General features: G+C 49.4%; 2 protein-coding genes across 2 annotated transcripts in view; both read left to right on the forward strand.

Moving 5' to 3' along the window:
- Positions 1-1,452: 1,452 nt before the first annotated feature.
- Positions 1,453-29,973, forward strand: CAPN14 (calpain 14). Its single transcript, XM_034659683.1, has 23 exons — positions 1,453-1,478; positions 3,397-3,423; positions 3,857-4,117; positions 5,331-5,400; positions 6,217-6,335; positions 6,472-6,608; positions 7,044-7,218; positions 7,835-7,900; positions 10,071-10,156; positions 11,377-11,451; positions 12,532-12,695; positions 13,628-13,791; positions 14,304-14,312; positions 16,100-16,305; positions 17,229-17,265; positions 17,765-17,821; positions 19,510-19,567; positions 22,131-22,195; positions 23,544-23,612; positions 24,211-24,289; positions 24,880-24,996; positions 25,347-25,402; positions 27,757-29,973. Exons 3-23 carry the CDS (start codon positions 3,893-3,895, stop codon positions 27,781-27,783), a joined length of 2,061 nt encoding a protein of 686 aa, XP_034515574.1. The 5' UTR covers positions 1,453-1,478; positions 3,397-3,423; positions 3,857-3,892; the 3' UTR covers positions 27,784-29,973.
- Positions 29,974-63,682: 33,709 nt separating this feature from the next.
- GALNT14 (polypeptide N-acetylgalactosaminyltransferase 14) overlaps positions 63,683-70,690 on the forward strand; it is a 224,200-nt gene continuing 217,192 nt past the window's right edge. Inside the window, exon 1 of the mRNA XM_034657296.1 lies at positions 63,683-64,460. Within this exon, the coding sequence (XP_034513187.1) occupies positions 64,332-64,460 (129 nt within the window). The 5' untranslated portion in view covers positions 63,683-64,331. The remainder of the gene's footprint in view (positions 64,461-70,690) is intronic.

The following is a 70,690-nucleotide window of genomic DNA, read 5'->3' on the forward strand; positions in this document are numbered from 1 at the left end:
GGAAGTTAGTCTTGTCCCTTTGCTCCAGCTGTCGAGAGCCTGGAATTGACCATGTTTCCAATTCAGTGCTTGCTATCATGCAGACAGACCATTGCGCAAGAAGCCTAGGTTTCTTTTCCAGTTTTACCTCTGACAGCTTGGTGGGTTGTGTGGCAGGATGCCAGAGTTCTCTGGAAATCAATCATCCCCTAGGAGGATTCTACAGGTCCGTAGCACCTGCGAATGAGAATGTGGTACTTACTTCTTTTGTTTCCTTTCCAGAGCCCCAACTCGACCCTATGTGTGTGTGTTTACGCATGGGTACGGTGTCTGGCACATGGTAGTGCTCACCACACATGTGAATTAACCCTGGGAAGGGACCCCAGGCGTGGAGCACTCAGGTGTCTCACCTGGCAATGTCCCTCGGTGCTCACCAGCCAGTGAGCCCCAAACGGCCCCCTCTGGATTAGGAGCCCCAGGGACATCCCTCACCATCACAGAGCACCACCCCCCCCCCCCCCCCCCCCANTAGCGTCTATAGAGAAGGCGTGTCGAGCCGATGTAGAAAAGTGCAACGGAGGCTCTGACCACTTATTTGCTGAGTACAAATGAATTCTGACACGAAGAATGTGCCAGAGCAGTCTAACCCCCTCAGGGGAGGCAAAGAAAGGACGCTGGGGCTCGGGCAGTGTGCCTTCAGGCTGCACACTCCAATATCACGTGCCTCCATCAGCTTTTCCTTATTCATTTGCATAGTCTTATGTATGCCCCTGATCCAACACTGTTTACTCGCAAGAGCTAAAATGAGTTTCCAAATACAACCAAGATACACCCGGCCCTTTGCAGAGCACTGTGGCCCTCTGAGAAAGAGCCTGTTTCAGCCACAGCTTGTAACGTACAGAAGGCATGTAAGGCCTGCCAACGGCCCACATCTGGCTCCAGACTCTCCTCCAGGTGCCTTAGGAATACTTATTTAAAGACAAGATACTCATGTATTTGGCCTCGTTCTGAAATTTGGAGGGTGAAAGCATCTTGTGATAGACATTTTGACCTCTGAGCTCGGCAAGGCACCAAGATTCGTCCTGAGAGGCAATGTTTTCAGGCATGGAGAGACATCTGCGTGTGACCCAGGCCTCAGGAGGGAGGGCGTGAGCCTGGGTCTGGTTCTGAAGCCAAGGGAACTGCTATTATTGGTCGCATCGCAAGCTGTGAAGGATTGCCATTGCCGTTCAGGCTTGAAGGAGCGAAAATGTAAGACAGCCTCTATGTGGCCTTGTTTGTTTGCAGATGTAAATGTGGTTGAAGGAGTTAGGGGGAGGAAGCGTTGCCTGATAGTCCATATCGGGAAGAAAGTCAGGGGAAAACACAAGAGCCCAGTAATAGCTTTTGGATCCCTGTGACCCAGGTTAGGAGAGTGCCGGGTCGTCCCCAGGAAGTGTGCGCGCACTTGTGACAAGTAAGAACAGCCGGGAATCCGACTGCCCTCACGTCAGAGAGAGGTAAGGGTGTGAGATAAACAGCATTCCACAGGTGTTAATCCCGTGGGGGAAAAACAGGTGTCAGGCCCAGGAGGTTTCCGTGTGTGAATCACTCAGAGCGGAGCCCGCAATGGGATCCAAGAGCAAGACCATTCATGAACTGATCACCGGCAGTGTATAGCAGGCTAAATACAAAACCAAAGGTAAGTATTCAGAAACTTATTTTACAGTAATTGATCAAATAATTTATTTCCGTTGAATCTGAAAATTTTTTTTAAAGGAGGGCTTATAGTTTCTGTATCTTTTTTAATTTATATTTTTCTATTAATTTATTTTCTTTAATTTCTGTGACAAGCTGAAAAGAAAAGAATACAGGTGCTTCACTAGTGATAATTTGAGAAGCATCAATTAGAAGGCGGTAGGGTGTCCTGGGTGGTAGACAGTGGGTCAATAGACAGTCAGGACGGGGGGAACTCAGTGAAGACCAGACGCACAAGGAAGTCTTCCTGGTGGAGGGGGTAAAGTTGGACTTTGGAGGATACGCAGGATCTTGATGAGTGAAGAGGCCCCTCAGATCACTCGGACAGCTGGGAGGGAGTACTCATACTTGGCACAGGCTTGTTTGCAGGCTGCGTTCAGTGTATATACAGTCTGTCCCAAGCACTGTACTGCCACAAATGGGAGCTGTTGGCATGGAGGGCTGAGAGCTGTTATGGGAATCAGGGCCCTGGGCTCTGGATCAGGCTCTGATGAAATTTCCCCGGGGAGCCTTAGGAAGATCACTTGACCCCCACTAGGCTGGAAAGGCCATGAGGATGGGGACTGTCTCTGATGAATGGTGCTTAGCTCAAGTCGGACAGATGACAAATTCCCAATAAAACTTTGGTGAGGCAATGAATGAATGGGTTTCGGCTTTAACACTTGAAAAATGAGAGGGGCTAGATAAGATGGGTGGTTTTCAAACCATAAAATGAGAAACCTTGCAAAGCTGCACTGGGGTCCAGCATACAAACTCAAGCTTCTACTCTTGAGTTTCTATAGGATTTCATTTGAAGAAGGAACTCCACTGCTAAAAAAATTTTGGGGAAATACTGGATTTGGTGAATTCTAAGGCATATTTTAACTGACATTTTCAGATTCTAAGTAGATGGGAGTGCAAATCATAGAGGCCATAAAGTCATTGACTTAATGAATCACTACTGCACAAAAATAGGCATAGGAGATATAAGGATATGCTATATTGGGGTTGGTGGGGTCCAACTGGCTGGCAGAGCTTTTAATGTGAAGCTCGTTGATGAGTTTCAGAAGAAGGATCCATTGGTTTCCCAAAAGTGTATGTAAAATTTTACATACCATTGAGTATCACTTGAGAGGGCGGTGGTAGCATGTAACAGAGTCCCATAACACTGGCTAACAGAGAACACTGCCGGGTCTGGCCACTACCATGGCTTAAGGAAGCAGATGGTTTATCCTTCTCATGTAATGAGTCTAGAGGCAGACCACCCAGGCTGGATCATTCGTTCAAGGAAGTCATCAAGATCCAGACTCCTTCTAGCATGTGGCTTTTTCCTAGTGGTCCCTCTCTAGGTGTTGGATCTGCTTTCCAGGAATGGGAAGGGGGAAAGTAAAATTGGTGTCAAATGGGAAAATTGGGAAATTTGCAGCTTTTCCAAAAGCCCCATCTGGTAGACTGCCACCTTCCTCTCATTGGCCAACCTGTCCTGCAAGAAGCTCTGGGAAACCAAGTTTTATCGAGTGATCTAAACTGGGATCCTATTAAAAAAGTGAAGAAGGGAATGGGTAGGCACAGACAACTGTCAGTATTCAGCATAATATGTATGTGATTTTTTTTTTACTTTGCCAAAAACGTCTGTAAGGAAGGAGTTAATTTGAAGACTATGTAGAAGGAGGAAAGTGAGAGACTTTCCCTGTTTTGCAGGGAAGACAGAGGAGGACGTCAGAGCAGGTGAGAGGACGCGTGCGAGCTTGGGGGTGACACAGGTAGGTCCTGCGAGGGAGGACAGAAGGGGCAGCCACTGCTCCTTCCTTGTCTGGCACAGGGACCCTCCAGCCCAGTGAACGAAGCTTTAGCTTTGTGCTGCTCCCCCCACCCCCCACCCAAGCAGAAGTGTCCCTGTGACACTGGCATGCTTAGGGCCCAGGACACAGCCCTGACGTTGGAGAGACCCCTCCTTTCCCTCGGCCTTGGCCGTGGGAGCCCAGAAGCCCCATCGGAACCCCAGCCCTGGAACAAGTGCTCAAGGACGCCCAGTGTCTAGGTTGAGAATCGGACCAGGGGCTGCAGTACGTCTCACGTTTCCATTCTCCTCCTGCTCCCTGGGGGAATGGCACAGTGTTGACAGGCCACGAGGAAAGTAAACATGGGCTCTCCATTCCAGGAGCAACAGAGACCATCCAGGAAGACCCACTCGGCCATGTCTCTGCGGCTGCCTTTCCGAAGCAGATGGAAGCTGGGGCGGAAGAACTCGTTGGGGGGCTCCTCGCAGCTCCCCAGGCAGGACTATGAGGCCCTGAGGGAAAGGTGCCTGATGGAAGACCGCCTCTTTGAAGATGACAGCTTTCCAGCCAGCCTGTGCTCAGTGGGCAGCGGGCCCCTGCTGCGGAAGCTGCCGCCCGGCCTGCAGTGGAGAAGGCCTCCGGTAAGGGAGGAGGGTACTTCCCCAAGACACACACACGGGTCAACCCAGAACCTTCCTTGGGAGGTGTTCCAGATGCCAGGTTTTACCCACTGCCAGTGATCCCCACATGAGGGCAATGGGTGAGTGCCCATATTCCCATTCTCCAGATGGAGAAAACCAGGGGTGGCACGGAGAGGGGTCTGAGATGTGGTCTCCCTCAGCCCCTACCCAGAAATACGCTGGGCAGCTGCAGCCAAACTACTGCTGGGCCCCCTCCAAGGTGGCAGGGTGTCCTGAGCTGCCATGGATGCTATCGGCTAGGGAGACACAGTCTCACATACCTTCACTCCCAACCCCCACACCAGGCCCATGGAACATATAAATTAAGACACTATTAATTACTTTACAACAATGTTCTTCACTTTCTAAAGTGCTTTGACAATTCCTTTTAAAGGCAACTTAATGTGTTCAAAAGCAATCCAGCCCCTGCCAAATTGATTTACACGATAGATTTCCCAAACACGGCTAGTGAGCAAAGTGGAGTCAGCCTGTGCTGTGGATTCTCTGCCCTTCTGGGCCCTGTTCAGCCTTCCCCATATGGCCCTAGACTAAGTCTCCTCTGGGTGCAAAATTCCCAAGTGGGCCTCCCAGGCTGGATAGCAGCCAAGATTCTGCTTTGCCCAGAAAATTCGGGCACTGCAGACGTAGAGTCTGTCACACACCTGACCTTGGGCGAGCTGTGCCGGTGCAGGACATGAGGGCTTCAGTGCTCACCGTGGAGCAGAGACCACCCACCCCACCTCCCACTGCCACCCTACCCGCATCTCAGCATGGAATGGCAAAGAGGCCATTATGTTGGGGGGAGGGCGGGGTGGGAAGGGGGAGTAGGAGGAGAATAAGGACAACAGGAAGATCTCTAGGAAAAATACGAACACCCTTTAAAAGACATACTTCCATTTTAACAGAAACTCCAAGCAAAGGCATTTTGGTACAAGTGCTATTTCTCAGTATCCACACAGAGTTCTTCTGGACTCTGGCTCACGTGTGCTGCAAGGAGGAACGAGAAATGCAATGGGCTGAATCTGTTTGCCAGATTGTCTGGGCCATCCCTGAGTTCACATATATTCTATATCTATGTCCGTGTAAGTCCAGTCTTGGGGTGTGAGAAACTATGGTCTCAGTAGCTCAAGGAGCTTCTTCTTGGTCAAAAGGACAATTCCGTCTGTCTCCCCAGGAGCTACACAGCAATCCCCAGTTCTATTCTGCCAACGCCAAAAGGCTGGACCTGTGCCAGGGAGTGGTAGGTAAGTCTGTCCAGCCCCTGGACACACAGACCTGGCAGCTGTGAGCTCGGCCCAGCCAAGGCTGAGTGGGGTGTGAAAGAGGGGAATTGAGAGATACCAGTGGGGGAAATGGCCACCCTGAACCCCACCTTGAAGTCTGTGTCCTTTGCCAGGAAAATGATAACAACTGGTCCTCTGAAGATGTATGGGAATGCCAAAACTTGCCCTAGGACGATCCTCATTATGTTCGCAGGTCTAGGTTTTGTTTGGGGACAATGTGCTCGCTCTGTTCTAGTCCCCATGATGGGTCCTTTTAGGCCCACCAGTCACCAGATGCCCCAGATAGAGTCCAAGCAAGCCTGTCCTCATCCCGACTTTCTTTCTAGGGAAAGAGAAAAAACCCTTGGACACAAAGGGAAGGCGCCAATGTAGTGATACCTGTTTCACAGATGGGGAAAGGGAGCCCGGAAGGGTTGAGGCTTTCCCAGAAGAGCATACATCAGTTACAGAGGCAGGACTTTAGAAAAATGTGGTTGTGTTTGGGTCCAAATTTCTGAAGATGTGGCATTCAGGAAGCCAAAAGCTGGTCCAGGACTATGGCTCAACTCCTGATGTCAAGTTGAGATTCCAGCCAAGGCTCCTCCCCGCCTTCTGCGCGCTCACAGTCTTCCTCCTCAGTGTATCTTTCCCTGCTGCGGAACTAGGCTACAAGCCCAGAGAGGAAAACAGTTGGGACTAGGCATTTCTTGCATGTAAGAAGTCTTCAACAGATTCATTCAGACACTTGTGGAATGCAGGCAGCATACCCACGTGGGCGCTATGTGCTCTCTGGCTTAGGTGACTGCTGGTTCTTGGCTGCTTTGCAAGCCCTGACTTTGCACCAGGACATCCTGAGCCGTGTTGTCCCCCTGAATCAGAATTTCACTGAGAAATATGCCGGCATTTTCCAGTTCTGGGTGAGTAAGCTCCTGGTGCCCCAGGCTGGAGGAAGCCATAGGAAAGAGGGTTCTGGAAAGAGTCGTGTCTTTGTCTCTTGGGCTGACTGTCTTCCACGGCAATCTTCACTCACCAGTGGGGACTTTCTCCTTCTAGTTCTGGCACTTTGGGAAGTGGGTGCCTGTGGTGATAGATGACCGACTTCCTGTGAATGCAGCTGGCCAGCTGGTGTTTGTCTCTTCCACCTACAAAAACTTGTTCTGGGGAGCTCTTCTGGAAAAGGCCTATGCTAAGTAAGACAACCACCAGAAATCTTTTCCCTTCCCTTTCCCTTTCCCTTCCCCTTCCCCTTCCCCGTCTCTGTCTTTCTGTCTCCCTCTCATCAATGCTGGGCAAATGCAAGAGGAGGCAAGTAAATATTATGAAGTGAGACACTGAGGCATGGCTCAGTGAATATAGGAGAGATGAATCTCTTAGGTACTGAGTTTACCCCATCTGAACAAGCATTTGGGAATTTTGCTTTTCCCTAATGGGTGGAGTTGTGTAACAAGGATAGGGACTCAGAGTGTACATTTTCTCCTTTGCCCCTGGGATGGAAGAAAGGAGTAGCACGCACTTGCCCAGGGAAGAACCAAGCAGGGGGTTCACTAGACTCATTTGGACCATCCCAGGCTACAGTATAAATGCCCCTTCCCTTCTACTCCCATGTGTACTCCTTCCCTGGGCAGGCTCTCTGGTTCCTACGAAGACTTGCAGTGTGGACAGGTGTCTGAAGCATTCGTGGACTTCACCGGAGGGGTGACGATGACCATCAATCCGGGAGAAGCCCCCGGCAACCTGTGGGATATCCTAACCCGAGCCGCCTACAGCAGAACCCTCATTGGCTGCCAGACCCACTCAGGGGTGCGACTGGGCTGTGTGCTGGCGGAGTGTCCTCTCCTGCTCCCATCCCCTTCATCCACCAGCTTCTGTTCTCACCTCAGTGTGGGCCCCAAGACCCCCACCCAGCTCTTACTCCTAGAGTCCTGATGTTCAAACCAGAGCAGCCAAGCTGAGCCCTCAGGGCAGGCGAGGCCACAGTCACATGCAGAAGGTGTGCAGACAAGTGAACTCACAGTGACTAAGTGTCAACCAGGTGCAAGGTGTTTGCCAGCACAACTGGTCTCTACTGCCTAATTTAGTCACAACCAAGAACGTGGAAGTAGAGTCGGGAGCCCTGGGTTCAGCCCTCCCTCTGCAGGCACCCACCATGTCACCGCACGTGATGGCTTAAGAGCTCCAAATCTGAGCTTGTCTTCTGTCCAGGGGGACGGGAATCACGGCAGAATGGCATCCTGACTTAGAGGCTCCAATGAGACTGTGGGTGCTGGAGAGCTTTGACAACTGTGAGGACACAGCATGGGTCTCTCCCAGCCCTCCCCATAAGCCCTTGCTCCAGCCCCACAGGTCCTCATGCCACCCCCACCCCCAATAAGCTGTGCAGAGCAGCGGGCTGACAGGAGCTCTCTTGTCTCCACAGAAGGAGAGGGTGCTGGAGAACGGGCTGGTGGGCGGCCATGCTTATACCCTCACAGGAATCAGGAAGGTGGGTGGAACCAGTCCCTTTGGGCTCCCCCTTCTCTCCCAGGGCTTCTCACCAAGGCTTTGGTGAGCATTACTAGCTGTGCCCACTCTAGGGGGCAAATTCTTCGCCGGGTTTTATGGGGCCTGCCACAGAAGGGGGTGGGCTCCCTGCACCTGTGTTCTGGAGTGATCCGGGCCACCTGCAGGGCACCATCCCAGCCCCTCCTGCCCGGGGGCAGCCCTGCCAATCAGCCATCCAGCCCTGCTGGGCCTCACTGCCCTTCCTTGAGGCCCCCTTTGCTTGGGCTGCCGCCGATGACCTTCATGTCTGGGGCTTCCCGCCCAAATTCCCACTTCTTTCTCACACACTGATTTCATCAGTCTTCCTGGTTCTTTCCATGGCTGTTCTTCTTCTGAGTTATGCTAAGCATTGAGGGAAAGATGCATCAGACGGGGACCCTGTCTACACAGAGCTCACGGTCAGGGATGGAGACAAACCATATATAAAAGTGGGAAGGAAGCAAAGTAGAAAGTGAAGGGAAGAAAGAATAGATGAAAGGCTTTAGGGGCTCAGAGGTAAGAAAGAAGACATTTGCCTGGTTGGCTTGGGGAAAGCCAGGAAAGGCTTCATAGAGGAGGTGGCATTGAGCTGGCCCTGGAAAGGTCAGTAGATTTGTCTGAGGGAAAGGGGCACTCCTGGTGGACGGGGCTGCATGGAAAAGCACGTAGGTGAGAAATGTGCACGTTCCATCTTGTAGAGTCTGATGTCCCCACATCCTCCAATTCCCTTTTACTGTTTGAAATTTCTTGAACTCAGCTCCCACCTGTCTTCCTCCTCCTCCCAGATTTGCATCAGTCATGTTCTAGTGTGTGCCAAGAGCTTTTCATGTATTTTCATATTTCTTTAACAAATTAAGTTTTTATTAGTATTTAAAATTATATGTTTATGTCCATATTTTATTGTATATTTATTTAACACAATTAGCAACATTTAGCACTTAACTGTGTGTTAAGTCGTGTTCCACCTGCTTCACTAATGTTAACTCAATCCTCACAAGAACCCAGTGAGGTGGTATGTCAGCGTCCCGGGGTTGCCAGAACAAGTTACCACAAGTTGAGAGGCTTCAGACAACAGAAATTAATTCTCTCACATTTCTGGAGGCCAGAAGTCTGAACTCAAGCTGTCATGAAGGCCTCTGCAGGCTCTAGGGGGGATCCTTCCTCGCCTCTTCCAGCTTATGGTGGCTCCCAGAGTTCCTTAGCTTGGGATGGAGAGCTCCAGTCTCTTCCTCCATCTCCACGTGGCCTTCTGCTACGTGTCTTCTCCCCCTTCCTTTACCTTCTCTCGTCACTGGGTTTAGGACCCACCCTAATCCAGGGTGATTTCTTTTCTTTTTTTTTTTTTAAGATTTTATTTATTTATTTGAGAGAGAGAAGGAGAGAGTGAGCCAGAGAATATAAGCGGGGGGTGGGGTGGGGTGAGGTGCGGCAGAGGGAGAGGGAGAAGCAGGCCCCCCGCTGAGCAGGGAGCTGGGCCATGGGGCTCTATCCCAGAACCCGAGCCGAAGGCAGATGCTTAACAGACTCAACCACCCTGGCTCCCCTCCAGCGTGATTTCATCTCAACTTCCTTAATTTTATTATATCTGCAAAGACCCTTTTAATAAACAGGATCACACAGGGGCAGTTGGGTGGCACAGTTGGTTAAACCTCGACTCTTGGTTTCAGCTCAGGTCGTGATCTCAGGGTCATGGGATTGAGCCCCATGTTGGGCTCTGTGCTCAGCAGGGAGTTGGCTTGAGTTTCTCTCTGCCGCTCCCTCTGCCCCTCCCCTCTGTACTCTCTCTCTCTCACTGAAATAAATAAATAAATCTTTAAAAATAAATAAATAGGATCCCACTGACAGATTTTGGGTAGATCTGTCTTTGGGGGGCCACCATTCAACCCATTACAGCCAACGACGCTATTAGCTTTGCTTGACAGATGAGGACACAGACCCAGAGAGGTAAGTCCCTTGTGCTCGGTCTCAGCAGCTCGTGAGAGGCAGAGCTGTTTTCTCTTCTCCCCACGCTCAGGGCCTTTGGTCTTCCACTTCAAGGTCCCATCTGGCAGGCACGGATCTCACCCAGCTATCTGCAGCATTCGCATTTGGCGCTCAGCCCGGCCCCCTAAATTGCTTCTCATTTTGCGCAGGTGACCTGCAAACATGGACCAGAATATCTCGTCAAACTGCGGAACCCCTGGGGCAAAGTGGAATGGAAAGGAGACTGGAGTGACAGGTGAACACCCAGGACAGGCTGGCAGGGGTGAGGACGGGGGAGGGCAAGGCTGCAAAGGAGGCTGCCATCTGTACACAAATTCAAAAGTGTTCTTTGGTCTCCAGCTGGATCGGGAGAGCGTTCTGATTGTGAAGGTCAACTGCTAGCATTTATGAGATGCTTAATGACATATAGATGGTTTCCTCATTCATTATAATAATTGAGCTAATGTTTATTGAGAGCTTGCCAGCACTGTGCTAAGCACTTTGATTTTTTTTCCCTGCCCTTATTTATTTAAAAGTAAAAATTACCTTGACTTCAAATGTGCAGAGACCCCCCTTATGTGTAGTCTGGTGTATTTCCTTCAAGCACTTTGAATATTTATTATCTCTAATCCTCTGAACAGTGCTCTTATAAGGTAGGGAGTTTTATCCCCATTTTACTGATGAAGAAACTGATGCTTAGTAAATGAATTACTTAAGGTCTTTGGAGTTGAATCCAATGTCCTTTCCCGGGCAGGTTCAGTGTGCTCTTGGGCCCGTTGAATGAGAGGTACATGGATCCGGTTTGGCCCCGACCTCCTGGTTCCATGTCGTGACCTCCGGAAGCTCTGCTCAAATCAGAATGTGATACCCTGTGTCACCTTCCAGGGACTTAGTTTTGGGCAGGAGTCTGGGCGACGTGAGGGCTCACCTCATTTACTCCCCACCCCCCAGGTCATAACCCTGTGCTGTCTGCTCTCTAATGTCTGAGAATAGTTGTTTTTCATATTTTGTCTCATTTTTAGTTGTTTATGGTGGGGAAGTAATGCAGGAAAGCCTTATTCCCTCATGGTCAGGCACAGAAGTTCAAAATGAAGGGTTTTGAAAATACATAGTACCAACGTAGGTTCCAGCGCGCTCGGACATTTCATAACTTCGTAACTTCGGGAAAGTGACTTGATCTCTTTTAACCTCTGTTTCCCAATCTCTGAAATGGCAACAAAAATCCCTACCTTGCAAAATTGTTATTAGTCTAAGGTGAAATAAAGTATGCGAAAGGCCTGGCCCAAAGCTTGGGGCCCAGTGAGGGATGAGTTAGTTACATGTTGTTTTTAGAAGATGGGGTGTGAGATTAAGTTGTTTGCAAAGCCGCATGAAGAGGAGAGAAATAATGATACCCTTGAGAATTTACTGGAGCATTTCCCCCACGTCCTCCACAATCCTTCATTCCCCATGGAAACACCCCTTTTCTGTTTTCAGCTCAAGTACGTGGGAGCTACTGAGCCCCAAGGAGAAGATTCTACTGCTGAGAAAAAGTGATGATGGAGAATTCTGGTATCTGACCTGGGGACTTGGAACAAATGCCCTGGCTTACATTTGGGCACCCAGCCTGAAAATATTTACTGGGTGCCACACGTATGCTCGGCACCACGTGTGCAGAGATCACAAAGACCCGTTAAACAGTCATGGCCCCTGTGATAAGAGCAGTGACCACTGGCATGGCGCTCAGTGGACGCTCAGTGCAGAACATGGGGGTAGCCACCTTCTTCTCCCTGACTTCCGTCCTGTCTCTTGTCACTGTCGCTCAAAACACTCAAGCCCAAGGTTTTGTCTTTCCTGGCCTGAAAGGGAGATGAGGAAAGAAGGCACTACAACTATAAGTCACCTCAGAGCACTGTGGCACCACTCCCACCCTCCCCAAAGCCGCTCACCCCCTTTTATGAAAAGCCACCAAGATGCCTTGAGCTGAAGCTTTTTCTGGGTGTCTGAGGCAAGCCCCATCTGCTCCCTTTTCCCTTCGCTTTTGGCCCTTACTATTAACTTCCACCTTCCACCCTTGTTCCCATGGGCCCCTCTTCCCCCACCCTGCACTCTTTTTAGACTGCTGCGACCCCTCTCTCTTTGGAAGTGGTCACTGAACTCAATAGCCCTGCAACTACTATTAATTTCCACTGTACAGAGAGGTAAACTGAGCATCAGCCGGGGCAGATGGCCTGCCCTTGGGTCGCAAAGTTAGTGAGCAGGGGCTAAGACTTTTATCAATGAACAGTTGAGAACCGACTTGCACAAGTATTATTGCATATTTATCTCTCAGCTGGCTAGCTAGGAATGCCTCAATTCAGCTTTATCACCGCCATCAGCAAAGCAAGAACACTTCCCCCAGGCACACATTGCAGCAGGCTGCTTCCAGCGATGGCCTGGAGGTGGAGGGTGGTTTCTCGATGGCCCATCTCACCTGATGCACTCTCACACCGATCTAGCCAGCGCCGCTCTCCTGTGTCCCAGGCCGGCTCAGCTGGACAGGAGGGCGAGGTCATGGGGCTGGGGCTGGTGGGGCTGGTGGGGCTGCTTGATTCCAGTCCCGCTTTGGTCCTGATGAGTTGACATTGGACTGTGCCCCCTTCCTCTCCACAGGATGACACTGAGGGACTTTAAAGCACATTTCATGCTTCTGGTCATCTGTAAACTGACCCCAGGCCTGCTGAGTCAGGAGGTGGGCCAGAAGTGGGCATGCACCATGCGGGAGGGGAAATGGGAGAAGGGGAGCACGGCTGGTGGCCGGATGAAGTCGCCCCGAGGTAAGCACGTGCACAGGAGCTGGGGCTCTTGGGGCTAGAGTGGCAGCTTTACCAGCGAGGGCGGGGATACGGGTGCGGCCACTGTGGGTGGTGGTGGGCCTGCTCCCTGCACGGGGCATCTGGCTGAGTGTGAGGGGTGTGGATGGTTGAGCCGAGGGCTCTGCCCCTGGGCTGTGTCCTCCTCAGTCCTGGGAAGCCACAGGCACACATGCATGGGAGGGGGGGTGTCAAGCCTTGGTTTTAGGACAAGGTCATTTCCAACCTGAAATAACCACCCCTTAAAGGCAGGCTTGAAATAGTAATTTTGTCAGGTGTATCAGGCCCTCCTTGCCTGGAGGTTGGTGGTGAAACAAAATCAAGGATTCCCAGCTCAGCAGTTAGAGAAGACAAACATGTCTGAATTCTCAAAATGGAGACTTGGTCACTGTGTCCCTGTCTCCACGATGGAGGTGCTGAGCCATCTCTTTGGAAGGAAAGGCCTGAGGGGTATGATCTCAGTGGGCCAGGTGCCCTTGGCTCTGGCTTCCCCCTCTTGCAACGGACGCCCCCCCACCCCCTGAGGCTGCAGTTGCCCTTAAGCTAAGGCTTGGTCCCTGTTAAAATGCAGATCTCCCTGGGATCATGGACCTGGTCTCCTCAGTTAGTTAATACAGTCCCTTCTTCAGACAGTCAGTGTTCATGGGGCACAAAGTCTGTGCCAGGAACCGTGCTGTGCGAAGGGGCTATAGTGATGAGACGAGCTCTCAGTCTGTGTGTCTGTAGAACATGGGGTGGCAGGGGTGGGGTGGGGGGGTGATAGAGGGGAGGCTGAGAACCCCACTCTGTCCAGATGGACCTCTGGGTGGGCATCTCAGGGCAGCTGCCCTGGGTCTGTGGGAGCGTGCTGCTAAGGGACCCGGGAGTCTGGCTCACCTCACTGTGTTCCCCTCCAGACACATTCTGGAAGAACCCGCAGTTTCTGCTGTCGGTCTGGAACCCTCAGGAGGGCAGGAGGTTCCTGATGCCCTGCAGCGTGCTGGTGTCCCTGCTCCAGAAGCCCAGGCACAGGCACCGTAACCGGAAGCCTCACCACGCCATTGGCTTCTCCCTCTTCAGGGTGAGCGGGCCTCTGGGGCTGCGGCCGCATGGGACATCTCCCACCGCTGGGCATCCTTCCTCCCTGTGTCCTGTGCCCTTCACCATCTACCTCTGTCTACACGCAGACTGGGTGACCTTGGCTCTGTCCCTTAGGAACATGTGATCTAGAACACGCCACCTGCTGCCACTTGGGCATCTTCTTCATCTGTAAAGTAGCGACACTGATATTCAGGCAAAGGGTAGACCAGAAGGACATGGCGTGCCAGTGCTCCCCATGGTGCCCGGCACACAGTTCCTATAGTCAATACCGCTGTTCTTTTCCTCTCCCAGGAAGTCAAGGTTGCCTTCCTTTACCCTTTTCCAGAATTCCTGATGATGGATTAAAATGTCACTGACTAGAACAGCAAGTCTTATGGGAGAGAAGGGGGTCCCTCGGGGGGGGACTTCTTACGTATCAGCCCCTGTTAGTTTGTGCTTGTGGAAGAGTTGTGTTCCTTACCTAATGAGGCCTCTCTCTTTTCTGTTTTTCAGCTGAGCAAGGTGAGTGCCACACTTGGCCAGCTGGCCCCGGTTTGGAGTGATGTCACACGTGAGGTTCGGCTTGACCGTAGCAGCGTTATGTACGGAGCTGTGAGGATGTCCGGCCACCAGTGCCAAAGTGACGAGCGCTTGCCGTTCTTTTTACCCAAGGACCCAGAGAAATCCTTCTGCCTCTGTGGGGTGGGCTCTGAGCCTGGTGTAGAACCAAAACGTTTTAGAATTTATTAAATCCCTGCGTAAATACCTAGCACTGATAGTGATGACCTTCCCAGTGTCGGAAGAACAGTCAATCACAGTCTTGCCTAAGCTACGAAGCCCAGAGTAAAGAAGATCTGCAACATATGGGACAGCAGGAGACCATGCAGCCCACCTCCTTGGGCACAAGGGACAGAGGCTTGGGAAAATGGGACAGGAACACAGGCAGTGGACAAGAACAAGTGTGGATGTCACATGTGGTGGGAGCCTAGAGGGAGCAGTTGAGAGGGTTGGAGGGATCCCAGTCTTTGCAAGCGTGGCAGCTATTATTTTGTTTCCCAAAGCAAACAGGAATGGGAAACTTAATTTTCTCAGATTAGACTGAGTCGAGTAAAAGGGTTTTTGTAAAAGAAACCATTTCTGCACTGGGTATCTTGGGTCAGTTTTGTTTTTTTTCCCTCCTGTAGGAACACTGAAGGCTCTGAAAATTGCCTATAATTTTTTTAAAAGTTATTTATATCATGCATATTTCTAAGTAAAGTTTGGGTCAGCCTACTATAAACTTGCAAACAGAACAAAACTATAAGCCAGTTAAAAATTTAAAAGGCAAGAAAAAAGTCATATATGGATAAGATAAGCAGTTGAGTCTATCAGGAACACTAAACCTAGGACAGCTAATATGGCTGATCATAAGATTTAGTCCTGAGATTCCTAGTAGCCAAGGCAAAAATGGCAATAGGATGATTCTCTAGTTCTCATTGTCTGATAAAAGAAAGCATACATCATCAGGAGATACATTTTGTTTCTTTAGCCTTGGGTGGGACCTGTGAAATGTTTTTTATGTGGATGGGTCATGTCTTTGTCATCTGTATATAAACTGGAATGAAGAAGCAGCATACGGTCCTCCACAACCCTTGAGTGAGAGCAAAGGGGAGAAGCAGCGAGAGAGAAAGAGAGGGAAAGATAGGGAAATAAAGGAGGTCTTCTGAGCTTTGGTCCATTTCTCTTTCCCTTTCACTGAGATGATGTAGAGTGTCCAGTTTATCTGCACGCAGCTGTTTTAATGTAGGTGGGGAGATATTTGCTGGTCCACCCATATCTGTGACCATAGTCACGTCATAATCAACTTTGAAATTGCATCACATACATGGAGGAAGCATCAGGGAGTGTGAAGAACATGGATTTTGGAGCTCAGCTGCCCTGAATTCCAACCCTGGCTGGGACTCTTACCAGCTAGGTGACCCTGGACACATGACCTAACTTGTCTGAGCCTCAGACCCTCAGCCGTAAAATGGAAAGTGCAGACACAGTGACATTTCTCACGTCATTTGTATACGATGTTGTTTTTAATGTAAGGTTAAATGAATTGACATGTGTTTGCTCAGCCCCACATAGGATTCCAGCTATGGTGCCCATTCCTGACACGTTGTGTTTCTTCCTCTCCACTCCTCACCCCTTTATCCTCCACTGGAGCAGGTTGGGTTTGGCTAATCAGAGACCACCTTCATCCTGTCTCCTGGCCAAGGGCCCCAGGGCTGGCCACAAGCCCTGGGTATCACCTTAACTGGGGCTCTTCCATCCTCCACCCACAGTACTATGGTGACCAGAGGAGACTGCCTCCTGAGTTCTTCTGGAAAAATGCCCCACTAAGTTGGCCTGAAGCATTTCTCACAGAGAAAGAAGTGAGTCAGGAGCTGCAGCTGGAGCCAGGGACATACCTCATCGTGCCCTGTACCTCAGAGGCTGGCCAGGAGTCGGAGTTTCTCCTGAGAGTCTTCTCCAGGAAGCACATCTTCCAGTAAGGGCACAGGACTCCCCTGGAGGTTGGGAGGGCAGGTACGGAGGAGGAGGTGAAAATGGCAGAGGACGGGGTCTGTATGGCCAACACAGGAGAGGAGTAGGGAGAGCAGGGAGCTCCCTGCATGGACAGCACCCTTCCCCTCTTCCTCCCCACCTCCTAAGAAATGAACAGTCTGCTAGACATGCGAGAGAAAAAGCTAGAACAGACCTGGCCCCTGCGCTCTGGAAGCTCAAGGCCTGGAAAAGACAGAGACGTATGAGCAAGGATTTATGCTGTACTGTGTTCAGCGCAAGCATTTATCTACACAGGGTGTTAGCAGAACATCAAGGAGGAGCATTTGAGCCAACTTCCCACAGTCCTGGGGGCAGCAGGGGTGGCTTCGGGGAGGTGTTAATTTCTAGGAGATGCATGGGGTTGTGCACACGAGAGGAAGCTGTCATCAATGAGTAGGCTCAGATGCCGTAAGCATGTGCGAGTGAATCAGTAGACACACATCCCAGCCCAGCTTCTGCTGCTTATGATTGTTTTGACATGACAGCCCTCCAATGCTTAGAATCCAGTTCTCTTTCTTTTTTCTTTCATGGTTCGTCCCTATGTAGTCTGACTTGACCTCGAGCCTCACAGTCTAGCAGTGCCAAGTTGTATATATGAGTAGGAGCGGTTTGGTGTGGGTGGGGACAGTGCAAGGCGAGCTGGGCGTGCACAGGAGCAACAGCCCCGGGCACGTGGGAGGGACAAGCAGTGTGCGGGGCCATGTGGCTGGACTGCCCAGTGCAAGGAGAAGTGGGGCGAAAGGCTCGAGAGCTGGGCGAGCCCACGTGGCACATCAGCTAAGGGACTTGGAAAGTGTGTTCCAAGGGGAAGGAGAATATTGGCCAAAATGTGCCCAAGAAGTAATTCTGCCTTTTGTTTTCCCTCAGTGAAATTGGCTGCAGCGCCAGCGCTGTCTTCTCTAAGGTGCGTGGGCAGGTGGCATTCTACGTGCTGGGCCTGTTTCCGAAGCCAGGATGGTGGGCTTCTCCCCTCACATTCAGCCGCTGGGGGAAGAAGTCTGTAGATCCTGGGGACCCCCCTCTGCGGCACCCGTACTACGTTCTCTCCTGCGCCCTGATAGCCCCTAGGCCCTGCTGCTTTTGCACCAGGAGAACTGCCCTTCTGGTCAGGTCCTCGTCATGGACTCCCCAGGGCCCTAGATACATGAGTTACACATTGACTTGTTTCTGCTTCTTCCTACCTGGTATTTCTTTTACCCATTTCGCTGTTTGCCACTCCCCCAAAGGCAGTGAGAACTGGAGAAACCAAGGATGTGTGAGTGCTGTGGTAGAAAACTTAAGGCAGTGCTCAAGGTCTAACTTACAGACTTCCGGGGCCTGGGGGTCGTGAGACATTAGTGTGTGCGTGAGCACCCGTTCATCCAGGAGAATGACAAGGTCTTTCCATGTGTCTGTTCCTCTAGGAAATAGTGGACCAAAATGAAGGGCAGGATGAGTTCTTCACGAAACTCTTCGAGAAGGTAAGTTGACCAGGTGTGGTGGCGAGCAGAGGGCGAAGCAGGGGACAAAGAGGAACATAGAATTCCATGGAGGATGTGTTTGCAGCTGCCTGACCCTAGGTACAAAGTGTGATACAAGGTTACTCTTCCCCAAACTGCCACTTTCCATCCAAGTCCTCAAGCTTTCAGACACAGGAGTAGAGGTGGATTGTCTCCAGAAGGCCCCCATAAAATGCATATCTGTTCTTCGAAGCAACATTGATTAGTCGTAGGAGAAACAACCTTAATCTTTAATCCCTGAGAAAATGGAATATAGAGTTTAGAATCCGTGTTGGCAGTGGGCACAGAGCATGGTAATGACAAGCTCTAGGGGTCTGAGGGGGCCCAAGGAGGAAGCCCCCTTGAGTGGTCATCTAGAGAAGGGATAGGACTGGGAAGAGAGTATTAGGGAAGAGGAGGGCCTGGGGCTGCACACCTGGTCCTCTTGCAGCCTTTCCTTGCACTGACCCAGATCAGGAGGCCAGTGGTGCGAGGTAGGGCTCTGGAAGCCAGTGTGTGCCTAGGCTGCAGGACGCTGGATCCGTTGAGGAACAGGACAAGAAATACACTAGAAATCTGGCGTCTGACAGCTTAGTGATGTCATTAAAACCAGAGGAGCATGAGCTCCTTGTGTTAGTGACACTCTGGATTTAATTCACAATGTGCCTGCCCCTGTCTTCTATTCACCCCTGGCATTTTGCCTAATGTAGCCAGAGAGGATAGTCAGAATTTTACATGTGTTGTTCATAAATGTTTTTCTCCATACCAGGGGTTTCCAAACATTTTCTGTTGCAGTCCTTTTATCAAATGGAATCTTACTGAGAACCCTAATATATATAAAACAGATAAAAATGATATGAATATGCATCTGTTTTAAAAGCTCACATTGATGATACTTAACATTTATGTTTTTTAAAGTTAATTTTTTTAAAAGATTTTACTCATGGGGCACCTGGGTGGCTCAGTCTTTAAGCGTCTGCCTTCGGCTCAGGGCGTGATCCCAGAATCCTGGGATCGAGCCCCACGTCAGGCTCCTCCTCAGGGAGCCTGCTTCTTCCTCTCCCACTCCCCCTGCCTGTGTTCCCTCTCTCACTGGCTGTCTCTCTCTCTCTGTCAAATAAATAAATAAAATCTTTTTTAAAAAAAGATTTTATTTGAGAGAGAGCAGGAGAACACAAGTGGGGGGGGCAGCAGAGGGAGCAGCAGGCTCCCCACTGAGCAGGGAGCCCCACGTGGGGCTCAATCCCAGGACCCTGAGATCATGACCTGAGCCGAAGGCAGATGCTTAACCAAGTGAGTCACCCAAGGGCCCCTTTAAAGTTAAATGTTATTGTAAAGGGTTGCTTCTGATAAACTCTAAAACTTGGAGCCTTGGCTGAAGATATCTTATTAAGAATAAAATTCAAACCATATTGTTTGTCAACTCCTGAAGCATCTTGATAAAGCCCAATTTGGAAAATCCCATTATTGCACTGCTTCCTGTAAGTCCTGTCCTGCTCAGGTTCCCTGGACTTGATACCCGGGCTCACTCACTCTGCCCAGAAGTGGTGTATGTACCGTGCTGAGCGGGTGTAGGAGTGACTTCCCAGTCCTCTTCTCCTGCAGCCCCTCTGCATCTAATGAGCCTTTGGTAATGATAATTTTCTCCTGCCACTCTGCTCCCACTTCAGTATCCAGAAATAAATGCAGTGCAGCTGCAGAAGATCCTGAACCACATGACCTGGTCAAGTGAGTATTTCAGAGTCGTCCTGTAGGACGCAGGGGGCACAGCTCTTCTGAACTCCGGGTCTGCTCCCTTTCCCCGGTGGGACACGTGAATTGCTGCAGGAGGGTCCCGTAAGCAGCTGTGTTTTACACCAGGGTCCGTCTTGTGGTCTGAGGAAGCAACAGAGAAATTTACACAGCTTGGAAAATAGTTTTTTTGTTTTTTGGAGGGGGTTTGTTTTGCTTTTGCTTTGCTTAGGTTGGGTGTGTAGAGATACGGCTGTGAAAATAAAGATTTCTGATGATTTGCTAGTTTGAGAAGGCTATCTGAGTACTTCTTTCTTGGCATATAAATTCCACGTGGAAGAACTGTACCCAGCCTGGCATATAAATATTTTATTTATATACAATATAAGTGTTGACTAGCCCTCCAGGGAGCTTTCTCATGAACTTGAATTTTAGTTGACCAACCTACAAAAATTTGAAGGAGGGGGGCACATCCCCTCAGAGGGCTGCAAATGGCCAGTGTGGGTACCTTCATATGAAGCCTGAGATAAATTATTAAGAAAACTTAGTCTGTGGAAAAATTTTTATGTGTATATTTCAAATGAGAAGAACATGATTTCTCCAAGGAGAATGAACTTCAAAACAAAAAAAATAAACCAAACAATTAAAGGGTATTTGCCACCTAACATATGTGATTGCTTCTCCTTTATATGAAGCCAAGACTTCAACCCCAAACAAATTATAGTCCAGGGTGTTGTATAATGCAGGGCTTGAAATAATTTCCAGATGGTTCCTCAATGCCAAATTCAGGTATCATAAAAAAGCCAGAAGGAGAGATTCTAGAAATTATAGAATATAAGAATCCCCCCCCACGCACCCCAGAAAATAAATCCCAGGGAAATTCTCTAGAAGAGTTAGCTCGAGCACATTTACAATTTTTTAAAATGTTTTGATCACAAGTATGCAAAATCGTTTTCCAAAAAAATGTGTGGACAAATTGCTTTCATTTAGTCCTATGAGAGAATTTTTGGATTGACAGATCAAAGAACTGTGGTTTTGGGCAAAATACTTGGTAATCTGATGGTAAATGATGACATGTGGGTTGGAAAGGAGCAATATGAGATGTATTCACAAGTCTGATTACCATTCCCAAGAGTTATATAAATATGAAACCAGAGGGGTAATTCTATGTCATAGATGAGAGTCCCTGGTTTCTACCCTTGTCCCCTTCACATGCTCAGCTTTTATCACTGACTCAGAAGAGGGCATGGGAGGTAGGCTTATCAGATTTGCAGATGGCACCAAGCTGGAAGGAGTCGTTAATATAATAGATAGCAGAACTGAAATTCAGTATGCTCACGACAAGCTGTGCCCAAACCAAAAAGATGAAACAGAGTCAAGATGATAATTAAAAATTGCCATTTCATTATTTCTTAAAAATTGATTGCATAAGTTCATGGCAGAAGAGATCTCATTTTTGTGGCAGTTTATGTGAATGGTATCTGGTTAATTTAGTTGACCTGGAGCTTAACACAAGCTCACAGTTTCAAGTTGCTGCTAAATAAGCGAATCGAAACTCCGGCTATATTTAATGGAAACATTTAGATTTGTATTTTTGAAATTGCGTTCCAAGGAGTATTAGACACTATGAAGTTTTCAGGAAGTCTTCCATGAAATAAAAGGGGTCAGACTCTGTGGTCAATTGTGCTCGGGAAATTCTGCATTAAACAAAAAATTTCAATGTTGACTTCTCAGAACCTATTATATGCTAAGATGCATGGTGAATGGAGAAAAGGGTCTATAAATACAAAATATTTCAAATACAGTTGAACTCAAAACCCTTTCTCTACAAAACATAATTTTGGAAATACAGCTTGAAAATTTGGGAAGCAATAGCCCCCTTGTACCCTTCTGCTTTACACTGCAGCTGAAGGAGTACATTCTGGTCTTGGTACCACATTGAGAGAGAAGATGGCAAAGCACAGTGTCCAGAAGAAGGCAAAGAGTGTTTAGAAGCCACGTTTAGCATGGAGGGGAGATGCTAAGAGCAGACATACGCCTGTTTATGCCTTTCTGGAGGCAAAATTTGGACGCGGGACTGAATTTTGCAGAAGGTTCCTTTAGAATTAACATAAATTTCTCCTGATTGGAGCTATCCATCTATGTGAAAAAGCAAACACCCGTAACCGAGAGACCGTCCACCAAACATCTGAGGAAAGGATCCCCCAGTTTAGGTGGAACTTGGACAAATTGATCTCTCAGCTCGCTTTCAGATTTGGGAGTCCACGGCTCTGTGAGGTACCCATGTCCTAGGTACGTGGGGCCACGTTCACCTGCCTATGGTGGGGACAAAGCCGGGCTGTAACCAGGTCGTCTCTGCAGGGTTTATGGTGCTCTGCAGGAACCACCACGGAGCCTTCTCTCTCTCCACTGCCCTCTTGTTCTTACTCCCTGCTACCCCCCATAAATGACGGCCATTAGAAGCTACAGGTGGCCTAGACAGCTTGGCCTCTTCCCATTCAAAAAAGGGCCATGCCATCCTAGGGCCACCCCCACGCACACTCTTTCTGTCCCTCTGCAGGTCTGGGAAGTGCCCAGCCTCTCTTCAGCCTGGACGCCTGCCAGGGGATCCTGGCCCTGCTGGATGTATCCTTTCAGGTTTGTGGCAGGAGGCATGCTGCTGCTGGTGGAGAGCTTCGCATCGAGAGCCAGGCTGCCTGGGTTTGAATCCCAACCCAAGTGCTTCCTAGTCGTGTGATCGCAGACAAGTCACATAGCCTCCTGGTGCCTTCAGGCCCTCCTGTGCAGCATGGAGATGCTATTAAAAGCTACTCTGTAGTATCAGCCGGAGAATGTACATGGGGTAACTGAGGCAAAGTGCTTAGTGCTGTCATCCAAGGAGTGTTGAATATTAGCTACAAATAACAAGAGTCTTATTTGCCGATAGGATGAGGCCGCTGGAGGGTGGTGGCTGGGAGCAATCCTCCGGGTAACAAGAAGCTGTTACAGGAGCCTCAGACTCCCAAGTGTTCCAGCTGGGGACCAGGCAGTGGCTGCTCCCATTTACAGAGCAGGAAGTCAGAGGTCAGTAAGCTCAGGGGCATGCCACAGCCCCTGCTTTCCCGGCTCTCAGCCCTGTGCTATTTCTAGCAAACCCTCTGCCTTTCTAAGTGGACGATTTAATCACTGTTTAATTATCCATAGTACAGAAAGGCATAGAATGGATAGCATATGTGTGGGGGGAAAAGGGGGTTGCAAATACAAAAGCGGTCTTTGCAGAAACGTTGCCGAGGACAGCGTGCAGCGGTGGGCCGGTGTGCAGGCATTGGAGGAGGTCCTGACCTTATCACCGGCTGCATGAACTTCAACAGGAGCATACTCCCTGAGCCTGCATTTTATCATCCATTACAGGGCGGGGGAGTGAACACCTACCTCACCTAGGAGGTGAAAATGAAGTAACGTAGGCCAAGCATATAACTCGGCCCTAGACCCACCAGATGGGCTCAAACAGAGGTGTGTGTGGTGGTATTTTGACCCGGCCTCTCTGAGGCAGAAGTATTTGTACATGATATGATCTACAAGGCCAATCATTAAGCTTTTAACTTTTTATAAAAGGACTAAATATAAGAGCTGCCCTGTGACAGACTCCCTCCAGAAGTTGGTTTTAACAATAATGAAAAAGAGAGTCACTGTTTTTCACTTAAATCACATCACATTGGCTGTGTCAAAATATCCTCTCACTGAATGCTGTCACCATCATCCTCGCCATCATCGGATGTCTCCCAGTGTGGCTGTGTTTCTGGTTCCTTCTGTCCCTTCTTAGCAGGGGCAAGGGAGCGCTGGGCTGGACTGAAAGCCAGCAGAGGCCAAGCAGGGCCATCCCACACGAAGCAGGGCCGAGGCAGATTGCACCCTGCTGTGCGGAAGGCCAACTGCTGCTCCCAGAGGTGTGAATGCAGTTCCCCTGGCAGCTTTGACCTTAACCCTCTATCAGCTTAATGCATCTGGTACCGTGAGCATCCAGGAGTTCAGGGACCTGTGGAAGCAGCTGATGCTTTATCAGGTAAGAACTAAGTCTTAATCACACCTCCTGGCGGGAGGTGCACAGACGGCAGGTCAGCCCCGTGTACCCCACTGTCCGCCCATCGGCTCTCCCCTCCCTTCCATGGGCCCGCCTTCTCGCTCCCCCAGACTCAGCCTGTTCCAACAGTCTCCCGGATTCCTAAAGGGCATGGCTGATCATGTTGCTTCCTTACTGAAAGCTTTTCAAGACTCCCCCTGGCCTTCAGATAAGGTCTGAACTGCTTAGCGTGGCATTAACAGTCCCGCATCAATTGGCTTCTTCCTATTTGTCCAGTTCTTACTCACCACTATCCCCCTGTCTCCTGAGTCCGAAAGTTGGCAGCCCTTCAAGGTTTAGAGAATGTGCCCAAGTCAAGTACATTCATTTACACCCAGACTGTCTATCCGCATGACAGCAAAACCACGCCATTTCTCAGAAGCCCGGACCCTCTGCCTATTCACGTCCTGGCAGCAGGCCCTGCCGGCGGGGTCTCACGGGCCTGGAGGTCCGCTGCAGCATCGACGCTGGGGCACAGAGGGGTTCTCGGGTGGTGCTTGGAAACGCCTGGTTCCTGAGCCTTTGGAGGGGTTCTTTGCAGGAGGTTTTCCACAAGCACGACGGTAACCAGTCGGGATACCTGAACAGGATTCAGCTGCGGGCCGCCATGAAGGACGCAGGTGGGCAGGCCAAGCCGTGCTGCAGGGCGCATGCTCGCGGGGCGGGGCGGGGTGGGCTGTGTCATGCGTCACTTCCGAAGTAATTCCAGCGCGCAGAGTTGCTCCCCCAGAGTCCGGAGGCCCGAAGTTGTGGATCTGCAAATCACGGAAACGTTTATTATCCCTATCACTGTGGTCACAGCCGACATTATGGAGGGCTGGGGCAGCCACACTCTTGTGTAATCACGCCGAGTGATAATCCCCACGTGACAGAGGAAGAAGTTACAGCTCAGAGAAGTTAGGTAACTTGTCTGGAGCTTGAATCCAGGACTATCAGGCCCCAAAGTGGATGTTCTTGACGACTCTTGAGCAGACTGCCTCGCCTTGAAGGCCAGCATCGCAGTCGATAAGAAGATCCTCACGCTGGTGGCTTAAGGGGTCAGGAATGGGGAGTCAAGATGGAACTAAAGTTAATGGACTAAATAATTAAACAATTCATACCGAACCCCATGAAAGAAGACTCCTGTGTTATCAGGATTCAGGTCCTGGAAGGGGAAGGGAGGGGACATGGAGTCCCCAGCCCCCATTGCCGGCGTCTGTGTTCGATGCAGGAATCATGCTCAGTGATGATGTGTGCTACCTGATGCTTATTCGGTACGGCGGCCCCAACCTCCAGATAGACTTTGTCGGCTTTGTCCACTTGATGCTGCGTGTGGAGAACATGGAAGGTGAGCTGCTGGGAAGGAGGCAGGGCCAGGGCTTCCTCTAAACTCCTTGTGGATTGCCCACCTGTCCCCAGTTCAAGCAGGAGGGTAGATGGCTGCCAGTGCAGAAACAACAGGCCAGGAGCTATGGGGCACCCTGGCTTTGTGCCCGAGAAACCCAGCTGCATCACCCCAAACTCATGCACGCCCTGCCTGTCCCAGGGGCAAAGGTCTGAGGCGGCTCACTTACCCTTGTAAAATGTGGCCACATGGGGCTGAAACCAGGTTCCCAGGTGAGGGGTTGGATGGGGGAAACCAGTTCGTAATGCTTCCCGCACACATTAGCTGTGTTCCTTTCTGCTGCATTTTCACAGATGCCTTCCAGAACTTAACCCAAGATGGCAAGGGGATATACCTTCAGAAGCCAGAGGTAAGCCTTTGGTCATGGGGTGGACTCACATCATCTTAGGCAGAGGTGGCCACAGCAGTTCCAGGCTCTTATGAAGGAGCAGGGTTCTGGGGCCTTCGTTCTACTGAGTTAGGGATGTAGCCCTTCGTTGCACTCATCCGTTCATTCGTCTCCTCTTCACTGAGAACTCACTCTGTGCGGGCGCGTGTGCAGGGGCCTAGACCCTGACTCAGTGGACCCAATAACTGTGACTGCAATAATGCTGTGGGACAAATCCACCCAACTTCAGCCCTGACAACAACACTCACTGAGTTCTGGTTACGTGTCTGGGAGTCAGCGGGTCTCATCTGGTGGCTTGTGATTGGTGGCTGAACTGGGGGCTTTGCTGGGGTACCTTCATTGAGGAAGCTCTGACCAGGCTGGTCTCGTTGTCTCTGGACAATGGCAGTAGTACAGGGGAGCGAGCTTACAATGCAGGGTCTCCAGGACAGGCATGTCGTGCTCTACAGTTTACTCTCTTATCCAAAGCAAGTCACATGGCCAAGCCCACTTCCAGCACATGGGGAAATAGCCTTCTTCTCTGTCGTGCGATGCACCTCAAAGACACTTGCAGAGGGCACAGACACAGAGCGGGTGAAGACCCAGGCCAGCAACAAACTCCAGCACAGACAGTAATAGGGGAGCTGGTCTGACTAGGGCATTTCACAGAGGCCTTTCTGGAGGAGGTGACATCGAAGTTGAAACCTTAAAGATCAGAAGGAGCCAGGGAGGCAGAGTGGAGAGTAGGAAAGGCTCAGGCTAGAGGGAACAGTGTGTACGGTCCTGGCTATAGTAGAGAGAGTGACAAAACTGGCTCAAGATGAGTCTGAAAAGATCAGGGTCAGATCTCTCTCAGGAGCTGGCCTAGCCTTCCCGCTATGGGCAGGGATTCTGATCTTGTCTGGGTTGTGTCTTCTCAAACCTCATACGGTGGTTCGCACGTAATAGGAGCTTGACAAACGTTTGTTGAGTGAATGAGATGAAATGCCAACAAGACAAATCTGTGCCTGACACTGATGGTCTTCCCTGATGGTTCAACCACACGGGTTTACTGAGCACCCACTATATGTCAGATGTGGCCCTAGGTGGCGTTTGCTGCAAAGACATTGGAGTCTGGAATTAAATGATCTGTTCTTTCTAGAGAACTAGACCCTTTTTAAGCAGCCCAAAGAGAGGATGTGTTTCCTTCTGGTAAAAACTCAGGTTTCTTCCTTGACCTCAAATGTCCGTTTTATGTAATCTTTCCAAGATATCTGGGTCCTCAGCATGTGTCTTGCCTCAATCACAGTCATATTTGAATGTGAAGATTGGATTCAGCTGGAGGGGCAATAGTTAGACTCTTCTGAGCCCATCTCCATCAGAAATCCCCAAGCTCACATCCTGATCCCAAGCAGTCCCTCCATAGTGCAGGCTCCAAGCTGGGAGAGCAGGACAACATGAACGTGTAACTGCAACAGGGCAGCCCACAACCCGAGCAGACTCCAGCAGTGCAGTGTGTCATCATGGGAAGAGAACTGGACCGAGACCCGAGTTGAACCCACAGCACTGCTTGTAATTAGCTGCGGGACCCTAGGCAGATCAACTTCAATATATCTGGGCCTCAGCTTCCCCACACGTGAAATGAGTGAGCTGGGCTAGGTGGTCTCTAAGATCCTCTTCAGCTCTGACCATCTCTGGCTCCATGAGAGGGAGATCCTCAGGGCCATCCAAGGAGATCTACAGGGAGCGGCAGCCCGCTTGTTGGAATTTCACGCTGGTTTTCTCTGATGCCATTGGTAAATCACCATTGTCATCTTCACCACCAACATCAGCAGCAGCATCATTCTGATGTAATTGGCCTGGGGAGTGGTTTCTCCAGAGTCCCCTCTATGTGAATCAGAGGGACTGTTCATCACACCCACATAAAGCTGTCAGACAAATGGGCCCATAAATGTAAACATGTGGAGTATGCTCTAATGGATTTCTGCTACCCAGTTGGTCCACACACCTGCACACTGCTGTCATGAGCACGCCAAATTGAATGCATGGCAGAAAATTGCATTGAGAATTGAATACAGAATCAGCCTGTATCTTGGGTATCATCATTCACAGGCACCAGGAGAAGTCAAGGTTGATTATATTTCAGGTTGATTTATACTTACTACCAGATGGTGTGGTCCCTCTGGCTAAACCATCCATTACTGTCCTGTCTCCATGGCTTCCCAGAAACGAGGGGGGAGGAGGTCCCAAGTCCTGTGTCAGGCTCCAGGGTCTGGTGACCGAAAAAAGAAGTACCCTTAGCTGAATGTCAGGGGTTTGCCTGAACTGACCATAATTTGCTTCCTCATTATGTCCAGTGGCTGATGATGACTCTGTACTCCTGAGGAGGCTGGAGCCCTGTCTGCCTTCACCGAGGACTCTGCATATGGTTCAAAGGTAGCCTTCGGCTGAGATCAGTTCACACTCAACCCATTTATCATTCTTCAGGACCATGTCTCCAGTCATCATCTTCTCAGCTGAGATGATTTCTTTTCTGCAGATCCCCTTTGGATAGACAGTGTGCAAAAAGAGAAAGGAGTTAGGAAAGATTGCCTTGGACTTATAAAGACCAACTGTCATTCTCAGGCCACAACCTTTTCACAAGCAGATATGTGACCTAATGTGACCTAAGCAATCAGACTCCAGAATTGGTGTCTCAACCTTTAACAATACTGCCTCCATTGCTGTCCAATTTAAATGACCTTAGCCGAATGTTATCCCATTTGGGGTAATAGTCTAGGTTTCAAGATCTGAAGAGGGATTAATATGTCCTTAAACAACTGTACCAGCTTCTAGAAATTGGTGGAAGCATAGGCTAAATTTCAACTGCGTGGAGGTGGGTGGGGCTATATTGAGCTTTCAAGAACACAGAAAATGAGAGGCTTGGCAGAGTCCAGGTGGATTGGGCTGGCTCTGGCATTTGAGGTCACAGGATGGTCTTCTGCTACACTATCTCCAGATGGTTGAAATTGGGGTGGGAACCAGTGTATTTAAAACACCTGAATTCACCTAAATATATGCTTCCTGCATATAATAGGTGCCCGTCTGTTTACTTGACCTATGGACTATCAGATCCATTTCAAATCAGTCCCCAAAGCCTCTGTGTGCCTACTTTAAAGAGGAACAACAAATCAATGCTGTATCGTAGAGCTAAGCAGTGGATGGTTCATATCTCTGATTTTTTTTAAAAGATTTATTTGACAGAGAGACAGCCAGCGAGAGAGGGAACACAAGCAGGGGGAGTGGGAGAGGAAGAAGCAGGCTCCCAGCGGAGGAGCTGGATGCGGGGCTCGATCCCATAACGCCGGGATCACGCCCTGAGCCGAAGGCAGACGCTTAATGACTGCGCTACCCAGGAGCCCCATATCTCTGATTTTTTGAACTACCATGCTGCCTCACTTTCACAGCCTCCCTCCCAACCCAGAACCTGGAGGAAAACCAGAATAAAGGCCATCTCCCAAAGTTCATACATTTTACTCACAGGTTAGCAACTCAGAGCCATTTGTTAAAATTCTTAATTTCCAAACTGTTCTAATAGATGTGACTGTCTGATCTCCAAGCACATAAAAGACTAAAGGAGGAAAATGAATGATGGGATAAAAGGGTGTCCATTGGCAGAACAAAAGGAAACTTGATAGTCGGATAAATGGGCTCTGAAGAAGGAGCAAATACTTTCTAAGCATGGCTTAAGGAAGTAGAAAAGTATTTCACTTAGAAAAAACTGTATTGATTCTAAGTGATGAAGTGTAAAATGGTTTTCCATAAAGTTCCAGGGACATGAGGTATTACTGCTTTTATAAATGATGATCATGTATTATAGCCAAGATTTTTATGTCTATTTGTCAGTATCTCTGTCTTTAGGTTTTGCCATTGTAAATATTTGTTTTAATTAAAAGGCAATTTGGAAGATTTTTGGGGTTGAGAAGGTGATACCATCATCCTGTTCATGACACTTGGACTACAGTGTAATAGTTTTGCTTGGTGCCGATGGCATTTATATTGAAGTTAATTAAGTCTGATAGAACCTCCCTTCTATCTTCTCAGTGGTCTGACCTGCCCTCCTATGTCACTCATGTGTAACCCTCACTCGCCTGAGTCTGTCACTGTGGTAACTCAGATGCCTCACGCTGTGCTGACCTCCTCCCCCATTCCTTCCAATGCCCCCCAAAGCTGAGTACTGGAGACCAGGGGCAGAGCTGTTTTCCCACCCCAATATCCCTTCCCCATCCTCACTGCAGGGCATGTGAGGCAAGTAAAGATCTGGGACAGGATAGACCGCACAGGGGTCAGACTGAGGTCAGGCTGAAGGTCTGAGAGGTGGACATCTGCATTTCCTGGAAGTCAAAAGCCAACAGCTTGATCCTGACCGAGCCAAGCAGGAAGTGTGCAAACCCAGCGAAGGAAGAGCAAGGAGTCAGTCCTTGGGTGCCAAGGTAGGTGAGGTCAGAGAGTTCGGAAGGTTGGGGTATCCACCCAACCAGCGTAAGCAGGCACAGCATACCAGGCTGAGCACTGACGCAGGCTTTTAAAACCTCAGGAAAAAAAGGAAAAAAGACCCTAACTGGTGAAAAGAAAAGGACAGTTGCAAGAGAGGACTAAAATACCTGCCCTTTCTTTACCCCTGTTTTTACTCTTTTCCTTCTCTCATAGTTTTGTACAAAAACTCAGCCACCAAAAAGAACCTTCTAGATTCCAGTCGGAGCCTGGGGCAGGGCAGTCAGCAGCTGGCTGTAAATAGCTCTGCTTTCCTGCCACCGTCACGCTGGGTTAGAGAAATGATTTTAGCCTCTGGGATTCTCAATCTGATGTTTCCCCAGTGAAATATGTGCATTTATATTTATAATGGGAAAAAAGGAGGAAATGAGTTTCATGGGTCGTTGGTAGGTCAAAGTGGGCCAGCTGGGCCAGGCTTAGTTTTGGGGCAGGCTGTGTGTCCAGGTCTCGGGGAGCTTTGGAAAGATGGCCATCTGGGGTCGCTGGCCCCAGGGCCTGAGTACCATCTCTTTTCCAGTGCTCTGAGGACCCAGGGGTACAAAGTCCAACGGCAACAAAAGTGAGGAGACGTTGGGAAGGAACCTTCTATCTGGATGACATTGGGCCTCAGTTTACTCATTTGTAAAATGGAAGCCAAAACATCTACATCACTGGGTCATTATGACGATAAGTAATGCCAGCATACTGTAGGCACTCAATAACTAAAGCGTCTCTTTTTTTCCCTTAGGCAGTACAAGTGTTTTTTACGACTATTATAATTTTTTTCTTTTTCTTTCTAACGACATTGTCCCTCATAGTGATGGCTTTTCGTAAACACCCAGGATATCATAGTCCATTTCCTCTTTCCTCTTCATCCTCCTCTATGCACACTTCGTGTCCCCTCTCTGCACACTTCACACCATGTCTTTGAAGTTTTGAAGTGTGGCCTCAGGAGGACGGCCCCTGTCTCCGATGTCAGGGACACAGCTCCGGGGAACCTCTGAGAAAGTGGTCATCTCGTTATGAAAGCTCTTCTGTCAGGCAGACGGCAGTTCTGCCCTCTGCTCACCTGGTGCCTCGGGAGCAGAGCAAGTTTACGCATCAGAGTCCAGGTTTCGAGCTGGTAGTTTCCTGGACTACAGACCAGGAGGCTTCTGGGAGAGTCTTCTGTGAGACTGCAGACTGGCCAGCAGTTATTCCAGAAACTCTGCTGGGCAATTCCATTGGGAGATAGAGCTGGCCTTATAGTGAGAAGGTGTGGCACATCCGCGGTCTGGAGGGCGGCCCCTGGCTCCTAGACTTCTGTCCTCACTGTGGTGCCCCATCCTGATGGGCTCGGAGGCTACCCCAGCTGGCCAGCACGAGGGGGGGCCTGCTGGGCAGTGAGCTTTCACCTTATCTGTCTGTCCATCCGGCCATGCAGCCAAACGTTCAGCGCTCTGTGGGAAGACACTTGGCAGCCTTCTACAGTGGGTCAGGCACTGTGCTAGGCACTGGGGACCAGAGGGACAGTCTTCTGGGGTGGCAGATGACTGTAGGTGGCCTGGCACTGTGACAGGTGGGGCAAGGCTTCTTGGGAGGTGATGCTTAGTTAAGAGGCTGGAAACTAGACACTAAGGGGAGAACAACAAAGGTCTCCACGGAGGGTACTGCACGGCTGTGTGCGTGTGTGTGTGTAAAAGACCCAGAAGCGAGGGATGGAATAGTATGTTTGGAAAGTGGCTAGTGTGTCGGAGGAGCCAGAGCTTAGCTCTGCTCAAGGGAGCAGCAGGGGCACAGGTGGCACAGGCAGGCACTGGCCAGGGCCCTCTGAGCTCCGTCGTGTCACAGCAGCCGGGTCCTCTCCCGTGGGTCTGAGGCATCACCCAAGAACTTCAAGCCTGGGTCTCAGACTTTCAGACCCTTCCTCTCCACCCCCAAAGCCAGGAAGTCAGCAGGGTGCCGACCATGACCTGGGAGTTCAAATCCCTGCCCTAGTTCAGGGGAACTTGGTCCGAGGACTTCACCTTTCTGAATCTCGACAGCATCACCGATGAGATGGTGAGAAGAACACTTGCCTCACAAGGTGAGTATCATAAGACAACATACCAGCGTTTCTGGCCTCGCACATCTTTTTTTTTTTTTTTTTTTTTTTTTTTAANTTATTTATTTGACAGAGATAGAGACAGCCAGCGAGAGAGGGAACACAAGCAGGGGGAGTGGGAGAGGAAGAAGCAGGCTCATAGTGAAAGAGCCTGATGTGGCTCGATCCCGTAACGCCGGGATCACGCCCTGAGCCGAAGGCAGACGCTTAACCGCTGTGCCACCCAGGCGCCCCTGGCCTCGCACATCTGAGCTCCGCCTGATTCCCCTGGTGGCCGCCATTGCCTTTATTCCTGCATCTGTGGCGTGTGCTGAGGCTGTTCCAGCACTAGATGGCGCTCTGTCCCCACACAAGGGCTCCTTCCCGGGTGTGGGCTGGCAGGGGACAGCTTCAGCCCCTAGCCTGGGAAACTGGGCACTTGAGTGCCCTGCCAGCCTGGCCCAGCTCGAAAGGCCAGCTTCAGCCCAACGCAGGCTCTCTTTTCCTTTTCTTGCTTCTTTGTTTCTGCTTAGTTTTTAATGGATGCCCTGTACTTTGTTTTCTACTGTTCTGTAAGTAATGTATAGCTTTTTTGTTTCTGAAAAAAGCAAAAATATGTTTTTAAGCCATGACTGTGAATGCACCTCCTTGAGAGATATAACCATGCCTCGGCCTCTCACCCATGAACCCCAGCACCTTTCTTAGCACCTAGCTTAATGCGGAGCTCATGTTTGGGGTTTACTGAATGCATGAACAATTTTTGAAGTAATTCAGGTGAATCCTGTCACAAAAATGTCAGTGTGTATTTGAGATGCTAACCGAAGATGTTAGCATAGAAGAGTTGCTTAAAGAAACATAATGATTTTCCTCTAAAAGGGTCCCTCTGATGTGGCCCAAGATAGCTTATTCTGCACCCATGCGCCATGCCCTGATCCCGGGGGCAGTTCGAGCCACCGTTCAGAAGCTCATCAGACTCTCCCTGAAGACAAGCTTCTTTTGACATTCCGGGCATTTGGACATTGTTTTCTCTTACGTATTCAGAATTCATCCTCCCAGAAGCATGAACCAACTGGGTCAAGTTCCAGAGCCTGTTACTTCCCGTGGAAGCTCTGTGAGCAGTAGGAGGTAGCTGGTCCTGGGCCAGACCCAGACTGAGATGAGGCCAGGCTGGTGAGACACCATGTCCGTCTTCAGCTTGCTCAGCCGCTCCTGCTTGCAAGAGCAAAAGAGGCTGGAAGTGGTGTAGCCCAGCCTAGGCAGGGTGGGGTGGTGGAAGGCACAGGCCTCACCTTGTCAGGGAGTCGGGCTGTTTTTTTGTTCCCCTGACCAGCTGCCCATGGGGCTGTAGATGAGTTCCCGAACTTCTTAATTCAACTATTTTAGGAAGTTATGTATGCAGTTGGAGGAGATTGGGTTGTGTAACTTCTAAATCTGCCTCTGGCTGGACGTCACAAATTTGCAAGAGCACAGGCTGGCCTTAAAAAAAGATGCCTACTTGAGTCCACTCTCCCATTTACTGGTGTAATTTACCTTCACGAGTCACCGAGTGTTCATACCTACAGTCCAGAGGATGCCCTGTGGATCACATGGGATCACACACTTCAACTGCTCAGTGCAGAGCAGGGCCTCTGCTGTGCCCTCTCTCCTAGGGGAGAAGCTAAACGGTTTCTGAACCAGCGCAGAGCGGAGGCCACAGGGCTGTGAAGCCTGAGACCCAAGCTTCCATTCTGCTTGAAACATCTCTTGGAAAGATTTTGTACAAAAGATCCAGTTCCCAGATTCATTTCCATTTTGGCTGAATGAAGGGATCAAAATGATGGTTGTCTTTGTTCTGACTTCCCATTGACCTCACATCAAGTCTCCCCCAAGAGGGAGCCTCAGCAAGCCTGACATTGCACCTACACAGCTCTCAGCCCAATTTGTTTGCCAACAGGAACAGCGGGAGGCAGCCCTGGGGAGGCCACCCAGCGCCCAGCAGCTCAGGCACAGCGGGCAGGCCAGGTGTGGGCCCCTAGGCTGCCCCCTCTGACCTTTCACCCTTGGTCCCGCACACACTAGGGAAGAGGGCCCGGTTCAGGCCCCTCAGCAAGGCTGGCCTATGTGCTAAGCCTTATTCCCCTTGCGTGCGATTGGGGGTTCCCCGGGGTGCAGCTCAGATGGTTAACTCACGAAGAACGTTCTTTTCCTGGTCTTTAGCTTCCTTGAGAAGGGGGAAATCAGAGACTGTTAGAATGCCCTTGGCCTGGAGTTTAATGCTGAGAGGACCATGGTGTTCTCGGGGTGTTCTAGAAAATAAGAGAAACCAACGGAGGAGGATAGACCATACTAAGTGTAGAAGCAGACAGCTTGAGAGACACTTTAGATCTAGATAAAGGGAAGCACATGTGTAAACACATAGGGGCGGAGGAGCAGAGTAGACACAGAATATTCGTGGCTCACGCTGAATATACATGTGGCACGGGGAGCACCAAATCCTCGGGATATGACAAACAGGTTTCCAAAGGCAAGGGAAAAGAAGGAACAATGAACTTTTGGGACTTCATCAAGATAAAAAGCTTCTGCAGAGCAAAGGAAACAGTCAACAAAACAAAGAGGCACCCCACAGAATGGGAGAAGATATTTGCAAATGACACAACAGATAAAGGGCTGGTAACCAAGATCTACAAAGAACTCAAACTCAGCGCCCAAAAAACAAATAATCAAGCCAAAAAAATGGGCAGGAGACATGAACAGACACTTCTCCAAAGAAGACATACAAATGGCTAACAGACACATGAAAAAATGTTCAACATCATTGGCCATCAGGGAAATTCAAATCAAAACCACATTGAGATACCACCTTACACAAGTTAGCATGGCAAAAATTAACAAGGCAGGGAACACCAAATGCTGGAGAGGATGTGGAGAAAGGCGAGCCCTCTTACACTGTTGGTGGGAATGCAAGCTGGTGCAGCCACTCTGGAAAACAGTGTGGAGGTTCTTCAAAACGTTAAAAATGGAGCTACCCTATGACCCAGCAATTGCACTACTGGGTATTTACCCCAAAGATACAGACGTAGTGAAGAGAAGGGCCATGTGCACCCCAATGTTCATAGCAGCATTGTCCACAATAGCCAAACTGTGGAAGGAGCCGAGATGCCCTTCAGATGAATGGATAAAGAAGATGTGGTCCGTATATACAATGGAATATTACTCAGCCATCAGAAAGGATGAATACCCACCATTTGTATCAATTGACATGGATGGAACTGGAGGAGATAATGCTAAGTGAAATAAGTCAAGCAGAGAAAGACAATTATCCTGTGGTTTCACTTTTATGTGGAACATAAGGAATAGCATGGAAGACATTAGGAGAAGGAAGAGAAAAATTAAGGGGGGGATCAGAAGGGGAGATGAACCATGAAAGACTATGGACTCTGGGAAACAAACTGAGGGTTTCAGAGGGGAGTGGGGTGGGGGATTGGGCTAGGCTGGTGATGGGTATTAAGGAGGGCACGTATTGCAAGGAGCACTGGGTGTTGTGCGCAAATGATAAATCATGGAATACTACAAACACTAATGATGTACTGTATGGTGACTAACATATATTATTAAAAAAAAAAAGGATATACAGCAAACATACAAGAGGCCCACAAGGCCCTCCATCTTTAATCAGCCGCCCATTGGTGCCCCCATATGGTTCCACTGTAAGCCCGGGAAACGCAGCTAGAGAGCCATGGCTCCCAGCTGAGTACCTGGCGAGCGGCTGCTGTGGCCAGCCAGCCCTGCCCCCCCCCCCGTCTCTCTGACAGAACAGCTGTGTCGTTGGGTTCCAGCCCCTTCTGCCCTGTGGGCTCCTCGCTTGAGCCTCAACTCTGGTGCTTGTGATCCCACCGTCAGCTGGAAGGGCTGATGTGGCAGAGGCACGACCCAGGACCCATCAGTGTGGTCCTTCCACACTCTCCCCCGGTATTTTAAGTGCGTTAACTACCCTGTCTCTCTCCCCTTGCTTTCCACTGTGTTTTAAAGTGATTCAGTCGACCAGGTGATCTCAGCCTCTTGCTTTGTCCCTGAGCCCTTCTGTGTGGTGACTGGAATGGCGCACTGGTGTTGGGGGTGGAGGCTACCACCGCAGCAAGGTCATCTCCCCTGTGACAACTGGGGCCACAGCAGGGAAGTAGGGGCTAGGGGCAGGACGGTGTCTAGCTTGGCTACTGCATCTACATGTGTGGCGGGTGGAGGGGATCCCTCAGTGCCCCCTCTCCACCAGCCCACCGCACCCAGACCAGCTGCCATGCAGAGCACTGAGCAATGCCAAAGATCGCACCACCTGGACCCTTTCCCAGTGACCCCGCTGCTCCCTCTCCTTGTCCTCAGCAAAGAGTGCAAAGAAAACGGGGTCAAGGTCTAGCCACTGCCACATACTAGCTGTGGGGTTTAAGTGAGTCAAACTCTGTGTCCTGGTTTCTTTGTTAGTAGGACCAGGCTCTAGTAACAGCTGCTTATTCAACAGCCCCAAGCACAGATAAGACAGAGTCCTTTATTTTATTTTACTTTACCATATGCACTTGATTTTATTACTTCTATAGTTTTTGGTTTTGTTTTTTTTTAAAGAATAGGCTAGGCTAGATCCTAGGGCACAGAGATGAAAACTCAGCTCCTCTTCTTAAGAAGGTGGCAGTGCAGTTGGAGGAAACTGCCAGAAAGTCAGCCCAGCACAGGGAATAAGGAACATACTGGGGAACTCAGTCTTGGAAGCATTCCTGGAGGACTTGTACTCAGCATGAATGTTCAGAGATGTACCCAGGGAGACAAGGATGATCTAGGTCGGAGGAATAGCATGGGACAGCACCAAGCATGAGACAGCAGACCCTTCAGGAGAGGGACACTGGCTCTCGTGGCAAGTGGCTGTAGCAGAATACAGCATGTTCTGGAGAGACTGTTCTAGTAGCTTAGCAGAGGACAGATTGGCAGAGGTAGAAATGGGAAGAAGTTCAGAGAACATCAGTAGCCTACCCAAGGTCTAAGGAAGTAGGAGGTTTTCATGACTTATCTCTTTCTGGACCCTCTCCCCCAGTTCTTCGAACCCCAGAAGGTCCTGATAGGTGTCTTTCCAGCCAGGTCTGCTGCCAACCTCCACCCTCATGGCTGAGGAATGAGCCACTCTTGGGAAGGAAGGTGGGGCGAGGAGGCTGCCCCATCCCACTTCATGTTTCAGAGACCCAGACAAAGGCCAGGTTAAAAGTGTGATGGGGACAGGGCAGCTCTGGGACAGGGTGTACAGGGGGCCTCCCCAAGCCCTGCTGTCTTGGCCAGGCCATCCTCCGTCAGGATGGTCCTGAGGAAGGTAGGGATGAAAGGGGAGGAAGAAGAGGCTAACACTCGACTTCACAGCTGCTTCTCAGCTTTGGTTTTCCCCACTCAGCCAGAAAGGTATTTCTGTCCCATCCACCTTTTTTTTTTTAAGATTATTTATTTGAGAGAGAGAGAGAGAGAATGCATGCGAGTGGGGGGAAGGGCATAGGGAGAGGGTGGGAGAGAATCTTAAGCAGACTCCCTACTGAGTGTGGAGCCCAACTCGGGGCTCGATCTCACAACCTTGAGATCATGACCTAGGTTGAAACCAAGAGCCGGATGCTCAAATGACTGAGCCACCCAGGTGCCCCTATGTTCCATCCATCCTGTGAGCTGTGTAATAGACACAGCCCGAGAAGCAAACAGGGCATTCAGTGAACAAGACAAGGCATTTTCCACCTAGACTTACACCAGTAAGTCTTCCTGGACAGGAGCTTTTAAAAATCGCTTTTTACTACCATGGAATCTTACTGAACTCTGGGGGGCTGTTGAACACAACACTTCCTTTCCAGGGGATGGTCTTCTGGAGGAAACTGTCTTATCAGAGGAGCTATCTGGGCCCAATCAAGAGAGAGAAATGCGCAGTATGGTGAACAGGAAATCTTCCTATATAGACTTTGTAACTGTGACAGGGGATTGGAGTAAGGAGAGATTGGGTGAGAAAGCCTAACGAGAGAGCTAAACAATGCAACATCAGCAGGAATAGAGTTACGTGCTACCCCCGTAGGGCTGAGACAGGGTGGCCAAGGGAGAGCCCCTTGCCCCTCTCAGAGCCAATCCAGACTTTGAGGAAGAGGGCACATCTGTGGCTTATGAATGGCAGAGAAGTCTCTGTGATGCCATATGGCAGAACCTATAGGAATGTGAAGCCAGGAACTTGCTGGCAATCTGCCCTCTAGTGTGCCAGGGAAAGCTGTTCACGGGAAGGTGTCTCAGGGGTACTCTGCTGCTCAACTCCCTTTAAGTGTAACTTCCTCACACGAAATCTTGAAACGGCATGAATTCAGGGGTTGAAATTTAAAAAATTAGTTATTTTTACTGCTTCATCAAAGGCATTCTTAAATGAAATTGGCATATATTTTCCCCCTTTCTACTGCGAGTGTGGGCTGGGGAAGAACATGATGAGAGTATGCGGTTCGGTGGCAGTGGGACAGGTTGGCACCAGGACACCTGCGGCTTACTCACACTGCTTCTGCACCATTGGTGTGCGTGCCGACACAATGCACAAGGACGAGAACAGCTTGGTGTTATTAGTTTGACTCCTCTGGGCCCTGAAAGGATCCACAGGCCACCCTTGGAGATCTGCAGGGTTCAATGACTTAGTCAGGTTACAACCAGGAGGTTGAGCCAGGATTCAGATATTGGGCTCCTGGCTTCAAACCCTATGCTCTTTCCACCAAAGCTGTTGAGATCCCCCAGTAAATAGCATACCTCTTCCTTGTCCAGATTCTCAGTAAGTTGAGAAATAAAAGAAAACTTGAGTCTAAGCGTCATTTTTATTACCGGTAGAGCCCAGGTTGGAGGATGTAGCATCGGGTCTGGTAACCAGGTGGGCTTGCTAGTAGCAAGTGCACTCAGCCATGCGACACCTGCCATATGTGTGTGCAGGGTGGGCAGGGCTCGGGGAGCACTGCGTCAGAGAGACGGGGCAGGACGCGCGGGCAGGGCAGTCTGTGACTGTTCATCCCCAGAGAGAGAGAGGGCAGAGCTGAGCTGAGAGTGGTCAGTTATTCCCAAGTTTTGATTTTCCTAAAAGAGGGGAGAAACCCAGGCTTAGGACAGGATTCTCAGATACTTACAGCCCTCCCATTCCACAGCTGGGGTGTCTTCCCTCTACCCACGGCTGTATCCTCATTCCACCCAGCTGAAGACAGTCTCCATGTAGCCAGTTCCCAGGATTTCTTGTCATTTCTTGGGCATGCCCAGCACCCCTTCTGATGCCTTTTCAACTTTCTACATCCTACACTAAAAACGACCAGATGTTTTTTAGACAGATACAGCATGGTGGAAATCCACTTAATGAGAGGCAGTGGGAGGCGGGAGAGGAGAAGTGGGCTAGTTTCTAGCTGGGTCTCTGATGGCCTGTGGGACCTTCCCAGCTCAACATTCAGCTGGTCAGAAACCCCCAGGTCAGGGCACCCAGAAGTGACCAGTCTCTGGGAACCTGGGTCCTCGCCTGTCATGCTCAAGTACGTGTAACATGTCCTGGGAATTCAATCCATCCACTGTCAACAGTGGATATTCCTTTGGAGTGACCAGGTGGGGATGCCCGCCCTCCAAGTAGGGCCACCTCTGGGCACCTGGAAAAGCAAACAAATCATTACATGGCTAAACAGTGAGACGAGCCAGAACTGCTGCAGCAGGGGCCTTTCTAGTGATTAAATATTTGTGCTGCCAGCTGCGCACTCCCCCGTCGCCCCGGACGGCCATCGGCCGCGGCGTGAGCTCTGCTTCCTGACTGCGCGCCATCAGCTGTTGGTCCCTGTCATCCATCTGTTCGCGCATGTGTGACACCACCGTCCTCATGTGAGTGCACGGAGCTTTCGTGGCCATCCACGCTGTCCAACTTTCCCGGTGATTTTGTGTGGATTTGCGTTGCCGAGTGTGCAGGGCAGGCCCTCTGGCACCCATGGGTGCCCTCCCCATCGTGCCCACAGCCCAGCCCTCTGTAGGCAGCACATCTCCCTCAGGAGCATGGGTCCCCCTTAGGCCTGAGCACAGAGGCTCTGTGACCCGCCCTGCGAGCCGCCGGGAAGGCCCTGCATGGGTGGGTTTAGTTCACTAATGACTGCTGCCTTGAACGTTACCAGGAGCCCACGGGAGTTTATATAAATATCCTTTAAGCCCAAAGTAATAGGAAGTGTGCAGGGGCCTTAAGCAGAGCCAACCTTTGACTTTAAGTTTGGGAGTTTGAAACTGAAAGCTTTTTTACCCTTACAAAGAATTAAAAAAAAAAAAGGAATCAAATGTCGTTAATAGGCATTTAAAAGCTAATCTTTAGGAGGAATAAGTAACTTAAACCCCAGATCTATATCTTCAAGTGTGAATCCCTTCTTAGAGCCCCAGATTTATGAGGTTTCACTTGGGAATTACCCATTTGTTCCCTCTGGCTTGGTCTCCTCATTGGTTGTTTGAGTTCCCACTGTTATGGCCCCGTGAGGAAAGTGGTCTGGAAAGGAGTCCATTTGCTTCAAAACTGAGGCTCTTCGTGGCTTCCTTGGTTTCAAACCATGAACTCTAGGGGCGTGGGGGCTTCACATGGTGTGGGGTACCCTAGAGCGGCCAACCAGTGGGGTCTTATATCAGAACGCCCTGGGGAGGTTTGAAACACAGACCCGGGCTTCTTCATTTTCACAAATGGCACTTCTTTTTTTTTCTTTTTAAGATTTTTATTTATTTGTCAGATAGAGAGAGAGAGCACAAGCAGGGAGAGCAGCAGGCAAAGGGAGAAGCAGATTCTCTGCTGAGCAGGGAGCCCAATGCGGGACGATCCCAGGACCCTGGGATCATGACCTGAGCTGAAGGCAGACACTTAACCAACTGAGCCACCCAGGCGCCCCTACACATGGCACTTTCATGGCATGTCACGTTCGTCAAGTTCATAGATGACTTTGTGTTGTTGCATCTTCCAAGGGGGGGGGTGCGGCTTCCCTGGGCGTGCAGGGAGGCACCTTCACCCACCACTTACATCTGAAATTCTGGGCCAAGATGTGAAAACCCAGGTTTTTCACAAAAGCTCCTAATTTCATGAAAAATCACTTAAAATGATTCTGATGTGTGCAGAGACCTGTGTCCAGAACCTACCCACTTCTCTCTGTTAGCTTTCACGTGTTCCACCGTCCTCCAAGAGAGGCTCCGGTCAGAGGTTTCCAGGACATATCAGACTCCTACCAGACACCTGCCAGATGGGTACCGGCAACTCTCACGTCCCGGCATAATGGAAAATGCTGGTTTGTGCATTTCCTCGCCCTTGCTCCCATGCCGCTCTCTCAGACCTGCACTTGGTCTGGAGCTCCCCAATGCCAAGGACACCTGAAGACACTGAATCTGACCCATTGGCCACTCGTGTGCCTTGTCGAGGAAGAGTGACGAAATGAGTGTTTGGCTTTCTGGAGCTGGCATACACACATTAATTTCAGGGTCTTCATCTGCTTTGGTAGATAAATCATAAACATTTCCATGAATAACCACGTCTGTTATGCAAATTGGTTTCCATCCGCTGGTCTGTTGAGAATAATGTTCCATAATTACAACAGTTATTTACTTATGGGTAAATCGGCTTTCTTACCACCTTCTCCACTGGAGAGAAGCCTCCAACTGCTGCTGGAGTCTGTGGGTCTGGCTGGGCTGACAGGGTCCGCCTTTGTGAGCCTGTGGTCTGAGTTTGCAGGCCTGGGGCCAGGAGGATCCAGATACGTTCAGCCAATGAGTGGAGATGAGGCCCCTTTCGGCTTCTCTGTGCCAAGGTGTCTAGGACACGGTCCTCAGGGGTTTCATAGCTAGTTGAAGAAAGAGGTCACGTGGAACAAATATAAGAGAATGAAGGCCTAAGGTGGAGGCTTCTACCGAGGATCGATGCAGTAAGTATTCAGCAAGGAAGAGATCCTGCCCTGGCTCCCTGGACGGGAACTCGCCCCAGGCTTTAGAAGCCAGGAAGGATTCCTGGAGAGGCCTCAGGTCGGAAGGCATTCCAGGCCCCGAGCACAGGCTGGGTAAAGGCTCTAACATAGCATGGGCTCTCCGAGGGGCCTCCCAGCCTGGAAGGAATGGACATGTACTGAGCCACGGCTCTGGCCTGAGTCACATCAGATTCACTTAGCCTCTGACAGTGTGAGGCAGGGAGAGGTAGCTCCAAACAGGGAAGCTGAACCAGGGAGAAGTTAAAACAGATTGCTTGCGGTTACAAAACCACGAAAAGATAAGATTGGAATAGAAGGCAGGATCAGAGGACAGTGCGAATTCTAGAGTCCCAGGGAGAGACCCTAGAATATGACTCTCTGGGATCTTGATGTTCAGTGAAATGACATACAATGTTGGGAGGACAAATCAGAGTAGAGGGGTGGGGGAAGAGGGGACAATGATCTTGCTTTCTTTTCTGGATCTCTTGACTTCTCTCCCCAAAATGTCTTTTTCACCTTGATTTTGTAAATTGAATGTAACTCTGTGGCCCCATCAATCGCATGGGCACACGGAGTTGTATAGAGGAAGCGATTTGTACCTCACTCATTTGTACCTTTATTCCATGAGTTCTTACTGAGCACTTACTTCACGTCCAGAACTGTGCGAACAGAGATGAACAGACCCAGTCTGGTTCTCCACGATTCACATCCTAGTTAAAGAGACCCAAATGCTCAGGTTTATTAAGATCACCGTGGAGCTCTGAGGAAGGCTCAGTGTAAGGGGTTATGCAAGAGCAAGGAGGGCTCATAATCCAGGATCAGGAAAGACTTCCAGGCACAGGCGACATCTACTCACCATGCTGCAGCCACGCTGGTCTTCTTGCACTTACAGGTTCCTCCCCACTCCAGGAAACTTTCATTTACTATTCCCTCAGCATCATGTGCTGTTCCCTCTCGTTTTGACTGTCTACTCCCATACATCTTCAAGTCTTGGCACAAACATCACTCTCTCAGAGAGGCTTCTCCTGGGTAAACCTCCCAAATCCAAATGATGATTCCTCTGTTTTTCTTTTCAACTACTCTACTCCTTTCTTTTATAACACAAATGTATTTGTATCTGTGTGAATCTTTATTTTTTTATATTATTAACATTTAATATATTATTTGTTTCAGGCATATAGGTCTGTGATTCATGAGTCTTACACAATACACAGCACTCACTACAACACATACCCTCCCCAGTGTCCATCACCCAGCCACCCATTTCCCCATCCCCTCCCCTCCAGCAACCCTCAGTTTGTTTCCTGAGATTAAGAGTCTTTTATGGTTTGTCTCCCTCTCTGGTTTCATCTGGTTTCGGTTTTTTTCTCTTCCCCTATGATCCTCTGCCTTGTTTCTCAAATTCCACATATCCATGAGATCATATGATAATTGTCTTTCTCTGATTGCCTTATTTCACTTAGCATAATACCCTCTAGATTCCATCCATGTCCTTGCAAATAGCAAGATTTCATTTTTTGATGGCTATGTAATACTCCATTATATATATATATATATATATATATATATATATATCCCACATCTTCTTTATCCATTCATCTGTTAATGGACATCTGGGCTCTTTCCATAGTTTGGCTATTGTGAACATTACTGCTATGAACATTGGGGTGCATGTTCCCCCTCAGATCACTACATTTGTATCTTTGGGGTAAATACCCAGCAGTGCAATTGCGGGGTCATCGGGTAGCTCTATTTTTAACTTTTTGAGAAACCTCCATACTGCTTTCCAGAGTGGCTGCCCCAACTTGCATTCCCACCAACAGTATAGGAGGGTTCCCCTTTCTCCACATCCTCGCCAACATCTGTTGTTTCCTGACTTGTTTATTTTAGCCATTCTGACTGGTGTGAGGTGGTATCTCATTGTGGTTTTGATTTGTATTCCCCAATGCCGAGTGATGTTGAGCACTTTTTCATTTGTCTGTTGGCCATTTGGATGTCTTCTTTGCAGAAATGTCTGTTCATGTCTTCTGGTATCTATGTGAATCTTTAAATAATCATCTATTTTCCCCCACTAACATGAAAGCTCCTCAAAGTAGACTTTCCTCCGCTGTGTGTGCAGTAGTGCCTGCCACACAGAGGACTCTCAGTAAACATTGGTGGGACACATACGCGACCCTACCCAACAAAGGCAAGTCAAATTTCTTCATCTGCAAAATGGGATTTATGGACCTACTTTCTAGGGTTTCTGCAGTGTGGCTGGCTGAGTAACGTCCCCCAGAGATTTTTCACATCCTCGTGGCTGGAAGCTGTGAATATGTTACCTTATAAGGCAAAGGGGGCTTCGAAGATATGATCAAATTAAGGATTTTTGGATGGGGAGATTATCCTGGCTTATCCAGATGGGTCTCATGTAATCACAGGAGTCCTTGCAAGAGGCAGGCAGGAGATCAGCAGGACAGAGGTGATGTGGTTACAGAAGCAGAGAGAGACTTGAGGGTGTTGTGTGGCTGGCCCTGAAGATGGAGGAAGGGGCCACAGGCCAAGGACTGCAAGTTAGGAAGGGCAAGAAACAGACTCTCCCCTGGAGCTTTCAGAAGGAGTCACCCCTGCTGACACACTGCTTTAGCTCTAGAAGGCTCATTTTGGACTTCTGCCTTCCGGAACTGTAAGAGCAAAAAAAAAAATTGTGTTATTTTAAGCTTCTCAATTTGTAGTAATTTGTTACAGCAGCAATAGGAAACTAATACACGTAGGGATCAAATAAGATAATGTGTGGGAAGACTCTTGGAAAAACACAAAGCCAGGAATCATTATTAGTTTATGACAGCTCACCCTTGTTTATTGCATTTCGGTGCGGTGCTATGTAAGTTCTAGCTACCATAATGAGGAGAGATGCTTGAATAATAGCCCTACACCCCAAGGAAGGGTATTTTTTCATAGTTTATAATTGCCATAGAGCTTGAAAATCTTCCAGGTCTTATAGTTCTTAATTATGCTCTCATGCATATGCATCAATTACCCACATGCTCCTACCTAGCTTGTTACTGCAAAGATATTTTAAAAAAAATATTTGGAACAGTTTCCTCTGCATGCATCTCCCTCTGAAAATATCCTATGAAATATTTCACCTCCACTGCAATAATCTGCTCCAGTTGGGACAAGCTTGCCAATCTTCCCTGCTCGACAGAAGTAAACCTCCACCCTTGTCAGCAGCCTCGGTGCCCGTTTATTCTACCTGACAATTCTCTCCTCCTAACTCCCAGTGGCTTAATTGCAGGTTTGGTCCTCTGGGTTTGTGTCTGCTTTGCTGGGTATGATCTGCAATCCAGGAGGGGCCACGGAGTGCCTGACCCAGGTGGTTATATTTAAATAGCAGTGGAGGAGGAGGGGAGGGCGTTGATGATTTTGCCTGTTGTTTCTCCCTATAGAAGTGGCTCTTCGGGGAGTTTCAGTGCTCCAGAGGCCATTCTATTTGCAAGCAAATGACTTTGTCAAGCGACACTGTGTGACCTCCCCAAGTAGCTGTTACGGTGATTTTCAGGCCCGTCTGACTCGGTTTACCAACCTGTGAGTCAGTTTTGTTCTTCCCTGGCCCCCACTTTTCCTTCTGTTCCCTCTCTCCCTGACTGCTTCCCTGGGAGATGCCCATAGGAACTCTGCCTGTTTGTTTCTGTTGGGAAGATCACAGATCTTCATGGGGCATTTTTATCAAATGGACCAATGCCATTCTGTTGCCGAGCTAAAAGGGGGTGGTCTGTCTCAATTTTTGACTGTTACATTGAACTTTAAAAAATGTCATTTTGTGAAACAAGAGATCTCACCTTTGGAAATCTCCATTTTATAACGTGAGTCATATATCAGGTAAATTCCTTAGCCTCTCTGCAGCTGTGTTTCCTTGTCTGTAAAATGGAGGTAACAATAAGAGAAACATGGTGGAGGGTTAAATTCACGGGGAGGGTTAAATTAATTAATATGTAAAATGCTTGCCACGCACAGAGCACAGTCACTTGGAGTGGCTTGTTTCCTCCTCTGCCCCCTCACCCCACTTTCACACTTGAGGAGCCTACACACCTTCCGGTGAGATGGCTTTAAAGGAAGGTTCTGGGCTCTCAGCCCAGAGAGTCAGATTTGGTTGGTCTTGGGAGGAGCCTGGGAGTCTGCACTTTGAGCCGGCTGCCCAGGTGACACTGACGCAGGTGGTCTTCGGACTGCTTCAGAGACTGCTGCCTGGGCTGTGAGGACGGCGAGCTTGGACCATAAGCATCCTAAGGATAGCGCCGCTGTGGTGTCAATTTGTGGGCCATCACAATGCCTGTCACAGGGGAGCCATCCAACACACGTTGGCCAATGTTAAACGAACACCTCCGTGCTCTTTCAAGATAACCTGATCTATTTTTTCAAGTTTTACTCTCACTGGGCAATTAGAAGCCTAAGTATAAAGTATACTAGGGCAACAACCCACCATCTGAACTCTAAAACATGTTCGCAGGGAACATCTGGGGTCCCCAGTCTCCCCCATTCCAGCGTCTCCAAATTTAACCGTGTTCAATAAGCCTCAGTTCAGAGCTCTGTTCTTTCTCCGTGGTGCCTTTCCCGGTTAGAGCCAAGACTACGCTCCCCCACTTCAACCAGTTTCTCTCTGTCATTTAAAATAGGTTAACTCAAAAAAATAAAAATAAACAACATAAACAAAATAAAATAGGTTAACTCCTACAGGGTATGTGTGTGCATTAGCTCTCTCAGCAGATTGCTCAGCTCGTTATGGTTTCCCCCCAAATATCTATCAAATCCATGCCCTTCTCCCATCTGGGCACAACTGGCCCGGTCCCAGCTCCATCGTCTTGCTCGTATATACTACATTGCTTCTTTGGTCTGTTCACATCATTCTTCCCCCTCCAAATCGTTTTTCTTTTTGTAGCCAAAGGGAATCTTAAAACACGGGTGTCTGATAATATCAGCCCTCTGCAACCCTTCCTCACCCACCTGCCACTTAAAAGCCTCCCATGGCCCTTCTTCCCTGTGCTATTGGGATAAAGCCCACAGATATGACCTCAACAGATCTGTGGAGTGGAGCTGCCCCTTGCCTCTCTAGTCTCATTGGGAATTATCATCCCTTTGCTCCAGACATCTTGTGCTTCCTTAAACGCAACACGCTGCCTTTGGCCACATGGCCTTTGCACATGCCATTCCTCCTCCTCCTCCTGGAGTGCTCTTTTCGTTCTTGTGCCCTGGTCTAGGTAACTTTGTTTTTGGCACTGAATGCAAATCTCACATCCTCAGGAAAGCCTCTGGTTCAGCCCCCTCCCCAGTCTAGAAAAAATTCCTTTGTTCTATGATGTCCTCAAACTGTGTTCCTTCCCTCATTGTCCTCATCTTACTTTATAATCATGTCAGTAGTACAGATACTTGATTAATGTATGTCTCCAGGAGAGCAGGGACTTGTCTGCTTTTGTTCACCTGGGTCTCCTTTGCCTTTGAAGGTCAGACTTAACACATACCAGGTGAATAGTTGGTGAATAAATGAAGGAGTTAATATGCAGTTTTTACTTTGAATGGGGGCTATTGTTTTGAACTCATTCAAAAAGCACCTAGTTGTATTAAGTTCTAGGAATCAGAATTAAGCCATCTGTCCCTAGAAAATAAGTCAGAATTGAAAAATTTGTGAAAACTGGTTTATGGCTTAACTTGGACTCAGGGACCATGCTGATTGATGTGTTATGACTATCTTCATTAAGTTTAAGTCCTCCAATTCTCAAAGGAAGTAGATTTTGCTGACTAAATGACTTACGGAACAGACTTGGGTAGACAGATGGCTATAGAGTACTATGTCAACATGAGCTTTGGAGACAAATGTTTTCCAGCAAGCAGGAAGGGGCTGTATGCTGAGATAAGTGGAGTACGGGCAGGTGAGCGTGGAGGTGGGAGATGTGGAACATCTGGACAGAGATCCGTACCACCATACACCATATTGCATATGGTGCCCTCCATCCAAACATGAATCTCGGACTATCACGTGAGAGTAACTGTGGTTGAGGGGCACCAGAGTGGCTCAGTTGGTTAAGCGTCTGACACTTGATTTCAGCTCAGGTCATGATCCCAGGGTCCTGGGATTGAGCCCTGTGTTGGGCTTCCCACTCAAAGGGGAGTCTTCTTGTCTCCCTCTGCCACTCCTCCTGCTCATGCTCTTTCTCTCTCTAAAATAAATAAATGACTTTTTTCTTTAAAAGAGTAACAATAGTTGAGGGTAGGTGATGGGACCGTAAAAGTCATGGTCAGCAAAAGGACGCTCAAAAGGTGTAAAGAAAATGTGGAAGAACAAAAGGAAGTGTTGAATGACAGCAGTGCACAGAGACTTCAGGAAATAAAAAGGCTCAGGAGATCCCCGTCCCAGAAGCTGCAGTCAACACAGTTCCTGCCCCCCCCCCAAAGCTTCCTCCTTGGCCAGTTGCTCCCGACCCAGATTGAGGAGGTTGCCCAAGGCAGTCGTGACTGTAGCGTGTAGCCTGCTCTTGCCCCGTATTCCTCATATTCTTGTTTGGTCTAGAGCAGTTTCCTGAGCAGAGCTGAGCCAATCAGATCCATCTCTTAAAATTTGGAAGTGGAATAGTGAAGGGACTAAGAGAAATTTTGGTTATAACTTGGGCCCAATGTGTAGATAGAGACAGGGTTAGAGTCAGCTCCAGTGTAGACCAAAGCTGGAATGAGTGACAAAGCAGAGAGGAGATGATAGAACAAGCTGGGGGAGGCCGAGTTGCAAGACTATTTGTGTCAGAGAGAATCAGAGAGGGTCGTCACTTGGGCCCTGTGCCTTTCAATTACTTAGATCCTCTTTCCAAGAGGCCCAGCTTGGTCAGGTGACCGCAAATTCTGTATCTTTGCAATAAACTCTCCTTTATGTGGGCTAGCTTAAATGGGTCTCCCTCTGTTCTTTATTTTCAAAAGAAATGTGAGAAGCCATCAGTGATTGAGCATATGATGGAGTAAACAGCTTCCACTCGAATTTGAGATGTACCCGGGGGGACTCAACTTCCCTAAAGAGTAGAGCCACAAACAGCCTCAGAAGAAATAAGCTGGAAAATTCATGCTTGTAACTAAGCCGAAAGCTAGTTCTCGTGTGTATGCACACAGCTGGCAGTCTCTGTTACATTTGAGTAGGGAGATTTCCCTGCCTGGACATCTGACCTAGCCTGAGTTGGGCTAAAGGGCTGCTACGGAGGAACCCCTGAGCCTGAGGTCCAAAGTGAAGAGTCTTCTTTGTTGCCTTGGGAGATGGTAGTGGGAACGACAGGCAGAAAGAATTGTTTTAGCTTTTCCCTCTTCTTCTCCAATCACCACCTGGCCTACAAAGTGCTCGTGGTCCCTTCCCTGCTCGTCTAGATTATTTCTAAGGTCTTAGCAACATGCTGACGCTCTTGTAAAATCACACTGGTTGTTATTCCCTTTGGATGGCGTCTCAGCCACCAGCTCTAAATGCTTCAGATGTTCAAGGCAGCAGATGAAGCACCCTCCTCATTGGCCTTGGTGTTGTCAGCTAGTCAGCAAGTGTTTACTGAGCATCCCCTGGGTGCCCATCTCTGCACCAGGTGCTCCATGCACTTGGCTTATATGTGTGAAGAAAACAGTTAATTGACTACTGGATGTGCTATTCTGTTGAGATTGAAGGGTTCTGATGCTTTGGTGAGCATTGCCAGGGCAACCAGACCAGGAGTCAATTAATTAATTAATATCACAGTGATTGCACCCAACTCTAGCTAAAGAGAAGAGGAAGCTGGGTGGGATGATTTTCTTCCTTGTGAGGGATGGTTGAAAGAGAAACACGGAGTTTTATAGCATAGGGTTTTGTCTCATTTTAAAGCTAGTTGGGGAAGGACCCTGAAAGAACTGGCGGAGTGGGGGGAGGTGTGGATGAAAATAGTTCAGCTCATAACCAACTGGATGACCAGCAGAAAAATAGCTGAAGGTTTTCTTGGAAGAGAAGGAAACTGTCACTGAAGCATCTATCAGGAGAGAAGCTCAGTTGCTGAGTTAGGGTTCCGGTTCCATGTAAAGGCTAGCCTTCTGATCAGGGTTCCTGAGAAGATCCACTTCAAAGGACTCTCATGGAAACAATTGGGAATTCATGAAGAAAGACCCATACATGTGTGTTTTGTGTATTTTTATTTTGTTTTGTTTAATATTGTATGTGTGTGTATATAATAACAAAAACCAGTTAGTGATTGTCCAACTTTCCCAATGGGAACACAAAATTAAAACAGAGACTGTGCACATGATGGTTTTTTACTAAAGATGCAAATTCTTTCTTCCCACAGTCCTGGCTGCCTTTTTGTGCTTTGGGCTCCATTCTGCAACTAAGGGTCTTGGGACATGGAGTGGACTCCAAAGGAACTCATTTGTAGGATGAGCTGAGCCAATCGGATTCTTCTCTCTTCAAGGATTTCAGTAGGAAACTAGTCAAGCTTAGCTTGAATGGAGGGCTCAGGGGAGGTCACAGGGATTGTTGTTAGGCAGCCATTTTGTTCTATGAGCACCCAGAGGCAGAGAACAAGACTGGGGAGAGAAGGAGAATCCCCTCCCTCATTCATTCTTTATTCATTTAAAACTATTCAATGAGCACCTTCTGTGCATCATATTCTCTGTGGGGCGCAGATGATGCAACATTGCCTAAACCAAAGTCCCTTTCCTCACAGACTCTACGTACTTCAAGGCAAGGGAGAGATAGAGAGTAAATAAACTTAGCCTACATGCGCAGGCCATCATGAGTGCTATGAAGGAAAAAAACCCAAGGCCATGGAGATTGATATTGGTGTTTGAGAGGCTGCTATTTTTGACAAGGAGGAAGGAGGGGTAGAACTAGGGAACCATCCATGCGGCTATCCAGGGGGTTATAATGAAGTGAGCCACTGAGAGGATTCGTGGCAAGACTTCATGTGGTCCTAGAGAAACGGACAGAAAAATTCTTTTGAGATCTGGCTGTCCTCAGTGTCCTTACTGTCCTTGGGTTCTGTTAGATATTTGGCTACACATCCAATGAATTCCCCCTTTTTGCTTAAGCCAGTTTGAGTGGTTTTCCTTTCTTGCATTTAACAAATTTCAAAGTCGTCTACAAATCCACAAGGTGAGTAAAAGCAGTGATGAGCTGTCTAGAATTCGGCTGAGGCTCCTGGTCGGAGCATGTGGCTGGCTCTTCATCACCACCTGCTGATGTCTGTCAGGGGCGTTAACAAAGGGGCAAAACCCAACCAGTCTGTGAGTGGAAGAGACCTCAAGAGGTGATAATTCTGCAACTGTTTCTTGTTCCTGTTCAACAAATCTTGAAAATGCAAGGAATTATAGTCTTGAAAGCATTAAAAGAGTATTTGTGCCAAGATCATTCCATTTCATCTGGGGGATTTGGGGAAACTTAGATACATTAGCTGTGGGTTTTTTTTTTTTAAATGAGGTCCACCGTTGGTCCCCAACCCGGGTTCATTTCATACAGATCACTGTTGAGGGCTCTGAGCGATTCGACATATAAACGTGTACAGTTTATTTGACCTATAAATGTGTACAGGGTACGGCTTATTCCTGGCCTCGTGGCCTTGCACAGGTGGAGGCTGTGGCTGCCACGGGACTTATGCTGTCGGAAAATAATATTTATTGAGTCCTCCGATGCCAGAAGCTTGGCATATATTACCTTCCGTCCCTAAGGAATTAACCTCATTCTAGAGATGAGGAAACTGAGCTGCAGAGATTAGGCGCCTTCCGGGATCTGTCAAGTTTGGGTTGTAAGCTACAGGAGATTACTGTGCCTGGTAGAGCAGAAACAGAATATTGAGAGGAATTTGGGCGAAGCTTCCAGGGGTATGCCTAGCATAGCACTGCAGAGCCGGTCTGCTGAGCAAGCCACTGCTACCCTTACAGAGAACCGGATGCCAGTGTTGGCCCGGCTGCCATGTCCGGGCAGGTACGTGGTGCCACTGCTCCTGACCCTGCTGCCACCGCCACAGAAGAGTTTGCCCCCTGCAATTCAACCTTCCCACTGCTCTCTTGTCTTATCAGCTCCCGCGTAAAACTTTGCCTAAGTGGTTTCTGTTTGGGAGACTGTGAATGTGGACTCTCGCTGCAAGAGAGTCTGGGAAAGGAAGTGGCTGGTCTTTCCATCTCCCAAGACAGACCGGTTCAGTCCCTCATGGAAGTGGGGAAATTGCTCTAAAACAGAAAGCGGTTCAGATGTAGGCAGCCAGACACCCGTCACATGCCCACCAGAGTTGTCAATATGGCATATCCACTGAGGGGTGGAGTTGGTGCTCCACTTCCAGAACCCAGCATTTTCCATTCCCTCTTGCAGGGCTGTCGATGGAGTAGAAGGAGATGCTCGCTTTAAAAATGCATTGAACAGACATGGTGCTCAGTATTTTCATCATGTCACTAAGTGCTGAGGGGTGCCAAGGTGCAGAAGACATGGTCCTTGCCCTCAAGGTGCCAGTGTCACGTGGTCGTGAGCAGCAATGATAGATGACAAACATACTGATTGCCTTCTGTACCAGGGGCTTTGTATCCACTGTCTCTAAATCCTGACAACAACCCACAAGGAGAGATTCTTAAGGCCATTTTGTTTTTCAGTTGGTGACACCGATGCTCAGAAAGGCTACATGACATGTCCACATCACACAGGGAAGAAGCAGCAAGTCCCAGACGAGAACCAGAGGTCTGTCTGACCGGCTGCGACCTGGGGACCCTGGGGGCCTGTAGGATCAGTAGCTAAGCGGACGGCTGAGCTGGGATTTGAGCACAGGCCTCTGACTCTGGCCCCCACAAGCTAAACCACTAAGTGAGAACGACTCCACACTAGCCACCTCACTATGGCACGTGTAGGCTGGTCTGCCCTTTTGCCTTCATTGGTCTGGATGCCTTTTATTCGGTCTTGAGGTTATAAAATTTGTCCTTTCCAGTTCCGTTTTTTTAGGGACGATGACCACCTCAGCTGATTCTAGGACAGGGGCGTGTCACTAAGCCAGGCCACCCAAAGACCCTCTGAAGGCGGGCTAGAAAGAATCGGCACCGGCCAGCTGACCTTGAAGGTCACCTCCCCGTCTGAATCTCCATGAGGAGGGCTCATTCCTGGAATGTGTGACTCCTTTGAGACAGAAAGCTCTAGATTTTAACTCTCTTCTGTGAGGCTCTGGGGCTTTCGGATCTCAGGCCAGTCACCCTGACCACTGGCGAGTTCCTTCCCTAAAGGCTAAGGACAGGCTGCTAGTGGTGATTAAGTTCATAATGAGGGAAAAGGACTTGTGAAGAAGGAACATGCTCTCGCCTCTGGTGGGGGTGTCGAGAGTGACATTATGAGGGCATGGCTCCCAGCTGGACAGGTCTGGCAGTGCTGAGGGTAAGTAGAACGGATATTGTGAGAGAGGTCATGAGAGGCTGAGAGACAGAGACACAGAAAGTGGGGGGAATTGGTCTTTATTCACGTCTTTGTGTCCCGTCTTGCACTGCTGACCCAGGGTCTACCAAACTTCTTCAGCCTTAGTTTTCCTGCTGCTCGTCACGCGCACTACCCTGGTCTATGTATACGTGCTTAAGCATTTCTGCCATCCTGTTGGCATTATTAGGCCATTTCCATTCACTTCCTGTAAATGGGAGCCCATACCACCTCCCCACCCCCAATGTACACACACAGGTGCACACAAACACCACACCCCCTACGCACACTCCCATACCTCACACATACCACACCGCGTCACCTGCACCGCACTGCCCTACATCCCCCCACACACCCACACATGTCCCACGCCCCCACCCATACTACAACCCCTGTGCACACCCCCACACCACACCATGCCACCCACACAGCCCTGAACACACCCCACACTCCCCCCACACTACACCGCCTATGCACACATCCCACCCCCCCACACCACACACACATTATCTACCACACACATCACATCCCCCAGACCTCCCCACCACATGCACTCACACCACACACCACACCACATAGCATACCACACACATCATACCCCCCAATACCACATACACACCACACACACCACACCATACCCCCACCACACATACACATTCTGCACACACACCACTCCACCCTCCACCCCCCACATACACCCGCCACATCACAGCCCCCACAACACACACACACACACACACACACACCCCGCTCCCCACTCCCCGCCCCACATCCTACCAGTAAAAACCTCAGAGCCATTGCTGTACCCTGGAGATTGCTTTGTCTTTGAGAGTCTGAAAAGAAAAACCCATCAGCCATCAAAGATTTTAATTATTTATTTTTAATTACACAAGCAATGCATGAATATGTTCTACTTGTAAAAAATTCACACAATACATATAAAATTAAAGTCTCCCTCAAGTGAAGAATTTTAAATAGACCTGGTCCTCACCTGTCAGAGAGCAGTCTGCCGTGGACCAGCTCTGGGGAATGTTGGCGAGCCCGACAGGGGCTTAAGGACACAAGGAGCTCTTGTTGTACAGGCAAGGGCGAGGACACTGGGGTCACTTGTAAAATAAAATGGGGGTCTCAAGCTGAATGGATCCTTTCTGTAAGAGAATCTTCCTCAGGCACACCCTGTCCCATCTAACTTACTGAAGGGGTTTCTCAATATTGGCTCACACTCTCCTTGAGCTTCAGGGACCCAGCTATATTTGGCCATCACGAGTGGGAAAATTTTTGTCAAATCCATCTCTTTCTCCACAACGTTCTATTAGTGGGTGTTTCCTGATGACTCAATAAACCCCTGTATACATTTGCTGTGGAACCAAATGGAGATGAATCAAGGGTTTTGAAAAAGGACTCAGAGATCCATTGAATTCAAGAAATATGGAAACAGAAAGAATCTCAGAGAACATCAGTTTAGTTCTTCAGTTGACAGGTGAAGAACTTAAGGGTCGCATGCCCTGAGTCCCATAGGCAGAGTGAGGACTAGGATTCCTGGTGTCAGACCCTCCGCTCATTGCTTTCTCTGGCCACTACACCAGAGCTGGGGTCCACACCGCCGCTGCGATCGACCCACAGGACCTGGCAGGTCACAACGATTTTTGGCCCCATGTGCTTCATCGTGTCTATCTACCTTAGAGTAGCCTTGCAAAGAGTATCAAATGAAGTAATGACTGTTCGGTGCCATACAGATCGCCATGCAGTCTCCCAGTGCAAAAAGTGAACCGCAGCTCAGTCATTAGAAAGACAAGCGTTCTTAAGTGGTCATCCACAACAGCACTTCTCAGAGCACGATTGTCGCCTACCTGGATAAACATGTTTGGGAACCTGGACGGGAAGCTTCGCTTTTTTTGTTTTGGTTAGTCTTTTCAAGTTCCCTAGAAACTTGGTTAGACACTGTGTGTCCAATGATCTTAGGAAATTATTTTTAATTCAGTGAGGTGTGATAATGGTGTTGTGGTTATGCCCAGGATGTCATTAATTAAATTTAAACAATGTGTGCTGAAGTATTTGTGGGTTATTCAGGGCTGTTGTTTTGGTGTTATGTATCATGATGTCTGTAATTTATTTTTTAAGGGTTCAGCAATTGTGGGGGTGTGCATGCGAGTGCCCACATACATATGGCAAAACGTTAACTGCTTTGAATCTGGGTGGTGGGTATGTCACAGGTATGGCAGTTCAGCAGATACAGTCTATCTTTCTGTAGGTTTGAGGACTTATATAATAAAATGACTAGTAAGACATTCTCCAGGTGATTCTGATTCTCTCTTCTGGTTCAAGAACCATTATGGGGGCGCCTGGGTGGCACAGCGGTTAAGCGTCTGCCTTCGGCTCAGGGCGTGATCCCGGCGTTCTGGGATCGAGCCCCGCATCAGGCTGCTCTGCTAGGAGCCTGCTTCTTCCTCTCCCACTCCCCCTGCTTGTGTTCCCTCTCTCGCTGGCTGTCTCTGTCAAATAAATAAATAAAATCTTAAAAAAAAAAAAAAAGAACCATTATGAAGCTGCACTTACCAATGACAGTATGTGAGTGGAAAGGTCTTTTTAATTCCCCTCTTGGTGTCTCATTAGAATTGGAGCTCTTTTCCGCAGCAATACTGGCAAGATTCTATTTCCTTTTGCTTTGTTTTGCCTGTCTGAGTCATCTGCAGAGCCAAAATATTGATCTCATAGGCCATCTTTCTCATTTCCAGGCAGGCCTAGAAGTGTAACAAACTCAGTTGGAATATATGGATTAGACCAGTGGTTCCCAAACTTGGGTGCCTAGAAACATCACCCGTGGAATTTCAGCAGGCTTAGGGTGAGACACAGTTATATGATTTAACAGCAATCAGAGGTAATTCTAAAAATGTACATTAAGCTTTGAGACCCTTATTTTAAATAATAATGACCACAAAGCCAAGGTCGCAGGTTTGATTTCCAACTTAAGAGCTATTGAACTTTGCATGAAGAAAAGTTCTGTTCCTTAGTGACATCCTGCACACCTTACCTTTTTCTACCATTTTTCAATGAAGGTTTTGGTGGACAAAATGAAAAAAAAAAAAAACCAGGATAAAGAAGGCAAATGTATCAGAGCAATTTGCTATTGCAAATACACATACTGTTTCCCCGCTTCTTCTGAGGACCTGCTACGTTGTGTTGTTGAGGTGGCTGCATTTTACTGATGGGTGAAAAGAGGCTTTTATTTGTCATTCTCGGATTACCGCATGTATCAACTACTTCAGGAATTTTGGATGAAAAGGTAAAAATGTTTTGTCAGCATCAGTGAATTGTAATCAAAATGAATGAGGCTTTTAATGAAAAACACCTGATAAAAAGTTACCCAGCAAAACTGAAAGGAAAAACTGAACCTCAGGAGACAGAAAATTTAACCCTTTCCCCGCCTCCCCCAACCGTCTTTATGGTGGACAGTTTCTGGGGCTCCTTAGGCTGCCCTAAAGGAAGATGGGAGCAGCCCTGCGGTGGAGCCCTGGTTCCTCTCCCACAAAGCAGCAGGGTCCTTCACAGGCACGCTGTAAAGCAGCTTCCCGTGTTCTTATGTAATACGTCTTTGCAGCTTAAACCTTTAATTAACCAGAGATGTCATCAAGAAAAGTTTGCCAAGGAAGAGGATGCCTGGTTTAATTAAAAAGATCTTTAATAGTTATTAAGGAAATCAATTTGGAAGTCAGGCCTGAGAGCCGTGATGGGGGAAGAAATCACTGAGAGGAACTCAGCCATCTCTGGGGTAATGTTTTAACCCTTGGATCCACATTGCCTCAAAATTCCCGAGGCAATGGTGCAGGGACGGAGAGGAATGCTTATCAGCACTCATCACTTTAGAATCTCCATTCCAGATCCAAGAGGCAGGTCGGCCTTATGCACGAGAAGCCTAACCTTTCTGAAATGCAGTTATCCTGGCAATTGAAGGAAATAGGAAACCTTTATAAATTGAAAATCTCCTACCTCATAAGTATAAGCTATTTTTTTTTTTCAAAGAGATGCATTATTTCTCCCTGAGGATTTGTGCTTGGACGGTACATCAGGCTTCTTTCCATTACCGTGCAAACCCGCCTTCTTCCGATCAAGCTAGAAAAAGGGATTTGGCTCTTCGGAGCACAAGAGAAATATTATTTTCACTTGTCTCATGAAAATGATGACACAAAAGGTGAAATAGCCAGAGGATGGGCAAAATAAATTGTCTGTGTGGAAGAAACCTGCAAAAGGCAAGGAGTTTTTATTTTAAAAAATAGCATTTTGCCAACAGGGGGATGATATTAATACCATCCTCTGATGCAGCCCAGTTGAGTTCAAATGATAAAAGCACTTTTCAAATAGTCTATGTTTAATTAATATTTGTACAGCACTTAGAGAAACTGAAGACAGGTGCAGAGTATGGCTACAAAAATAATTTTCCTGTTGCAATGTAGCTATTTCTCTGGTGGGCCTGAAAGCTTGTACCTGGGTCTTCTGTTATTACTCACTGGAAACTCAACAGACAGGAGGAACCAGGTCTTTGAACACTCAGGCCTGCTCCCTAATGGCCAGCTTCCACTTTCTTGAAGAGCTGGACACAGGCTTTATATTTGTATTCCTTACAGCAAATTGCCCAGAATCTGTGCTCACGAAGTATTTGTTGATTGCTCTGCTGACTACCTGGAAACCTTCGGGCTTCATAGCGCCCCCACCTATCCAAAGTGCCTTAGCACTTAGCACTTTCGCTAGAAGGACATCACTTGGAGAATTGGGGGGTCTGGGTAGGTACATGACAACCCAAGCTTTCGTAATGAACTTATTTTCTTGCTGTAGCTAGGTTACGTTGCTTCTCAGGGCGCCACTTTTCTTAATTACAAAATAAGGAGCATTGAACTAGATGTTCTCAAAGGCCCCTCCTGACCCTAACATAGTGCGATCCATTATTTCCCCTTTGCCTGAAACGGGTATATCTGTTCTAAGTCAACAGAATGATGGTGCATGGGAAATATCAGTGCTTATTAAAACATTTATGGCTGAAGGATGGGTTGTAAGCCGGCCAGCAGTGGGCTGGCTCTAGACTGCACGCCTGCTTAGTTTGGCCCACCAGATTTTTTTTCCCCCCAAGGATGGGAATCGAATTAGTTACCAATAGTTAAAATCCAGGAAATATCACGTAGTCTTCTGGACTTCTGTTTCTGTTGAGAAGTTGGAAAACTGGCAATGATCTCCACTGGCAATGATCCGTTGAAACTGCCTCCCTGTGAGTCTTGAACACCCATCCCCCCAACTGTGTCCTCAGAATGAAGGTTGAACGTTAGTTCCATTGTTCCCACTGTACTGATGCTGTTGTTTCCCTGGCCCTATCCTGCTGCACTCCTTCACGTTTCTTTCATGGCCGGTGTAGGTACGGGGGTGAAAGGAAGAGATAGTTGGAGGGATAATTAGGGTCTGATGTCAGGAACCCCTGCCCTCGGGAGAGACATCTGTGCCAGGAACCTGGCTGCTTTCTGGGATGTGTGAGTGGGTAGGTGGGTAAAGTGCCTTCTGTTGGTAAATGGAATCAGACACTGATGTGGGCAATAGAATTATTTCCTATTTAAAGCTCGCTCAGTTTGTCCACATTGCCTCATCTCTGGAGAAATGTCTTGAATATTATTTACTCAGAAAAGTGCCCCACATGAACATTTTGATTATCCTGAGCTCAGCACACACACAAAAGAACTTTTAACAGCAAAGACCCACGTGTTTAGTCACCTAAGAAAATCAGTCTCGTGGGGCGCCTGGGTGGCACAGCGGTTAAGCGTCTGCCTTCGGCTCAGGGCGTGATCCCGGCGTTATGGGATCGGAGCCCCACATCAGGCTCCTCTGTTATGAGCCTGCTTCTTCCTCTCCCACTCCCCCTGCTTGTGTTCCCTCTCTCTCTGGCTGTCTCTATCTCTGTCAAATAAATAAATAAAATCTTTGAAAAAAAAAAAGAAAGAAAATCAGTCTCGTGTTTGGCAACGTCATTGGAAGCCCTCCTGTCTGTTAGAGTGGTCATCTAATGTATTGTCTAAAATGGCAATTTCTTAAAAGTCAAAGGGGGCACGATTAATAATTATGCCAGGAAAATAGGAATAAACCAGGACTTTCTCACGCGAACTGGAACGTGTGGTCACCCTGTTCAATATGCAATATCCACTAATGAGTTGATCATAGAATCTGCCATTGGCCCTTGGAATTTGTCCTGGGAAGGAAGTCTGTCCCATTTCCACTCCTGGGGCATGCCTGGCTCCTCTCACTGTTGACCTTCCTGCCAGATTGGAAACAACCCACCACAGTTCTGTTCCTTCTGGGATTCCAGCTCTCCCGCTCCCTTCTACCTTTCACTGGTGCCTCTAAGTGTAAGCCTTGCAAGGACTGTCTTTGACAGTAAGAGACGATGCAGGTGGCTGATAGACCTGGCCGTCTGAAATTCTGGCGACCTGGGGAGTAAATGACAGCTGTCTTTGAAACCCTCCATTTCTTCTGCTTGTGCTCTCCTCCTTCAGAGACCCTTCTAGGTAATTCAGGTTAAAGAATTTTCCTCTACTTTTTAAAAAAGCTGATTGGGTCACCCCTCTATGCAATTAGAACTTTGCACTTTCTGGGAGGTGTGGTGGTGGTTCATGACTCAGGTCACGGCAGGACACTACCATTGATGACTGAATCATTTTCTACAACCAGCGAGGACATATCACTGTGGCAATAGTAAGTTTTTCACTTGGTATTTGGGGAAGAAACAAAGTTTGGGGGCATTTCAAATAATGAAAGAAGAAGCAGGCTTTTGAAATGCAAAGATATAAATCCCTTTCTAGGAAGCAAATTATACCTAGCGGAAAAAAAAGGAGGTGGGGTGGAGGGTAGTGGGATAGTGAAAGGAGTTGTTTAATGGATAGAGAGAGATCCAGAAAGGTGATTCTCAGATCTCTTAGATAAAGCCACCCATCTACTCATCAAAGATGAGAGGAAAAGCCAGTTGGCTTTATTCTTCTGACAAAGATGCACCAACATGGCAGAGAGGAGGTAGGAAGGTATAGCTCACGCTCATTTCTCACGCAGCCGAAACTATTCTATCACTCGCTTTATCAAAAGGCCTTGCAGGAGACTTGGGGCATGTGGTTGTGACAGAATCGACAGTGGCAGGGAAAAGGGAGAAGAGCACAGAGGAAAAGGAGCTGATGTATTATTTACAGCTGGAGAACTTGAACAGAGCAGACGGCAGGGGTCGGCCCGAAGACCTGTGTCTGTACGACTGTGGAATAAAGACAAGACATCTTTGAATTCTTGGTGTGCTCCTTCTGCTGCCAGGGCCCCCTGCCAGTGCTGGGCCAGCGTGCGTGCGTCTACTGTCTCCACTGTGCGACAATCTGCCCTGCTACCCGTCACCTCTCCCTGCGGCCCGGAAGGGGTAAAGACCTCAACAGAAAGCCGTCCGGGCCTCTGTGGGTAAAAATCTCATTAGGTTGGTACAGAGGGCATCTCGCTGGTGGTGACAGGTCTAATAAGCATGCAGACGGGAGACCCGCATGCCCACACTCTCTCTCCTTTAAGTCACACGGTGGGCAGGGAGGAAGGATGCAGGGAGTCGGATCCGAAAGGAACAAAAGGCAGCAGGCTCTGCAGTGAGCGCAGTGAGAATGACGGGAGGACAGCTCCAGGAAGCCAGAAGGAAAGTGGGAAAGCCCAAAGCTAAAGCCACTGGAGGGCATGTGCCTCGGACTTCCCAGCTGCCTCCTGCTTCCAGCTTACATTGGCTCCATATGCTGCTTTACACAGCTTTTTGGGGCCATAATGGGTTTTATTCCATAGTTTTTATACTAACATGAATGACTCACATCTGCTCCAATACCCAATTTCCTCTCTAATGTCTTCGGCTGTGAGGAGAGAACAGCTTACACAGAACTTGCCAACCACAGGAGTAGCAGAAAGAGTCCCGATCCAGGGATGAGGAAGGTTAGGACCTTCCGTGCATGAGTGGGAAGGGCCGTTGAGAGGGCATGACGTTACGGGTGGGGAAACTGAGACCCAGAGAAACGAGGAGCTTGCGCAGGAACGTCAAGACCAGGGAAGCAGATCCATTTGAGGGCACCTAATGAGTGTACTTGTTTAATTCATCTTATTTCCTGCCATGTTAAATCTTTCGCGAGGAGCTTTTCCTCCCCATATAAGCTGTGATGAGAAAAAAGTAACTTGGATTAATCACCAATGATAGCTAATCCCCCACTGGGATCCACTGTGCTCTGCATTACTTAAGCTGGTTATTAAAGTTTTAAATATCCACCAAAGCGTGGGGGACCCCATGCTGGGTCCTGGGAGAGACCTATGCAGCTGAGTCCTGCGTGGGGATTCACCTGGCTTCCAGATGTTCGAAGTCCCATCCAAAGTGGATTTCAATCCTGATGACAGGTATTGGTCTGACAACCCAGACTAATAGTCTTGTGGCTGGATCAGGTAATGACACTTGGCAAAACTGGCTTCCCTTGACAGCTTCCACAGGCCCAGGGAATCTTCTCCACTTGAGCAGAGGACAAAATAATGATTCAAGAAGCAAGCACCTCGGAAGGCAATCCCTGCTCTCCCAGGCATTGCAGGCCCTGCATGGAGCTGCCCCAGGGGAACCTAGGGCCTCGGTTTCCCCAGATGCCCAGCAGAACGAAGGCCCTCAGCCCCTCGGCAGCCGGCAGCGTGGTGCTGCACCATCTCCGAAGCTTGGCGGTTGTGTAACTGTCTGCCATCTGTTACTCGGAAGCAGCATCACAAAGCGCTGAGCAACGGACGACAGTGCGGTGCCGCAGCTCCTGCCTGGAGCCCGCAGCATCTCAGCCGCTTGCCTGGGGGTCCCCTGCCAAGCCTGCCGCAGCATACTGGGCAGGCCCTCGCCTGCAGGTCCAGGGGGAGGCCCCTGGAAGAAATCCAGGGAGCTCAAGATGCTGCAGGGATGGGGCTCTCTTTCTGCTCCCTTCACCCCTCCCATTACATTGATCTACCTGGACTTTTGCCCGGCCAAAGTGGCGGCTGGGGAGCCTACCCCAATCTTTCAGTGTCCAGAGTTCTAATAAACACGAGTCCTGGACACTCCTCCTCTCCCCCACCTCAGGTTCTATGTGATGGTCTGAGAGTTCAGCTGAGTCTTAAGATGGGCTGCCAAGAGTGCTCAGCTTTTCTAGGCTGTTTGATTTCCACCTCTGTTCCCAGCCCGAAACTTGTTATCTACAGCCTGGCCAAGGACACCTTGGGGCTGAGAAGCAGGACGGGCCTGTGGCTGAATGATAAGGCACCAAGCATGGGGGGCTTTTGGCAGATTCCTCCATATCCGACTCCTTTTCTTGGGGGCTCCATTTTACTGGAGAATGAATTCCAGAGCCCCGCTCGACACCTGCCCCACCTCCAGACAGGGTATGGGGCTTCCTCTGTGCCAAGCTCTGTGGGGAGAGGCAGGCGGAGGGCGGCTATATGGCGGCAGTTACATCATCCTCACCTCCCCCGCAACTTGATGGCATAAGCACCCCTCCCACTAAGGCTGCGGACATTCAAACGGCACAATCTGGCAGGTGGTCTTCCCCAGGCAGAACAGGGTTTTTCATACTCTTCCTTGAGGGATCAAATGATCAGAATAACACCAGCACCTCAATTCAGCTCTCACAACTATTCGCTCATTGTCAGGGGAGGTCTCGCCATCCTCGCCATTGTACAGGTGAAGCATCTAGGCTGGGGAAAGGTAAAGGACTTGCCCAATATTCGCACAGCTAGAAAGTCTGACCCAGGCCAGAACTCCTAGTCCAGTGATAGCATCATGATTCCAGCCTAGTGGAGGCCTATAAGGGAATCCAATTCGTAATCTGCTCTGCCTCTAGCCTCAGTTTGCATCTGCAAAAAGGAGAATGCACTTTCCAAGGGCATTGGGAAAAGGGGCTTTCCCAGGGTCATTTTCCAAGTGCCTCATGTGGTTGGCACAACTTCGGACCCCTGCTTCCTTACAAGCACAGAGCCCTGATGCTTACAGGGAGAGAAAACCCGTAAGGGAGATAATTGCGCCTTAATTTTTAAAAAGATTTCTTTAAAGTTAAATTTAGATCAGCTCAGCTTTCCATTAAGCTGAAAAAGTTGCCAGGCACCTGCAGGCAGGCATAGAAACACCCTGGGGAGTTGGCTGAACTCGGCCTTGGGCCTGACCGCCCGGCAGCGTGAACCACTTGGGGCAGCAGCCCGGCCAGCGCCCGCGTCCCACAGTCCCAGCGCCGGCTCCCGGAAGGCGGGTGCGTTGGGGGCGGGCCCCGGGAGTGAGCGCCACGTGCAGCCCCCGCGGCGAGCGGGAAAGTCCTCCCAGGCCCGCCTCGGCCCTGCGCGGGCCGGCCCCGAGGTCCCAGCTGGCAGCTGGGGTGGCGGGGCTGCGGGGGCACCGTTCCTGCCCGGCCCCGCCCCAACCCAGGCCGGCCCCGGAGCTGCGTCCAGGGCTCGGCTCGCGCGGCCCCAGAGCAGCACGGTGCGCCTCGGTCGGCGGGCGGCGGTAGCGCCCCCTCTCAGAGCCCCGCTCGCTCCCGCCCGGGCTCCTTCGGAGTCGGTCTATCGGGCCCACGGTTTCGCTTCGCTCCCTCCCCTCCCTCCTTCCTCGTGTTCCTCCCGGGGTGCCGGGCACAGCCTCGGATTCCTCCCTCCCCGCAGCTCGAGTCCGTTTCTCTCGCAGCGGCGGCGGGCGAGGCGGCGGCGGCGGCGCGGGGAGCATCTCGGCTGCCACTGAGCTTCTCCGGCGGGAGCGGGAGTCCAGCTTGGCTGCCCTTCGGTCCTTCCCTGCCGCTCTGGACCCCGAGACCCCCGCCCCTGGTCGCTTTTCTCCGAAGCGGGCGGGGCGCCTAGCAGCTTCCCGCCGCCCCTGCACCCGGATCCCGGGGCCGCCGCTCTCCCGGACTCCTGCCCCTCCGACCCTGACCGCCAGGGGGTGCCCCAGGGGCGGAGCGCCGCGGAGAAGACGAGGCAAACGGGACCATGCGGCGCCTGACTCGCCGCTTGGCGCTGCCGATCTTCGGGGTGCTCTGGATCACCGTGCTGCTGTTCTTCTGGGTAACCAAGAAGAAGTTGGAGGTGCCGCCGGGACCTGAAGTGCAGACCCCAAAGGTACGGGCTTGGGCGGCGTGGTGGACGCAGGGCACTGGGTTGCAGGAGTGCGCGCCGCTCGCGCGCGGGGCTTGCGGGCTCCCGGGAAGCCAGGGCTGGGGTCTGGGTGCTGCGAGCAGGTAACGGGGCGCCGGATGCGACCACAGGGTGATATTTCTGGTTTTAGGGAAGCTCGGGGCACCTCGGGACCCGCTGAGTGTGGGTGGCGGGCGTGCGCTCGCGGACAGAGCGGGTCGCTGAACTTGAGCAGCGCGCGGGGGTCCCGGGGCGGAGGGGGCGCTGCAGACGAGCCGCCCAGGGGTGGCGGTCCGTGGACGCCGCGGGCGAGTGGCGGGCGGTCGGGTCCGGTGGCAGGGCCGGCGGGTGCTGGCGCCCGCGAGAAGTCTGGCCGCGGCGCTGACCTCCTTCCCGCAGCTGCCAGGCCCGACCAGGGGAGGCCGGAGGCCCGGGGTGCTCCGCGCGCGCGTGTGCATCGCGGGCGAGCGCCGTACAGCCTCCCGCACGCCTGCTGCTGGGGCCCACCGGCCTGTCGCCACCCCTGCTTTCTAATTGTCCCCGAGCTCTCCAGCTGCGTGGGAAGTTCAATGTGCCCTGAACGCCACTGAGAATCCTGTAAAAGCAGACGCCTTCGTGTTGGTGGGGAGTTGGGGAAATGAGAATCCAAGTGGCTTTTCCAACTCCTGCCCGGTCGGTTCCTCCAAGCGCAGCCAGAAGGTTCTCCCTTTGGGCTCGCTCTTACCTGTAATTCAGAGCCCCCATTCCTCCGTCTCCTCTTCCACAGACCTGGCCGCGGGGCACAGAAGGAGGCCTCTGGGGGTTCCTGGCCAGCCAGGCAACATTTATGAACGGGGTCCAGAGCAGTCCTCTAGGGTCTGGGAAAAAGCCCTTGGAGGAGGTTGTGGTCTGAAGCAGGAGGCTAAAAGAAAGGGAGACAGGGAAAGAGGGGAGTCTCCCCAGTGAGTACTGTACAGAGGACCCCCTTCGTGCCAGGTACACAGTGGGTGCTTCTTCATAAGTAATTGTGTAAGTTGGGTTGTGTCCTAATTTCATAGAGTAAGAAGCAAGTTCAGTCTTTGTACCTTGCCTTAGGTCACTCTGATTTGAACTCAGATCTCTGATATTCAGAATCTTTCCACTATAGCAAGGTGTGTCTCAGATCCCCTTTTATCTAAGTCTTCTGGCATTTAGGTTTTGGAATCTCACTAATGCCCAGTTGAGTTCCACAAGCTTTTATTGGTAGTGTGCTGTGTGCCAGGCCATGTGCTAGGGGCTAGGGGTACAGAGATGCAGAACTTGGTCTCTGGGCATAGGGATTTCCCCGGGAAGGGGCCAGGACCATACAGTTCGCTGAGGGCCAACAGAGCTCAGTGTACTGGGTGTCATGGGAGCCTGGGGACTTCCTGTAGGAGGAGGATGTAACAGAACTGAGTTGAGAAGGATGAACTGTAGGTTTGCCAGGAGGTAGGGAGGGCATTCCAGGTAGAGGTTAACTGTACCAAACAGGCTCAGAGGAATGACACAGCAGGTTGTGTGAGTTTGGCATTATTTGGGCGTAAACCACGTGGCTGATGGTACAAAGGAAGCTGGGGGAGGGTGTATGAGGGTCGGATTGGGTAGGACCTTGTGGGTGCTAGGGACCCTTAAAGGGGTGGTAAGCAGCGGAGTGACGAGATCAGACTGGTGATTTCAGGCAGCCTTTGGAGCACTGGATCAATTTTCTCACCTCAGACCTGCGCGTAGATCTGGAGAGCTTTTCTTCTTTTCCCCCGGGGTGGGTCCGCTCCTTGTGATGCAGTTAATGATGCCTGCAGAGACTTGAACTCTCGCTGTTTTGCGTTGAACCTCATTACCTTAAGCTTACTTATTCTTAGTTTACACCAGGGAGCTGGGATAAGAAAGCTCTATCCTTCTTTGTGCACTTTTCTTTCGTCTTTACACTGCCTCCTCTCATTCTGGTGTGCGCTGGACACACAGTTATTGAATGCAGCTCTATGCCAGGCTCTGTGCTAGGTTAGGAGGCTGCTGTGATGAGGACGCTGAGTCCCTGGCCCTTTGCAGGGAGGTGGAAGCTCTCACAGATTCCTGGTCGGGGCAGAATTACAAACAAATGAGTAGTGGTTGGGGTGGGGGGAGTGGTCTGATATTGGAATTCTGGGCATAGTGCCATGCAGGCACGGAAGAGGGGGTCTTCTAGTTTTGACCCCTTGCTTTTTGTCTTCATAGTTTATTTCTTCTTCCTCCCATTTCCTGTATTCTTCAGAAACACAAATTCTATAGACTCTTAAAATCTTGATACCTTTTATTATTAGGCATCCTTCTTAGTATATTTCTCCTTCCTGTTTTTCATCTGTTTGACCTCACGTGTGTATTTGTGAGTGTCTTTGTGTCTGGTACATGTATCTGAGGAAGGAGATGGAGAGACAAAGAGTCCTTAACACCAGAACAATTTTATTGCTATGACTGATCTATTTCGGAAATTTGCACATCCTGTCCAGAGGAGCGTGGTTGGTTCCCAAACCCGATTGTGTGTCACAGTCCCCCGGAGAGCTTGTTTAACATACAAGCTTTGGGGTTTATTGTGGTGATTATGATTCTGTGGGTTTGGGAGAAGGTCTTAGAATCACTGTTTTTACAAGGGTTCCTTGTGAGTCGAAAGCAGCCTATTGATGGATAACATTTGGAGCTAGTTGAAGAATAATAAGTGTGTTGATTTTTTTGTAGTTTGGTTGGCCCCACGTAAATATGATCGAATGATTTCATTCTTCTTGAGTTCCTCAAGGACCGAGCTTGTGTGAGCATGTGCGCTCCTGTGAAGTAACAGTAGCTAGCATTTGCACAGTGCTTTACAAATTCACAAACTCTATTTCATGCATATTAGCTCATTTAATCTCCACAACAACCACATGGGGCAGATCATACTTTTATGCAGATAAGACTGAATGATGAAGTTAAACAATTGGCCTAAGATAACAAGGTTATTAAGTGGCAGCATGAGGGATAAGAGTGGAACGGGATCATTTTGGGATCTGCCCCCCCTCCCCCGGCTCCTTCCATGGCGCTATGGTGCGTGGACTGCCAGGGTCTGCTCTTAGGGGTGATGGGGGGAGGCTAGGGATATTTATGGCATGCTTCCCAACCTACTTCCCAGCATGTCCATGGCTCATCCCTGGACACGTGCCTTTGCAGAGCTCCAGGGAGAGTGGAGGGTGTGGGTGTAATTTGTGAGGGAACCACCGTGGAGGGAAAGCCTTCTCTGCCTTTGGAGGAGGCCAGCTGGGGCAGGGGAGGCTCCTTTGACTGGACGGAGCACGCCCTGGTGGGGAGGGTCCCATGGGGGGTTGCATCCAATGTCTGGAGCACGACTGGTTTAAGAACCATTGCCAGGAGAGAGATTGTTTCCTCGATAGTAGGGATTCAGATGGGACATTTGTCTATTGTAGGGAAGAAACTCAGTTTTGAGTGAGTTTAATACCCTAGCTTTTCCCAGGAAATGTTCATTCCTCCTCTTGGGGAGAGCCCTTGCCTTGGGCATGCCGAAGCCTTTGGCAAGTTGTCATCCCACCTGGGCCTCTTCCTGCTGTGGAAGAGGGGGTCAGGTTATTTTCCAAAGCACGAGCAATGGGCTCCCTCCCCTGAGAAGTCAGGGGATTGGTGGAGGCCTGGAGACTGTGGCCAGGGCTCTTGGGCGGGGGACCTCTCTGTGTAGATTCCATGTAGCAAGTTGCCTTCCCCGGGGTCTGCGACAAGTTCTAGTTCCCAGGCCCTTCCTTGCCTTCCCTCCCAGCGTTGGGAAGCATCCTCATTCACTGGGTGATGGGATCTCAGAAGTGGGCCTGATAATAAAATAAAACCTATGTCTCGTCACAATCCAACCGATGTAGAGAAGGCAAGTTGCATTCCTAGTTTAAGGAAATTAATTGGATTTCTTTCTTTTTTTTAGTTCCAAGAAGGGCTGGTTCTATTAATAGCTCAAGTAAAGATTTCTTTAAGTTTGACTTCTTAATGTTGATTTGATTCTTTTACCGGGTCCCCCACCCCTGAATTCTGCAGAGCTCTAATTCCTAATTGAAAATCATATAACAAGTTGGATGTCTTAATTTAAACTGTATTTCAGTGATAAATACTGTACCACTAAAAATACCTGAAAAATATTTTTATTTCTTCTCTCCCCTATCATTTGTTTGCCATTTGGAGAATTATACAATAACCAACAGAATTAAAAAAAAGGCAGCAAATTTGTCTCTTACTTCCAGGAAACTAAATTTAGTCCAGGGGCTTAGGGCTTAGTAAAAGCAAAAGAATTTGAGGCCTGAGGGTACTTTTTGAGGAAGGTATTGGAAATGTAAAGGCTTTGAATAAAGTGCCTCGGGCCCATGTAGATGTATTTGTGCTGTACTAGAAATACAGCAAACACTATTAGAAAAGAGCTTGTCTCTCCGCAATATTTGCATACCACAAATGCCTTGGGTATATGACACTGTTATTTTATTCCCCATTTAGTAGATCATTTCTCCCATTTAAAAAAATTATGAATTTTGGAGAGAAAGACCTTATTCATCTGCTGATACTCAGTGCATGCATGTTGGACTCTGTCCAGAGAATTTTGACTCTGGCATGACCAGAAGGAGCCCACTGTCAGATGAATGTTCATCCTTTCATTCACTCCTGCATGCTGGTGCCTACACCCTGCGCTGGGCTGTTTTCCCCTCTGCTGAGGTTCCTAGAGCAGGTGGAGGGTAGTGTTGCCTTGTGGTCCAGCAGGGGTTGCTGTAAGAGGATGGGAAATATAAAAGTAGCAGGTTGGAATGTCAGGTATCCACGAAATGGCATGTCTTTGCTTTGTAGATATCAACAAGCTGCTTTTTTTTTTTTTTCTTAAACCATGAGCTCTCCCCCAGCCCCCAAATTCCAGGCTATTAGGCTGCTGGGAATCTCTCCACCCTAGGTTATTTTTTCGGCGTGCCCTGTGTTGTACCCATGTCCCAGCTTGCTTTCCCAGCCAGCCCTCCCCTCCAGAGCCCGGCGGGAGGCCCGGTCCTAGGGACTGGTGGATCTGTTCTGAGGGACTTTCTTTGCGTCCGTCTGGGGAGCTCTCTGTCTTCCTAAACCCTTGTTCCCCTGAGTACCCTCTTGCTTTGGGAAACAAAGACCAGGGATCCCTGTCTCAAATGTTCCTGGAGGCGTAGAATGATGCCTGCTCAAATCAGAGACGACAAAGGGGCAAAATCAAGAAGGAAAGAGAAATTAATGTCCCTGTCACAAGCCTCCCCAGCCTGTCTAGAGACTACCCTTTTTCCAGGTTGCTCATGTGTTTGTATCATTTCAAAGTGTTAATTTCCACTCATCAGAGGTCATTTGTAAACTAAACAGGGACAACATGAGGCTGCTGGTGCGGACGCCTGAGACCCAGGGTTTCCACGCCGCCTGGTTCACAGCCATCTCGTCCTCTACCTCCTTTGCCTGCATCCTCTCCCACAGCTTTCCATCCCAAATTTCCAGAACAGTCTTAGCCATTACCAGGCACATCTGAAGAAATGTGTTGCCGTGCCCTTGTTTAAGGTCTAACATGTACAGTTTTGTCCCTCTTCCAGAGCATCTCAAAATCCCCATTACATTTCTGGAAAAGCATCTGAATTAGAGAGCAGGGACCCATCCCCCCCTCCCCCTTTGGGGCAGTCTGTGAACCTTGCCATGGCTTTTACACATTCTGCCCCACAGACCAACATTCTAGACCCACCATCTGCTGGGGAAGTGAGTGTGGCTGTGCCCGCTGCCCCTGCAGGCTGGCTGCTGACTCCTCCCACTGGCTGCAGCGCCCCGAGAGAGTGGGTGGCCCCCCTGTTCCCCAGCAGCCTCAGAGACTCACACTGCTTGCTGGAGTCAGGAGACAGAGCCCCCACCCTCTCCTGGGAGCGCCTGTCCTATAACCATGTGTGGTTTCACCTTTTGGCTTTTCTTGTATGTGTGGCAACCCATTGGCAGGTGCCAGGGGCAACTCAGGTCCTTTCTCCCGGGCCCAGTTTCCCTAGCTGGGAAATGGGGGCGGTGCGCTGTGGCCCGGGGCCTGTCTCCCACTTGCTCCACCGGCAGCGTCTGTTGATTCGGGTGACTTGTGAATAACTCTGAAGTGAGACCTCGTGGCTATAAATAATTATGGCACAGATACTCTGTGTCTATTACTTATCTTTTAATTATTTTACCAGAAACGCTAGATTAACCAAAAAAATAAA

Source organism: Ailuropoda melanoleuca, chromosome 4 (genome assembly GCF_002007445.2).
Source record: "Ailuropoda melanoleuca isolate Jingjing chromosome 4, ASM200744v2, whole genome shotgun sequence".
Lineage (NCBI taxonomy): Eukaryota > Metazoa > Chordata > Mammalia > Carnivora > Ursidae > Ailuropoda > Ailuropoda melanoleuca.

Coding starts and splice junctions, on each gene's coding strand:
- CAPN14 (XM_034659683.1), top strand. CDS start 3,893: ATGTCTCTGCGGCTGCCTTTCCGAAGCAGATGGAAGCTGGGGCGGAAG. Junction 24,290..24,879: donor GGCCGCCATGAAGGACGCAG/GTGGGCAGGCCA, acceptor TGTTCGATGCAG/GAATCATGCTCAGTGATGAT. Junction 25,403..27,756: donor TATACCTTCAGAAGCCAGAG/GTAAGCCTTTGG, acceptor CATTATGTCCAG/TGGCTGATGATGACTCTGTA.